Source organism: Aegilops tauschii, chromosome 1, assembly GCF_002575655.3.
Source record: "Aegilops tauschii subsp. strangulata cultivar AL8/78 chromosome 1, Aet v6.0, whole genome shotgun sequence".
Lineage (NCBI taxonomy): Eukaryota > Viridiplantae > Streptophyta > Magnoliopsida > Poales > Poaceae > Aegilops > Aegilops tauschii.
In genome coordinates, this window is record NC_053035.3 from 39,117,825 (window position 1) to 39,189,913 (window position 72,089).

Here is a 72,089-nt window from a genome sequence, read left to right on the forward strand (position 1 = left end):
AAGGCTGGTTTTCCGGACGCAGGCGGTTACAAAAGCCAGGAGAGGAGGAAAAAAGTGGAGCAGATCCAAATTCAGAAGCTGCACGAAAGGGTTCAAGCGCTAGAGGAACGAGACGGCAATCGACATGCCGAAACTACCCCTGAAGCTACCCCGCCATCTCAGCGGAGAAGCAGCGTGGCTTCCACCGAGCTGCTTGAGCCGGAACATGTCTTGACGGCTCCTGCTAGCTACCCCGTGGATGCTATCACGGAGTCTCAACATTGCCACCTTATGACGCAATGGCAGAACTTCAAAGTCAAGGTGGCTGTTGGCTCTATTTTACCTCCTGAACCCGGCGCAACCTACCACTGCCGGCCGATTCCAGAAGGATATGCTAGGGTGATGGTGGATGAAATGACGGAGGGATTTGAGGACCTCCGGCTTGACCACCCTACCGGTGAAGGGGAGACTCGGCTGGGTTCTGCTCTGAAGACTCCATGCCTATGGCGGAAGGATCTCATCAACCTTCCGAACTGGACGCCTCCGGCGAGTAAGGGCACTCCGCCTCCTCCTCCGGCGAGTGATCAGGGCACTCAGCCTCCTTGTCCGGCGCGTGGCGGCACTCCGCCTCCTCCTCCGCCTCCTCCTCCGGCGAGTGATCAGGGCACTCAGCCTCCTTCTCCGGCATGTGGCGGCACTCCGCCTCCTTCTCCGCCTGCGCCGGCGCGCCAGAGCAGCCAGCCTCCTCCTTCTCCGCCTTGTCAGCAAGGGCGGAAGAGACCCGCCGCCGCTCCGGCTGCTCCGGCGCGTCGTAGTCCTTCTCCTCCGCCTCGTAAGCAAGGAAAGAAGACAGCCGCAGCCGCTCCGTCTGCTCTGCCGGCGTCTAGCAGTACAGCCAGAGGCAGGAGGCAATACAGATTCGGTCCTTCTATGAAGACTCCAGAGAAGTTACCATACGAGAGGACCGAGGAGGAAACCACGATGATCGTGCGAGCCGAAGTGACGAACTTCTTTGAAGGGGTGAAAGACAATAAACATCCACCTCCGGAGGAGAAGGTAGATCCGGTGAAAGCGAAGCGCACTCTGGCTGCCCTGACAAAACCACCAAAGTCTCCGCCGAAAGGCAACTACGAGTGCATTCTTGCAAAGACATTTGCCGAAGCGGAGCGGTCGGGAAGTACTGTCAGTGATCAAAGGTTAAAAGAACGACGAGCTGGGAAAAAAATTGCCCAGCGCGGCGAACAAGCGAACCAATCGTGCCCCCCGCTCAAGGTGTCTAGCGACATCGTCGCTAATGATCCGAGGATGGTGCCCGGTTATAGCAATCTTAGTGATTACCTGCCCGACGATGTACATTATGATATCTTGGAGGTGGACGAACACAAATACCATTACGGGAAGCCTCTCGTCAAAGATGAAAGATCTCTAACAACGATGATGCGAAGATTACATGATTGGTACATGAAAACCTGCAGAGAGTCTGGGGGGAGGGATACTTTGACGCTGAGAGTTAAACCAGAGCATGACCTCGTTGGAATTGAACTGTTGAATGTTCCATTTGAGGAGTTCTTCCAATTTTTCAATCAAAAGGCCCTCGATAAATCAACGATCAATTGCTACTGTCTGTAAGTAGTACTACTTCTGTGATTAAGTCTCTCTATATAGGTCAGCTCTTTCATTGCATGTATTTATAATTATCCTCACTATATTATGCAGATTGAAGATCGCCGAATTGAAGAAAAGACAAATCGGTGATATTGGGTTCATTCACACAAATCTGATAGATGCAACTCACGTTAAATATCATGTCGAAAATACCGAGGCCAACTTGCTACGATCCTTGGTAATAAATGAAAACAAAGATATAATACTCTTTCCTTACAACTTCAAGTGAGTGTTACTGTCTTGTGCATATTCGGTTTCCCTTATTAGTCCAGGTTATAGTAATGTAATTGATGACTTATGCATGCGTGTGCAGCTTCCACTATATTCTCCTAGAGATTAAGCTTGAGCAGGGAGTAGTAACCGTCTTAGACTCGAGACGAAAAGATCCCCAGGACTATGCGGACATGACTCAAATGCTCGAGAAGTAAGTTAAATCGATCATTATCCAAACTATCAGCAACTTTGTTCATTTCCTGATATCAAGTAATTGTTTTCTTTGTCTGGCAGGGTTTGGAGAAAATTCACCAAAAAAGCTCCGGGACTGCCGAAGAAGCTGCAATTTAAACACCCGAAAGTAAGTACTATAGTAGCATGTTCCGCGCATCTCCTAGTGATTCAAGCGCTAGTTTCATCAATACAATTTAGCATGCTTGCTTATCAGTTTGATTGACCTCTATTTCTTGTAAAGTGGTTGTGGTAGGAACCCGGGAATAATTACTGTGGATACTACGTTTGCGAGTCCATCCGCTACACGACCTGTGAGCGGGGCTACTATGACGAACAATATGAAGTGCATAAGCAATAATATTCACAATTTAATTTTATTACCATCATTTGTGTTGAGTTTCATTTATTCATATATATATATATATATATATATATATATATATATATATATTGACCCCCTTCTTCAAATTAGATCATTCGGATGCGGGATGAACTCCTAGCACCAGAACGTATGCGAGCAATTCAAGAGGAATTGGCGGCATTCTTCCTTGACCACGTGATCGCTGAAAACGGAGAATACTATGTGGACCCTGTGTTCTTACAATTTAATTAGGAGATTATATTGTAAGAGATAATTATTGTATATATGTAGCCGGTAGTGTCGGATAGGTATACGAGAACTTGTTGTTCGACCAATCTCTCGGAGAAGGAGAGGTGGTCGATATCACTTCTCTCTGTATGCATATGTTCATGACGATCTTCTGTTTCCTTCATTTGATTACTAGCTAGCGTGTCTAGTCCTCTCCATACGTATATAGTACGTAGCGTCGACCAAGCACGGAGATAAGAGAGGACACTTCTCTCTATTAATTAGCTAGCTAACACAATATATGAAACACCTAAATTAACCCCCCAAAACCCCCAACACCCCCCCCCCCCTCCTTTCAAAAACAAAAAACAAAAACCCCAGCCACTGAAATGCTGACGCGTGGATGCCTATTGGTCCCGGTTAGTGCCACCAACCGGGACCAAAGGCCCTCCTGCCTGGGCTCGCCGCACTGGCCACGTGGAGGCCCATTTGTCCCGGTTCGTGTAAGAACCGGGACTAAAGGGTTAGGGCATTAGTAACGACCCTTTAGTCCCGATTCAAAAACTGGGACAAAAGGCCCTTACCAACTGGGACAATAGGCCCTTTTTCTACTAGTGTATCTGCTCGAACAGTCAGTCAATTTCAATATGACAACTGGCGTGCTTATTCAATCTCCTATCTTCTTCTTACATTTTTGGTGCACCCAGCCTCGTGGTGCTACCAGTGCACTAAACTCACATAGCACATTTTAAAATGTTTGATTTTTTTTTGTTGTGGAACATTTTGTGAGAAATTGGGTCGAAGAAGGAAAAAATATTGTGAAACATGTGATAATGGAAGAGCAGCATGCGACATCCTTACAAAGGCCCTACCTAGAGATACCTTCCAAGAGATGAATAAGAAGATTGCCGTAGGTGATCAGGTGAGTGCATCAAGCTTAAGGGGGAGAACGTTATGATAAATCCTGATGCAATGTGTTGGATTTTACGTTCAGTTGGTTTTTATATTCTGGATGGATTTTATGTTCTGGCCAGTTTTATGTTCCAGCTGGTTTTTATGTTATAGCCATGTGCCAGAAGCCCATTGCGTTCGTGTTGCGGCTAAATAGGTCTAGGCACTTTGTTTTCTGTTAGTTAGTTTGCTGACCATGATCAGTCCGTGGGATGACACGGGGTCAACGCATTGTGGGCAGCTCAGTTTGCTATGTGTGAATAAAAGGAAGAAACAGAAGAGATGCAAGTTTTACGCGTCGCCAAAAACTCCAACCTATAGTGCCCGTGTGTGTCTCCCCCCTCCTTGAGTTCTACCACCTCCGAGAGAAAAGAATGAGTAAGAGAATTCGAGGTTTTGCTCCAACAAAATTACAGTCATCCGATGTTCTATTTACACTTCAATTCTACATGTTGAACTTGCTCGACGAGTAAAAGAACTATTAGGGGCTTGACCTCAAACTTTGCATGTAGTTTCGTATCTCGCATACCAGCAGTTAGTTGCGTTGCAGCTAGAATTTTAATTTGATGTACACATTCTTTTCCAGCTTATATACAAGCAACCCGACCAACTTAATAAAACAACCCATATTATCAACTAGCCAACATTCAAGTTTGGAGGAAAAAAAAACTACCAAACAAGTTCTAGTTTGCGTAGAATTACCTAACTTGTGATCTGTAGTTTATTTTTACACACTTCCTTCATAGAACTATAATTAACATAATGGGTAGAATATGCAACACGAATTAGACATTCGGAGGTACAAAACATAATTTTATTTGTCTATGATCTCTGTTTTTGACGGAAAACAATACTCTTGTACTGCATATATTTAAATTTCTGGTTAAGTATATGAATCTTACCCGGTTAAAGAGGTCAAAATGTGGTTTTGGACTAAACTTACCCGGTTTTTAGACTTGAAGGACCAAACGTGGTTTTGGACTAAACTTACCCGGTTTTGAGACTTGAAGGACCAAATGTGTACCAAAAAATCTCGAAAGACCAAGTCTATACTTTTAGGGAATTTGAGCGATAAAAAACATACTTTTCTCTTCTTAGAACGATAACAATATTTACCTCTTCTGTCTCATCATTATCTAACCAGTTATTAGCAGTAAATAACAATAATATACCATGTTCTAGTACCTAGAGAATTATTCTTCTTTATCATGTCACATCAGATGAAGAAGCAATATGACTTTCTTTCACCTACTGTGTGACCCCACTGCAAATGTACCATTCCCATTTGTTGATTTCACCTTTCATTTGATGATTCATCGTTCTAGTGATGTTAATAAACCCAGCGCAAGTGGTTTTCTCCATCACCTTATACATAGGCTATTTTCACTGCCCTTGCCCTTTCCATGCAAAAAGGATAAAAAGAATCTGTGTCATGATTTCAGGTACATCGATTTGTTTTTCTTTTTTGAATTAAGGAGCTCAACCAAGCCCACATTTTCCTTCATCATGAAAATTGCTTGTACAATATTCAGTTCTTTGGATCACGGAAAGAGAAGAAACATGGCATGAGCTAAATTAAACTCCCATGTGACATGATGCAACATGAACATTTACTGCTTTCCGCTACACCAGAAAATCAACAATCCAAAAGCAAATCTTAGCAAACTTCAGCTCTTTCTTAAGATTTTACGTAAAATAAAAAACAGAACACAAACAGCTAAACAGGAAGCCTCAATTAGGTTTGCCTTGATGGAACGACCATTGCATTTTAGATTTTTATCTTTTCGTACTTCAAGGAAATTGAAAAATCAAAAGAGGTGTTGAGATTGATATCTTTCTATCATCGAGCAATTTTCATTTGCGGCACAACCTCCTGTACACTATCATAGTACGTTTCACCATCAGTGGGGTAGATTGTTGTCATTTCCCTACACCTAGGACACCAATATATGGAGCCATCATCAGGGAAAAATGTTTTAGTTTACTGTACTTTAATTTGTATGTTGTCAAGTGTCATGTCGTAAAATGAAATTTTAAAATTTAGGTAGGATGTCGCTCTTTCAAAAGAGAGGCCAGTATGCTAGTTCTTATAAAAAAAAGATAAACTGCTCCCATGTTTTTTTGATAAACTTCTTCTCCTTTATTCATTCATAAGTAAAGTAGCATCGTTTACAAGTAAAGGATAACCTCATCAGGGGCATTATCCATCCAAACACTCGGAGAAGAAAACCTAGCTAACCTTGCTACTTTATGAGCTACTCGATTATGTTCCCTATTACTCCCTCCGTCTAGGTGTGTAAGTCATCTTACGAAAATCAAATAATCCAAAAATACTTTGGCACGGTACATTAACTCCCTCCTTGTTTCTTGTTTCGTGACATATCAACCAATAAGAGATGTGGGCCGTGCATGCTTTTAATGACTTGAGACTATCAAACATGGCATGCGGTGGTTAATTAATTGCATGCAATACTATTAACTAGCAAAATAACATTAAGTTCTCTCCTTTTCTCCTCCGTCTTAGTCGCGATGCACAACCTAAAATGACTTATACACCTAGACGGAGGAAGTACAATGATCATAAATGACATGGGAAAAACTAATGACATAAAATAACAGTCATCTTCCCATGTTAAATAGCCAACAAGTGCAACATGCTGGCATGTTTACTTCGGTACAACACATATCAGTTTGGAAGATATACAAATAACTAAGTAACAATTCTAGACCAAAATTATTATTGCAGGGCATTAATTATAGCGCCACACGACTCTTCTTCGTGACAGAGGGACCAGCTTCGTGGTCATTCTTGCTCTCCCTTTCCTTCTTCATAAGACTTGTAATTTCAGCTATTAGGTCTTCCTTCTCGATTACATATCCATGGACAGTGTCTCTGATTGGCATCAGTCTTTCCAGCGTGAAGCTAATTGCCCTCTCCTCCATGTCGATGATTTTTCTGTTGATCGTCCTAATCTGCAGAGGAAATCAAATGCCGCATAAAATTTATTGAACATTTATATGCAATATGTACTGCTCATGGAATATAAAAGGTATATGCACAATTATGTACCCAGCGCAATCTTTGGGTGAGACCATTCCTGCGACAAAACAGCGTGACGGCGGAAGATATATCCAATTCATTTTGGGCCTTCTCCTTTTGCTCGCGCAGGTACTGCCGCACCTCCTGCTCCTTGCTCCTCCTTGTCCTTCTCTCTTGCTCCCTAGTGGGCCTGCTTGAGTGCACCAATGCACTCTCACTAGACTGATGTTCTAGAATGACTGGGATAGGCTCGGGAATATGAGGCGTTGTTGTCTCAGAAAAGAGGTTCACATTTGGAGCGGCCCCCATGCACTAGTAGAAAACAGGGCTTTCGTTCGGGCATGGCAAGCCCATTAGTCCCGGTTCAGTCACGAACCGGGACCCATGGGGCATTCTTCCTGGTTCTGAGCCCAGGGGCCGGCCGGGGCCTCGTGGGCATTGGTCCCGGTTCGTATGGAACCATTTGTCCCGGTTCGAGCCACGAACCGGGACTAATGGTCCTCGCTCCTGGCCCACAATCATTGGTCCCGGTTCTTGGCATTAACCGGGACAGAAGGCCCGGATTTAGTACCGGTTCATGCCACGAATCGGGACCAATGAGGTGCCTATATATACCCCTCGCCCGCGTGCAGAGCACTACAGTGCTCTGCTTTTCTCTGGCCGGCGAGGGGAGGGCTTTGTGGTGCTCTAGCTCACCTCCTATGCACATGAGGTGTTCGATGAAATGCCCGAGCCACACTAATTAAGCTTTGTCCTCTCGAAGCTCGACCTCAAAACACCATTTTCCTCGAGATTTGTCTAGGTTTAGCCGCCCGTCACGTCCCATTCCCGTCTTCACAGCCGTCGACCGCCCGCGCCAATCTCGTCGCCGGCACCACCGTGGTGAGCCTCTTGTTCTTATCTTCCTTTTCAAAGAAAAAAAATTCTTACTTTAGATAGATACTTGTCTAATTTTCTTACTATTTTATTCCTTATTATTACATGGTGTGACGCCCCCGGTTTGACCGTACACTAATCATGCACGCAAATGTGTACGATCAAGATTAGGGACTCACGGGAAGATATCACAACACAACTCTAAAACATAAATAAGTCATACAAGCATCATAATACAAGCCAGGGGCCTCGAGGGCTAGAATACAAGTGCTCGATCACAGACGAGTCAGCGGAAGCAACAATATCTGAGTACAGACATAAGTTAAACAAGTTTGCCTTAAGAAGGCTAGCACAAACTGGGATACAGATCGAACGAGGCGCAGGCCTCCTGCCTGGGATCCTCCTAACTACTCCTGGTCGTCGTCAGCGGCCTGCACGTAGTAGTAGGCACCTCCAGTGTCGTAGGAGTCGTCGTCGACGGTGGCGTCTGGCTCCTGGGCTCCAGCATCTGGTTGCGACAACCAGGTAGAAAGGAAAGGGGGAAAAAGAGGGAGAAAGGCAACCGTGAGTACTCATCCAAAGTACTCGCAAGCAAGGAGCTACACTACATATGCATGGGTATATGTGTAAAGGGGCATATCAGTGGACTGAACTGTAGAATGCCAGAATAAGAGGGGGATAGCTAATCCTGTCGAAGACTACGCTTCTGGCCATCTCCATCTTGCAGCATGTAGAAGAGAGTAGACTGAAGTCCTCCAAGTAGCATCGCATAGCATAATCCTACCCGGCGATCCCCTCCTCGTCGCCCTGTTAGAGAGCGATCACCGGGTTGTATTTGGCACTTGGAAGGGTGTATTTTATTCAGTATCCGGTTCTAGTTCTCATAAGGTCAAGGTACAACTCCGGGTCGTCCTTTTACCGAGGGACACGGCTATTCGAATAGATAAACTTCCCTGCAGGGGTGCACCACATAACCCAACACGCTCGATCCCATTTGGCCGGACACACTTTTCTGGGTCATGCCCAGCCTCGGAAGATCAACACGTCGCAGCCCCACCTAAGCTCAACAGAGAGGTCAGCACGCCGGTCTAAACCCTATGCGCGCAGGGGTCTGGGCCCATCGCCCTATGCACACCTGCACGTTGCGTACGCGGCCGGAAGCAGACCTAGCCCCCTTAATACAAGCGCGAGCTTACGGTCCAATGCGGCGCGCGCCACTCAGTCGCTGACGTCAAAAGAGCTTCGGCTGATACCACGACGCCGGGATACCCATAACTACTCCCGCGTAGATGGTTAGTGCGTATAGACCAAATGGCCAGACTCAGATCAAATACAAAGAACTCGTTAAGCGTGTTATGTTGAAGTAACCGCGGACGCCGTCGAGGGCTAGGCCCACCTCTCACCTAGGCGGTCTCAACCTGCCCTGTCGCTTCGCCACAAAGATCCACTTGCAGGTACTCCTACGAGCCGACCCGACTTTAGTCACCACCTGTGTCATGTATAGAGCATATAAGTATATACCCGTGATCACCGCCCAGGTGATCACGGCCCGATAGTATAGCACAGCAGACGGACAAGAATGTAGGGCCACTGATGGAAAACTAGCATCCTATACTAAGCATGTAGGATTGCAGGTAAAGGTAACAACAGTAGAAGCAAGGGCAGGCTATGCATTAGTATAGGATTAACGGAAAGCAGTAACATCCTACACTACTCTAATGCAAGCAGTATAGAGAAGAATAGGCGATATCTGGTGATCAAGGGGGGGGGGGCTTGCCTGGTTGCTCTGGAAAGTAGGAGGGGTCGTCAATTCCGTAGTCGAACTGGGCAGCAGCAGCGTCGGTCTCGTAGTCTACCGGAGAGAAAGAGGGGGGAAGAAACAGTAATTACAATGCAAACATAAGCATGACGATGCGTGACATGACAATGAGCGGTGCTAGGTGTGCCCTAACGCGGCAGTAGGTGGTACCGGCCAAGGGGGGGAACATCCGGGAAAGTATTCCCGATGTTTCGCGTTTTCGGACAGACGGACCGGAGGGGGAAAGTTCCATGTTCGCTATGTCAGGAACTTGTGGCTGACAAACGGACTGCGTATTCGGATTCGTCTCGTCGTTCTGAGCAACTTTCATGTAGAAAGTATTTTCATCCGAGTTACGGATTATTTTATATGATTTTCTAAAGATTTAATCATTTTCTGGAATTAATTAATTTATTTAATTCAACATTATCCAGAATAGTGCCTGCTGACGTCATCATGACGTCAGCATGACGTCAGCAGTCAACAGGGCGTTGACTGGGTCAAACTGACGTGCGGGACCCACCTGTCATTGACTGATTAGGGTAATTAGGGTTAACTAATTAATTAACTATTAATTAAATTAACTAATTAATTAGATTAATCTAAACAGGGTTAATTAACTAAATTAATTTAGTTAATTAAATTAATTAAATTTATTATATTATTATTTATATTTTTTATTTTTATTTTTATTTTTATTTTTTATATTCTTTTTTTTAAAAGGGGCTGGGCCCCAGCAGTCAGTGGCCCAGAGGGCCGAAGCGGGGGCGCGGGTGGCCGGTGCGGGCGAAGGGGTGCCCGCACGCCCGAGGCGACCAGGGGAGGAGGCGCGGCCGCGGTGGCTGCCGGAGCAGGGCGGCGCGACGAGGCCAGGCGAGACGGCGCGGGTAGAGCCGCAGCAGGGCCACGACGACACGTGGTGTGTGCGGCGGGGCGGCGAGGTAGTTGCATAGGGGCGGCGTCCGGCGCGGGGGCCTGCGGAGGTGAGGCGAGCGCGGGAAGAGGAGTCTAGAGGCCGGCGGTGTGCAGGCGGTAGCGGGGCCGCGTGGCGTTGGCCTACTGGGGGCGTGCTGAGCACGGCGCGGGTCTCGGACGCGAGCCGTGCGTGCGGTGGCCACGGTGGTGAGGTAAGCGACGGCGATGAGCACGGCCGTGGCGCGATGGTGCGGTGGTGCGGGCGGACCCGGCGACGAGCGGCGACGGCGCGCGCGTGGCAGGAGCAGAGGGGCGCGGTCACGCGCGGGCGCGGCCATGGCAGAGAGAGGAGGGGGAGCTCACAGAGGAGGAGTAGGGCACGGGCAGCGGGCTCGGAGAAGCTCGGGGTGGCCGGCGATGGAGAGGCGAGGAGGCGACGCCGACGAGGTGGCGAAGGCGCTGGGGTCCGGCGAGCGGGGCGGCGTCGTGGGCGAGCGGGGCGACGTCGGGGCGAGCGGGGCGACGGGGTCGAGCCCGATCCGATCTGGATCGGGGGAGGGAGGGGGAGAGTGGGGGTGTCGGTGGAGTGGGTGGGGGTGAGGGGATAAGGAGGGGTGGGTGGCCGGCTGGGCCTGGTGGTTTGGCCCAGTTGGGCCACGGCCCGGGGGGGTTCTCTCCTTTCTTTTTTTTGTTTGCTTTCTCTTTTGTATTTTCTTTCTTTTATTTATTTTCTTTTCTGTTTTAAATTATTTTAAATTGTTTAGGCATTTTATAAAAATGTGTTTATTACAGCATATTCACTTATGCAAAATATGGCATCTCCCGAACATTTTTGTTTTAAATTTTGAAAAACTTTTATTGTCGACATTAATTTAAATTTGAATTTTGAAACGGTTTGACCTAACGGTAGATTAGCAACAGTAACTGTGGTGGCGTGGCACCATTAGCGTGGGATTACTGCGGCTTGATTATCTGGGCGTTACACATAGTGCGATGGTTTTGGTATCCGCCCCCATCGGCCCTCGTCCTGTCTATGACTCGGATGTGGTATATATTATCTTTTTATAACTATTTGATTCATTTATTGTTTATGACAAATATACCGACCAGCGTGACATAGATTTTATTTATCTAGGAGGTGGTTGAACCGGAAATTCTAAACGACCCTATTGTCGAGAGGTTAAATTTAGTTGAAGAAGAAAACAATTACTTGAAGGAAAAAATAAAAAAATTGAGGAGGAGAAGATGATATTGGAGTTGCATGTTGCGGATGTCGTCGATGATCACAAGATCAAGATGGATGCAATGCGCTTGAAGATTAGAAAGATTAGAAAATATGCCATTCATACCGAGGCTTGGTATCATTATGCTGTTGGATCAATTGTTACCTTGGTTGCGATTATGATCGCATTTGTTTTCGCATTGAAATGTTTTACATAGTTTCAATGTATGGTTTAATTAATTAGATGCTCTGGAGAGCTATATATATGTTGTTAGATGAGAACTATGTATGTACTTTGGTTCTAATGTGATGATGAACTTCTATTAATTTGGTCACTTAATTATCTATTCATGATGTTCTGTAATGGTTTTTGACACACTTAATTATATATAATGCACGCAGATGAACCGGCAATGGATGTACGGTGACAGACACACCTCTGAGTACATTAAGGGCGTGCATGATTTTCTCGAAGTGGCTGAGGCAAACAAGCAGAATGGTTTTATGTGTTGTCCATGCCCTATATGTGGGAATACGAAGTCTTACTCTGACCGGAGAATCCTTCACGCCCACCTGCTTTACAAGGGTTTCATGCCACACTATAATATTTGGACGAGGCACGGAGAAATGGGGGTTATGATGGAAGACAGCGAAGAAGAAGAGGACGATGACAACTATGTGCCCCCTGAATACGGTGATGCTGCAACGGGGGAAGCTGCTGAAGATCAAGAGGAACCAGACGATGTGCCCAATGATGCTGCAAGGGGGGAAGCTGCTGAAGATCAAGAGGAACCAGTGCCCGATGATGATGATCTCCGCCGGGTCATAGTCAATGCAAGGACGCAATGCGAAAGTCAAAAGAAGAAGCTGAAGTTCGATCGCATGTTCGAGGATCACAAAAAAGGGTTGTACCCCAATTGCGAAGATGGCAACACAAAGCTCGGTACCGTACTGGAATTGCTGCAGTGGAAGGCAGTGAATGCTGTGCCTGACAAAGGATTTGAGAAGCTATTGAAAATATTGAAGACGAAGCTTCCAAAGGATAACGAATTGCCCGACAGTACATACGCAGCAAAGAAGGTCGTATGCCCTCTAGGATTGGAGGTGCAGAAGATACATGCATGCCCTAATGACTGCATCCTCTACTGCGGTGCGTACAAGGATCTGAACGCATGCCCGGTATGCGGTGCATTGCGGTATAAGATCAGACGAGATGACCCTGGTGATGTTGATGGCGAGCCCCCCAGGAAGAGGGTTCCTACGAAGGTGATGTGGTATGCTCCTATAATACCTTGGTTGAAACGTCTGTTCAGAAACGAAGAGCATGCCAAGTTGATGCGATGGCACAGTGAGGACCGTAAGAAAGACGGGAAGTTGAGAGCACCCGCTGACGGGTCGCAGTGGAAAAAAATCAAGAGAAAGTACTGGGGTGAGTTTGCAGCAGACCCAAGGAACGTATGGTTTGGTTTAAGCGCGGATGGCATTAATCCTTTCGGGGAGCAGAGCAGCAATCACAGCACCTGGCCCGTGACTCTATGTATGTATAACCTTCCTCCTTGGATGTGCATGAAGCGGAAGTTCATTATGATGCCAGTTCTCATCCAAGGCACTAAGCAACCCGGCAACGACATTGATGTGTACCTAAGGCCATTAGTTGAAGAACTTTTACAGCTGTGGAATGGAAACGGTGTACGTACGTGGGATGAGCACAAACAGGAGGAATTTAACGTGCACGCGTTGCTGTTTGTAACCATCAACGATTGGCCCGCTCTCAGTAACCTTTCAGGACAGACAAACAAGGGATACCACGCATGCACGCACTGTTTAGATGACACTGAAAGTATATACCTGGACAAAAGCAGGAAGAATGTGTACCTGGGCCATCGTCGATTTCTTCCGACCAACCATCAATGTCGAAAGAAAGGCAAGCATTTCAAAGGCGAGGCAGATCACCGGAAGAAGCCCGCCATGCGTACCGGTGATCACGTACTTGCTATGGTCAATGATTTACACGTAATCTTTGGAAAGGGTCCCGGCGTACTAGCTGTTCCGAATGACGTTGAGGGACACGCACCCATGTGGAAGAAGAAATCTATATTTTGGGACCTACCCTACTGGAAAGAGCTAGAGGTCCGCTCTTCAATCGACATGATGCACGTGACGAAGAACCTTTGCGTGAACCTGCTAGGCTTCTTGGGCGTGTATGGGAAGACAAAAGATACACCTGAGGCACGGGAGGACCTGCAACGTTTGCACGAAAAAGACGGCATGCCTCCGAAGCAGTATGAAGGTCCTGCTAGCTACGCTCTTACGAAAGAAGAGAAAGAAATCTTCTTTGAATGCCTGCTCAATATGAATGTCCCGACTGGCTTCTCGTCGAATATAAAGGGAATAATAAATATGCCAGAGAAAAAGTTCCAGAACCTAAAGTCTCATGACTGCCACGTGATTATGACGCAACTGCTTCCGGTTGCATTGAGGGGGCTTCTACCGGAAAACCTCCAATTAGCCATTGTGAAGCTATGTGCATTCCTCAATGCAATCTCTCAGAAGGTGATCGATCCAGGAATCATACCAAGGCTAAGGAGTGATGTGGCGCAATGTCTTGTCAGTTTCGAGCTGGTGTTCCCACCATCCTTCTTCAATATCATGACGCACGTCCTAGTTCATCTAGTCGACGAGATTGTCATTCTGGGGCCCGTATTTCTACACAATATGTTCCCCTTTGAGAGGTTCATGGGAATCCTAAAGAAATATGTCCGTAACCGCCCTAGGCCAGAAGGAAGCATCTCCATGGGCCATCAAACAGAGGATGTCATTGGGTTTTGTGTTGACTTCATTCCTGGCCTTAAGAAGATAGGTCTCCCTAAATCGCGGTATGAGGGGAGACTGACTGGAAAAGGCACGCTTGGAGGGGGGACTCAATAATATGCAGGGACGTAAATTCTTGGTCTGAAGCACACTACACAGTTCTACAGAACTCTACCTTGGTGACCCCGTATGTCGATGAACACAAGAACAGTCGCGCTCCAAACACCCGGAGCAGTGTGACGACTGGATTACATGTGAACACATCAGGACTTTCAGCAGTTGGTTGGAAACACGTCTCAGAGGTGACACCACTGTTTGTGATGAGTTGTACTCGTTGTCCAGGGGACCATCTTCGACTGTATTGACTTACAAAGGGTACGAGATAAATGGGAATACATTTTACACGATCGCCCAAGATCAAAAGAGCACCAACCAAAACAGCAGTGTCCGCTTTGATGCAGCAACCGAGAGGGGGAAGGACACATATTATGGTTACATAATGGACATATGGGAACTTGACTACGGACATGATTTTAAGGTCCCTTTGTTTAAGTGCAAATGGGTCAATCTGTCAGGAGGCGGGGTACAGGTAGACCCACAGTACGGAATGACAACAGTGGATCTGAACAATCTTGGGTACACTGACGAACCGTTCGTCCTAGCCAATGATGTGGCACAGGTTATCTATGTGAAGGACATGTCTACCAGACCGAGGAAAAGAAAAGATAAGGAAGCGAATACATCATACGATGAGCCAAAGTGCCACATAGTTCTTTCAGGAAAAAGGGACATTGTGGGAGTGGAGGGCAAGACAGACATGTCTGAAGATTATGAAAAGTTTCATGAAATTCCTCCCTTCAAAGTCAAGGCTGACCCAAGCATCCTGATAAACAATGAAGATTATCCATGGTTACGGCGAAATAAGCAAATGACACAAGCGAAGAAAAAGTGAAGACTTTCTCCCGCAACTATTATGATGATACCATGCCAACTTTGTAATAGACGAGTATGATACCATTGTCCGTTTTGTACAAGAAGTGCATATAGTTTTTGCCGTAACCCTCTCAACTTTCTTGCACATGCTATGTGGATGAAATGATGATACCATGCCAACTTTCAACCTTTTCAGAGTTCATTTGAAATGCTTTATAAGCCCTGAGTGCAGAGAGGTTAGGCCCGTAAGCCTGCTTTAGAGAGGAGCTCGACAGCTCAGGCGCACCTTATAAACAGGTGCGGCTCTCTCTTAGCTAGCGAGGTGGGACTAAACTCACCACCACGCCGCTGTGCAAGGCCATTGGTCCCGGTTGGTGGCACGAACCGGGACCAATTCCACCCTTTGGTCCCTGTTGGTGCCACGAACCGGTACTAATGAGGCTGTGGCCCCACGAGCACCTTTAGTACCTGTTCGTGGCACGAACCGGTACTAGAGTTTCGTACTAGCTAAGCAGTTTTTTAGTCACACCTCGCTAGCTGAGAGGCACTAGGAGCGGTTTATAAGCCCTGAGTGCAGAGACGATGAAGAAGAGGTGCAATGCTCACGTTGCTTAGCTTCAAGCCTTGAGGAATAAGGTAGCAGCATCGAGCTATCTGCAGTGCAGTCTACACTATTCCGAAAGGCTTGAAGCAAATCAACGGGCATTGCGCCTCTTTTTTATTTTTAATCATTAAAAGCAAAAAGAATTTTCATAAAGAACTTTTTTTAATAGAAACTTTAATAGCAGAAAGAATTATCATAAAGTAAAATAAATAAGTAATTAGAAACAAAATAAAATTAAATAAATAAGTTTTTTGTTGTAAGTAGAAACAAAACAAAATAAATATAGCAAAAAAGAAAACTAAAAAACTAAATACAGCAAAAAGAATTTTCATAAAAAACTAATGGCACTAATAGAAAGTTTATATTTTTTCTAAAACTAATGGCACTAACAGACAGTTTATAATTTTGCTGACCTAAAAGCAAAAAGAATTAAAAAATAAAGCAAAAAACAAAAGAAAATAAATAATGCAAAAAACAGAACCAAAAACTGGGAATTTTTTTTTAAAAAACTGCCACCTATTGGGCCACCACGGCCTGAATACGACTAGAAACCCAACCTGGGACAGGATTCGGGCCCGCAGAAGGCCCAATAGGCCAACAGACAGCACAGTGTGACATTAGGCCCGTAAGCCTGCATTTGAGAGGAGCTCGAGAGGGCAGCCGTAGTGGGGCTTATAAACCACTCCGAGCCCCTCTCAACTAGCGAGGTGGGACTAAACTTTTGGCCGCACGCAGCGCAAGGCCTTTGGTCCCGGTTGGTGCCACCAACCGGGACCAATGCCCCCCCTTTAGTCCCGGTTGGTGCCACCAACCGGGACCAATGCCCCCCCTTTAGTCCCGGTTGGTGCCACCAACCGGGACCAAAGGCCGCCGCTTCCCGCCCTTTGGGCTGCTGAAAAGGGGCCTTTGGTCCCGGTTGGTGGCACCAACCGGGACTAATGCCCACCTTTAGTCCCGGTTGGTGCCACGAACCGGGACTAAAGGCTTTGCTATATAAGTCCACACTTAGGAAATTTTCGAGATACCTCGCCAGTTACCCCCGACGCTGCCAGGCTGCCCGTGCTCGCCGTCGCCGCCCGCTCCTCGTCGCCGTCGCCCCGCGCCCTTGCCTCGACGGTCGCCGCCCGGTGCTCGTCGCCGTCGCCCTGCCCCCACACGCCGCCCCGCCTCGTGCTCCCCTGCTCGCGCGCGCCGCCTCGGCGTCCCGAGCCCCCCTGCCCGGCCCGCGCGTGCTCGCCGGCGCCCTCGCCACCCCCGCCCCGTCTTGCCCCCGCGCGCCGGCGCTCTCGCCGCCCCCGCCGTCGCCATCGTCCTAGCCGTCCCCGCTGTGAGAGCCGCCGCCCCAGCTCTGTTTTTTATTAGTTAATTGTTTTTTGATCATATATATATGATAATGTATATGTGTATGTATGTGGCTATATGTTTTTGTTCATATGTGGCTATATGTTTTTTTTTTTTATTAGTTTAATTTTTTTGTTCATATGTGATGTATATGTGTATGTGGCTATAATGTATATGTGAACAAAAAAAATTGTATGTATGTAGATGTTCAAAATGTATGAATATATATGTCAAAAATGTTTTTTTGTTCATAGAAAGTTTTTTGTTCATATATAGAAAGTTTTTATATATGACAATGGATATATATTAGATATATATTAGAAATGATTATCCACATGGAAAAGTTTTATATATGCAAAAGTTACAATTTTAGAAAAGTTTTATATATCTAGCTAGCTAGGAAGGGAAGAAGAAGAAAAAGAAGGATAGGAAAGAAGAAAATAAGAAGAGGAAAGAAAGAAGAAGAGGAGAGGAAGAAGAGGAGAAATAAATAAGAAGAGGAAAAAAGAAGAAAAAGAAGAGGAGAAGAAGAAAAAATAGAAAATATTCTATTTTTTCTTCTTCTCCTCTATTCCTTTCTTCTTCTCCTCTTTTTTTTTCTTCTTTTTTTTCTTCAATCCTCTCCTCTATTCCTTTCTTCTTCTCTCCTCTTTTTATTTCTTCTTTGTTTTCTTATGTTTTATCGGGTCTGTCGTCGTCGATATATACCCCTCCCGATAACTTCAACACAAGGGGGATAACTTCAACATGAGGGGGGGTCGATATACCCCCTCCCCAATAACATTATTTTCCCGTGTATATATGTCGTCGTTGTCGATATAACCCCCTCCTGATAACTTCAACACGTGGGGGGGGGGTCGATATAGCCCCTCCCCGATAACATTATTTTCCCGTGTATGTATGTTGTCGTTGTCGATATTACCCCCTCCCGATAACTTCAACACGAGGAGGGATAACTTCAACACGAGGGGGGGTCGATATACCCCCTCCTCGATAACATTATTTTCCCATGTATGTATGTCGTCATTGTCGATATAAAACCCCCTCCCGATAACTTCAACACGTGGGGGGGGGGGTCGATATATACCCCTCCCCGATAACATTATTTTCCCGTGTATGTATGTCGTCGTTGTCGATATATATAACTCCCTCCCAGATAACTTCGACATGATGGACGGTCGATATGTATACCCCCTCTCGACCGTGATAACTTATACCACGGGAGCACCCCCCGGCCCTCTCGCTCGACCAAAACTCTCGAGGACACCCAAACCCTAGAAAAAAACGATGTCGGTCTCCTACCCCCTCCCGCCGCGCCCCTACCCTTGAAGCGTTGCCTAGGCCACCCCAAACCCGGAATAAGCTAGGTCTATGTTTTCACTAATATATCCACCTGCTGTCATGTTTGTGTAATAATTGCCATGTTGTAATATTTGCAGAAACAATGGAGCACGGACGAGATGAGCAAGCAGAAGATATGTTGGGGGACATAATCTTAGCCAGAGGTGATATCTTGTCGTATCTTAACGACAATGATGGTCTGGAAGAACAGGGTGAAGAAGCAGGCTACGGTGATCGAAGAGTGGAGGAGGAAAGACATGATTATGATGGCTCAGGTGACCCAATGCTGGTGCAAGAAGGAGCCCGTGGTGACGGCTCCGGTGACCGAACAGAGTCCGGCCAGGTAAATATATTAGTTAAGCTTGTGCTGACTAGCTAATTGATGCATTCATTGTTTTGGTATGTACACATATTAATTAACTCTCGTCTTTCTTCTTTTTTCTAGCCCTCCGGATCGAGCACAACTGCGGTAAAGAGACGAGGCCCGAAGAGAAAGTTGCGCTCGGATGAAAGGTTTGAGATCACAGCAATCGCGCGCGACGGCCAACCGATTGAACCCCTCCGGACAAAGGATGCTTTTGCTGCTCAGTGCGGGGTTCTAGTTAGGGACAAGATCCCGATCCGCATCCAATAATGGTATAAGCCTAAGAAGGAAGACCCTGAGGTGTCTTATGTCAATGATATGCAGAAAGATGATCTTTGGACTGAGCTGAAGGCAAATTTCACCCTACCGCCAGAGGAGGATCCGGAGAAGCCAGTTATAGAGCAATTAATCAAGTCTCATGCTCTTAAGAAGATGGCAGACCTATTCAGGAGGTGGAAGAATGAGCTGAAAACGTTTGTCGACAAAGAAGAGACACCAGAATTCATCGGCTGGTATGAGAAGATCCGAGATCACTGGCCCGCATTTGTGGCCCACAAGACATCGGAAAAGAGTAAGAAGATGTCAGCGACAAACAAGAAGAATGCTGCGAAGAAGAAGCTTCACCATCGCACGGGGTCAGGCGGCTACCTCAAAGCCCGGCCTAAGTGGGCCATGTCTGAGAGGGATCTGCTTGACAAAGTAATCGAACCAGAGACAATGAACTGGCCAGACCGTTGCCGGACTTGGTTCTTCGGGGCTGGCAGAACCTTGGACCCTGTATGAGGGAGGTGTTGTTGGACGGACGAGCAACTTGCAATACCTGTCAAGAAGCTTAAGCACTATATCGATGCAGCGCAGCAAGGGACGTTCGTTCCAGACAGAGAGAACGACGAGCTCACAATGGCCCTCGGGAATCCTGAGCACCCTGGACGGACACGAGGCACGCCAGGCTCCGTTCCGTGGAAGGCTGGTTTTCCGGACGCGGGTGGTTACAAAACCCAGGAGAGGAGGAAAAAAGTGGAGCAGATCCAAATTCAGCGTCTGCACGAAAGGGTTCAAGTGCTAGAGGAACGAGACGGCAATCGAGATGCCGAAACTGCCCCTGAAGCTACACCGCCATCTCAGCGGAGAAGCAGCGTGGCTTCCACCGAGCTGCCTCAGCTGGAGCATGCGGCTCCTGCTAGCTACCCCATGGATGCTATCACGGAGTCTCAACATTGCCACCTTATGGCGGAATGGCAGAACTTGAAAGTCAAGGCGCTGTTGGCTTTGTTTTACCTACTGAACCCGGCGCAACCTACCACTGCCGGCCGATTCCAGAAGGATATGCTAGGGTGATGGTGGATGAAATAACAGAGGGATTTGAGGACCTCCAGCTTGACCACCCTACCAGTGAAGGGGAGACTCGGCTGGGTTTAGCTCTGAAGACTCCATGCCTATGGCGGAAGGAGCTCATCAAGCTTCCGAACTGGACGGCTCCGGTGAGTAAGGGCACTCCCCCTCCTCCTCCGCCTCTTCCTCCGGCGAGTGATCACGGCACTCAGCCTCCTTCTCCGGCGCGTGGCGGCACTCCGCCTCCTTCTCCGCCAGCGCCGGCGCGCTAGAGCAGCCAGCCTCCTCCTTCTCCGCCTCGTCAGCAAGGGCGGAAGAGACCCGCCGCCGCTGCGGCTGCTCCGGCGCATCGTAGTCCTTCTCCTCCGCCTCGTAAGCAAGGAAAGAAGATAGCCGCAGCCGCTCCGTCTGCTCTGCCTGCGTCTAGCAGTACAGCTGCCAGAGGCGGGAGGCAATACAGATTCGGTCCTTCTCTGAAGACTCCAGAGAAGTTACCATATGAGAGGACCGAGGAGGAGAACGCGAAGATCGTGCGAGCCGAAGTGAAGAACTTCTTGGAAGGGGTGAAAGCAAAGAAACATCCACCTCCGGAGGAGAAGGTAGATCCGGTGAAAGCAAAGCGCACTCTGGCTGCCCTGACAAAACCACCAAAGTCTCAGCCGAGAGGCAACTATGAGCGCGTTCTTGCAAAGGCATATGCCGAAGCGGAGCGGTCGGGAAGTACTGTCAGTGATAAAAGGATGAAAGAACGACGAGCTGGGAAAAAAATTGCCCAGCTCAGCAAACAAGCGAACCAATCTTGCCCCCCGCTCAAGGTGTCAAAAGACATCGTCGCTAATGATCCGGGTATAGCAATCTTGGAGATTACCTGCCCGACGATGTACATTATGAAATCATGGAGGTGGACAAACACAAATACCATTACGGGAAGCCTCTCGTCAAAGATGTCAAATCTCTAAGCACGATGATGCGAAGACTACATGATTGGTACATGAAAACCTGCAGAGAGTCTGATGGGATGAGAGTTAAACCGGAGCATGACCTCGTTGGAATTGAACTGCTGAATGTTCCATTTGAGGATTTCTTCCAGTTTTACAATCAAAAGTCCCTCGATAAAACAACGATCACTTGCTACTGTCTGTAAGTACTACTACTTCTGTCATTAAGTCTCTCTATATAGGTCAGCTCTTTCATTGCATGTATTTATACTTATCCTCACTATATTATGCAGATTGAAGATCGCCGAATTGAAGAAAAGACAAATCGATGATACTGGGTTCATTAACACAAATCTCATAGATGCATATACGGTTGAAAAAAATCCCAAAGAAGCCGAGGCCAACTTGCTACAATCATTGGTATTAAATCAAAACAAAGATATAATACTCTTTCCTTACAACTTCAAGTGAGTGTTACTGTCTTGTGCATATTCGGTTTCCCTTATTAGTCCAGGTTATGGTTATGTAATTGATGACTTATGCATGCATGCGCAGCTTCCACTATATTCTCCTAGAGTTTAAGCTTGAGCCGGGAGTAGTAACCGTCTTAGACTCGAGACGAAAAGATCCCCAGGACTATGTGAACATGACTCAAATGCTCCAGAAGTAAGTTAAATCGATCATTATCCAACATATCAGCAACTTTGTTCATTTCCTGATATCAAGTAATTGTTTTCTTTGTCTGGCAGGGTTTGGAGAAAATTCACCTCAAAGCTCCGGGACTCCCGAAGAAGCTGCAATTTAGACACCCGAAAGTAAGTACCATAGTAGCATGTTCCGCCCATCTCCTAGTGATTCAAGCGCTAGTTTCATCAATACCATTTAGCATGCTTGCTTATCAGTTTGATTGACCTCTATTTCTTGTAAAGTGGTTGTAGCAGGAACCCGGGAATAATTACTGTGGATACTACGTTTGCGAGTCCATCCGCCACACGACCTGTGAGCGGGGCTACACTGAAGAACAATATGAAGTGCGTAAGCAATAATATTGACAATTTTATTTTATTACCATCATTTGTGTTGAGTTTCATTTATTCATATATATATATGTATTGACCCCCTTCTTCAAATTAGATCTTTCGGATGCGGGATGAACTCCCAGCAGAACATCGTATGCGAGCAATTCAAGAGGAATTGGCGGCATTCTTCCTTGACCACGTGATCACTGAAAACGGAGAATACTATGTGGACCCTGTGTTCCTACAATATAATTAGGAGATTGTATTGTAAGAGATAATTATTGTATATATGTAGCCGGTAGTGTCGGATAGATATACGAGAACTTTTTGTTCGACCAATATCTCGGAGAAGGAGAGGTGGTCGATATCACTTCTCTCTGTATGCATATGTTCATGACGATCTTCTGTTTCCTTCATTTGATTACTAGCTGGCGTGTCTACTCCTCTCCATACGTATATAGTACGTAGCGTCGACCAAGCACGGAGATAAGAGAGGACACTTCTCTCTATTAATTAGCTAGCTAACACAATATATGAAACACCTAAATTAACCACCCAAAACCCCTAAACCACCCCTTTCAAAAAAAACAAAAACCTCAGCTCCTGCCAGGTGCTGACGCGTGGATGCCTATTGATCCCGATTGGTGACACCAACCGGGACAAAAGGCCCTCCTGCCTGGGCTCCCCGCACCGGCCACGTGTACGGCCTTTAGTCCCGGTTCGTGTAAGAACCGGGACTAAAGGGCTAGGGCATTAGTAACGACCATTTAGTCCCGGTTCCAGAACCGGGACTAAAGGCCCTTATGAACCGGGGTAAAAGCCACTTTTCCTACTAGTGATGGCTGGTGGCTGCGCTGTTGGAGGTAGTGGTGGCGCCGATGCTTCAACTGGAACATACATAAAAAAAAAAGTTAATATTGTTGATGCAATGGATTTTGTGCGTGAACAAGTCAGAACATATTCATGGACTACAAACCATTTTTGTCAGTGTGGCCATTCAAGATCGACAACAGCATTGATATTTCCTTTTGCTGGTATGGGTCATTAGCTACTGGAGGCCAGTTGATGTTTCAATTCAGTGGGGCTTCGTTGGAGTCCTCAACTGTACACATCGCTCGCTCCGATATAACGATGCTTGCCATGAGTTTGAGCACCCACTCGCCAGCGTGGCGGCGCAAACTGAAAATAGGATGAAACGAAACTAGGGTTGCTACATGCATTTCAGGGATAATTAGCATGAGTAAGCTAGAATTAATGAATGAGTCTTAGACACTTACTTTATGTATTCGGTCGTGGTCTGTTCGCCAATGTAATGGCGATCAAGGATAGCATGTTCAAACGTTCCACGAGTCTTACTGGCATGGAGAAAGAGGCGGAATAGTCGAGTCTCTGCAAAATTACATTTGGAAATTTTATCAAGGAATGAATGTTGCGATCAGCCTTGCAAGGTACGTACTAGAAATTTATCCAGGATGAAATGAGTTTAAGTTGCGACAAGTGTCTTGCAGGAAATATAGTACAAGCTGAGTGGGTGAACGCATGCATGCATGCTTACCATTTCGGGACCTGATTTCCCTGACGACAAAGCAGTCGGTGCATTGCAGTCGCCCTGGAATGAGAGGCACGAATCCTTCTTCATCCACCTCCCACGAGCCTACCTTGGGGGCGCCATTGCTACCGCTTCCACCGGTTTGGTATAGTTTGTCCACCATGATCGGCTGCTGCCGGCTGCCGGCTGTTTGGTTCAGTTCGTGCTCCATGAGGCCAACTTCCGGAGCACCAATGGCGCCGCTGCCTCCTGTTTGGTTTACTTTGTCACCGATGAGGGCTCTGCAATGTCATAATGACCATGCCGTGCGAATAACTCAGGGTCCATCAGCTGGAGACTGTCCGTGGAAGAAAAGGTCGGCCGGCCTAGTATTTGTTGGTGTAGGTCGGCTGGCCTAGTATTTGTTGGTGTAGGGCGGCCGTCCCCGGCACCTGATTGGAGGGCGCCGCCTGGATATTGGGCTGAGCGTGAGCGAGGGGCGGCGGCATCAGCATAGGCGGACGACTCGCCCGTGTTGAACCTCTTGGATCGGGTAGGCTAGAATTCCGGCAACAGTGGTGATAGGTATTACCTTCTCCTTTGCCTGAAGAGCTGCCGCCGGTGGCCATGGGGGATGGTGGCGACTGCGGTGGCAGAGAGTGGGTGAAGTGGTGACGGCGCCTCCCGTCAGCACTGCACTAACCCTAGATCGGTAGGGATGTAGGTGGGGTGTACGGCGTTGCGACGAACCTCGTATCACGAGCCGCCTACCCCACCTCTTTATATATAGTGCAGGTGACATGGGCCCGTCAACCATAGTGGGTAGAGCGCCCCCGATCAGGGCGCGGATCTAAGGGCCCGGTGGGCCGTTGGGCCCACACGGTGGAGATCATCCTAACATTCTTCCCCTTGATCTCAACTTTTACTTTTGACCTTATACTTTTACTTTACTCGTTTCATAACAGATCAGTACATAGAACATGTTTTATCGTCACAGCTCAATTGCCGATAGAATCAGACAGCCACAACGTACCTCTCAGTTTTGAAACAAATTCTTTAACCTTGGGCCCTTTTATTGTCCGGAAATTTTAGACTATACCATAAAACCCATGTCGACTGTGTGTTCTCCAAACACACTGGGCGGTAAGCCTTTAATAAGCAGATCTGCAAAAACTTGCTTGTTGCTTTTATGCTCCAAGCATTTCAACATAATTCCGGACTTTTCTCCTTAACAACGTACAACTTTGTGTCAATGTGTTTGGCACCACACTTGACTCGTTGTCATAGGAGTGAATTACTTAAATGGTTATCGCTGCTGCAACCATTATCAACTCCGGGTACAGGTTTCCATAACGATTTTGCCTGTCCCTCAGCCTCATATCATGCTATACTTTATATTTGCATCACATTGATGATAAATGATTCATTCTATAGAGTTCTTCCACACAAAAACTCCTAATGTGAAGGTCAACGACAATTGTGGATTTCGCTGTACATTTCACAAGTTTTTATCTTTGTACTCACAACCTTTTGAGAGCACTTGTTTCTTTCAGCATGAGGCCGATCTCTTTGACTCCATTCCATCAATTTAAATATGTACTGGACATTGCCAAAACAACCCGGATATGTGAACTATGTCACGGTAATGTTAAACTTTTGCATTCATAAAGCTTCCAACAGCTGAAGCATATGGTACCATATTCATTTGGTCTATTTCACATTGACTCTTGGAACACTAAAGTTCCCAAAATCATTACCCTTTACTATAAGAACAGGCGTAGGTTTTCTCACATGCATACTTTAGAGACTTTTCAAAGTATGCTCATGCGACACTCCTAATACCCCCTTTTTTTCTTGGTGAATCTCAATAATTATAACGAGAGTCACTCTACTGAGAACATTCTTTTGAACTTTGAGAACAAGAACTTCTTTTCTCCTGCTGCAGTAGATTGACATCACCATTAGCATGTAGGACGTCATGCACATGCACAGGATTAGGAAATAAATTTCCCGTTCTATAACTTTGCATGAATACAATTGTCTTCTCATTTTCTTTAACCCAAAAACATCTGATTCTTCTAACTTTAAATGCCACTGTCTGGAGACTTGCTCTAGTCCACAAAAGACTTCTTGAAGAAGTATCCCTTGTGTTCTTTACTTTCATCTGATGTAACTCAGATCATGATGTCGATCATGATGTGCCACTGACAGGCAAATTGATCCTATAGTCTTTCATCTCCAAGAAGCAATAGGTATTACATGACCTGTATCACAAAATCCATGTTTACTCATTCCTCCTTTATGGAGCTAACAACAGGTGTTGTATAAGTCATACAACATGCTCCCCCAGATACAATCTATTTGAGTCTTAGGTATTTTCATACCATGCTCCCCCAGATTACTCCATCTTTACTAAAAATGGCGTATCTTTAAACTTTATTATTTGGGTTTATTCTGTTAAAACTTTCTTCTTTATGGCACTTTAAGCACCGTCTTAGTATTCCTTAGTCTGCTTTCGGAACTGTAAAAGATCCAGGAATACATCTATTTCTTTTCTTTAGGGGTATTATTATGATCGTCGTACTCCCCCAGATGCTCACATTCTTTATTAATGGATATCTCATATTTCTTTCTCCCCCTCGAAATGTGGCAAGAACTTTCCACAATTTCGAAAAACCATTCACAACTCTTGTGAATTGAGGAAACTTTGAGTATCTACTTCATGTATCTGATTACTTCATATGTAATGAAGTTATCTGTTAACGGTATGGGAGTACTTTTTCCTTATTCCTCATTCCATTTTGGAAACTCAAAATAGTTCTTTATCATTAGTACTTTTGCAAGTCACACTTGCATATCATTCTTATATTTAGGTTCGTCTGTAACTTTTATTCTCTTTGGATTTATTGAGTGCTTAATGACCGTTGCACATAAGGTGTACGGTCGATACTAGGAAAGCATAATAGCTACTCCATACTTTTCTCCCAGAGTGGGACACATTAAATGCACATGAGTCATCATATCTTTCTCCTGTCACACAGGATAAGTCTTAGCCAAAATTTCTCCTGACGTATAGGATTTTTGACATAATACTATGTCAACTTTACCCAGTTATGCAGGTATTTTCCCAGACTTTCCCCGCCATGCGGGTTTTATCATAATCCACTTTTCCCGCTATGCGGGTAATTCCGTGTAAGGAACATAAATGCCAGAATTGGCTCTTTTGACTGCATATGCAATCATGAAATTCAGAAATAAATCCGAGCGCTCTTTGACACACATGCTTAATCCGACGTTGGTCAAATTAAACACGCATGTTGCTTGTTTCATCTCAAATCGTGTTGACTGAAAAATCTTCTTCATATAGGATACATGAAAGACATTCATCAACCAAGACTCTCAATGATCTATTTGTTTTCTTTTCTTGGATTAATATCAAAGAATTTTTTCTTTTGAAGCCATTCTTTAGAGAGAACATACTCCCTCACGTTATGACCTTTCTTGGTCATCTTTCGGGTAACAAGTACCCAGCCATTCGCTTTCACGAATGAAAGCATGGAAAACTTTTAGTCTGAGAAAACTTAGCCAATAATCAACAATAATGAGCATAAAAAATAACCCTACGTTGGTCTGGTTAAAAAATATGCACATTAAACTTTTTAAAACTTCCTTTTTATACTCTAAATCACCGTTGTGGTAGAATTAGAATAAAACTCATTCTTCTACATTAATTCCATATCACCGTTGGGCGAAAATGGAAATAATGCATATAACTCATAAACAATGTGATGATAGTATTTCTATTAAACAACTTTGCTAAGAAATAATCATCATCATCAACTTTATTGCAGCGGAAATAAGAAATATACATTCCTCTAGTTCAAGAGCATTTCTTCATCTTTAACTCTTCTCTAAAAAATGATCACTTTGATACAAAATTTATAAGAGATTTAAGCTTTGAACATAAGACTCATAGAATTATAATACCGTTATCATCAACGTTGGTCAGAAAATAACAATACCATATTTTAACTTTAAAGAAATATCTCTCTTTTATCATAACAGAAACTATCTGCATCTTATTTCACCTGCATCTTATTTCACCCACAGGGGAAAAACAATGCTAAGAACAGTTCTTCCAATTAAATTTTCCCGTTGGTTCCAATTTAATTGGAGGATAAAACTTTTACTTTGCAGCGGAAACTTTACAATATTCTATTCAAAAACAATTCTGTGCTCTTCTACTCTCTAAGCAATTTTAACCGGTTGGTTCAAAAATGCATTAGAGAAGCAACAATTTAATCTTTTACTTTAGTTCTATTCAGTTATGAAAGAGCACTTATTTTTATTTGTGGCAGAAAAAGATGAATAAAAAATCATGAACTTTTTCTTTTCAGAGGCATTACTTTTACTTTTCTATTTTCTAAACATAAACTTTCTTTGAATAGAAAAACTGTACTGTAATTTGCCCAAAAAACTGGACAAAAAATAATATAAAGGAAAAATACACGCCAGCAGGCCAAAAAGCCCACAGAGCGCGCCCGCTCGCGGCGCACGGCCTGCCGGGCGAGCTCCGCTCGGCCTCCCGAGCTGCTCGGCCAACGGCCCACCGCGGCAATGCGGCTGAGGCCAGGTCGGCCGGACCAAAAGGCCCAAGGCACTTTCGGCCTACTGGCCCGTCTGTGGATCTAGGGGTTTCATCTTGGTCGTTCAATCTGATCCTACGGTAAAGCACCGTTTTCGGTAGATCAAAACTCGGAGGAGCCGATCCCCCCGACCGAAACCCTAGCCACTCGCTCGATTTGTCTGCCTCTTCTCTCTCTCGATCTCTTTCTCTCCCGTGGCCAGAGACGGCGACTGCCCGGCCGCCGGCGTCAGCGCCGAGGCTGCCGCGCCGCGCCTGGCTTCTTTCTCCCTTCCCCCTTCTCTCTTTCACCTTTTTGTGACAGAGAGAGACTCGATGCGGGCTGACCTCCTCTGCTCCACTCGCGCCCGACGGCGATGGTTCGGCCGCCGGCGACGGCGCCGAAGGCTACCGTGCCGGCGCCGGCCACTCTCTCCATCCCCCTTCCCTCTTTCCACTTCTTTCTTCGTTCTCCTGCTTGCGAGAGAGTGAGAGATGCTGCGGGTAAGAGCCACGCCGGCCGCCGGCGATGGCGTCGCGCGAGCACCCTTTCTCTTCTTTTCCCCTTCCCCTTTTTGTTCTTTAGACAGAGAGAGATACGAGGTCGAGCCCTCCTCTGCTCCCCTTGTATTCGACACGGCGGAGCGGTCGACGGTGGCGCCGTTGCCATCCCTTTCGCCGGTCGCGCGTTCCCTTACGGTGAGCGCGCCGCCGTCGAAAGGTTTGGCCGCGGTGCCCTTTGCCCCTCTCGGGGTGGTTCTTCGTCCGGACGGCTCGGCTTGCCGATGCCCGTTCGGATCGAGAGGAACTGGCGCGGCCGGAGTGGCGGCGCCACTTTTCCGGTGAGGCCCGAGGCCCTTCTCCGGTGATTTACTTTGCCCTGTCTAGGGTTCTTGGGGGGAGGGAGGGATCTTTCTTTTTCTGTGTAATCTTTGTACCGAAAAATCTTAGCCTAGCATGGCTCTGATACCATTGTTGAACCTCTTGGATCGGGTAGGCTAGAATTCCGGCAACAGTCGTGATAGGTATTACCTTCTCCTTTGCCTGAAGAGCTGCCGCCGGTGGCCATGGTGGGATGGTGGCGACTGCGGTGGCAGAGAGTGGGTGAAGTGGTGACGGCGCTTCCCGTCAGCACTGCACTAACCCTAGATCGGTAGGGATGTAGGTCGGGTGTACGGCGTTGCGACGAACCTCGTATCACGAGCCGCCTACCCCACCTCTTTATATATAGTGCAGGTGACAGGGGCCCGTCAACCATAGTGGGTTGAGCGCCCCCGATCAGGGCGCGGATCTAAGGGCCCGGTGGGCCGTTGGGCCCACACGGTGGAGATCATCCTAACAGCCCGGTGTTTGCTGGTGTTGGACGGGCGGTGGCCCCGGAGCCACTGCCGACTGTTTCGTTAACTTGGTGCTCCATGAGGCCAACGTCCGGAGCACGAATGGCGCCGCTGCCGCCTGTTTGGTTTACTTTGTCTCCGATAAGCGCCTCCGCAATGTCATAATGACCATGCCGCGCGAATAACTCAGGGTCCATCAGCTGGAGACTTTCCGGGAAAGAAGAGGTCGGCTGGCCTAGTATTTGTTGGTGTAGGGCAGCCATCCCCGGCACCTTATCGGAGGACGCCGCCTGGATATTGGGCTGAGCGTGAGCGAGGGGCGCGGGCATCAGCATCTGCCCGTCGAAGCCATAGGCGGACGGCTCGCCCGGTGTGTGCTGGTGTTGGACGGGCGGTGACGGCACGGCGTGAAACTGCATGGGACCAAAAATTTGGTTACAGAAGAGGCACGGACGTAATCGCGTTCATAGGACCTATGCCACAGCAGGGTGAAGTACGTACCTGAGCCTGACCTTCGTTGTCGTTGGACAACGTATGTGGCATGAGGAGATGAGCCGCCGGAGGATCCTGCTGGGGTTCGAGGTCGACGAACTGCTCGATGTCGAAGTAGCCGTCGTTTGCGTCGGGCAGTGTGTCTGGATTGACGACTTGAGTCGCCAGAGGATCCTGCGGGACCACGGAAACCATGAATCCCTCTTTGTCCATGGCGTCGATGTCAAGGAACTGCTCGACGTCGAAGTCGCCGTCGTACTCCATGGCGAATCGCTGGAGGGGACCGTCCAAGGAATCGCTGGTGAGAGTAGAGTAGGCGCGGCTTGGGGGGGCAGTTGGGAGGGATCTCTACGACGGCGGGGAGAGGGTTATATACGGCGGAGGAGCGGGAGATAGCGCGCGCTTCGAGTGGATGCGGCGGTTGCCGCGCGCGCGCCCCCCATTTTTTGTTTTCCTCGTAAAACTTTGTGCTCTTGCGGTGCCTCTTTTCTTTCTTAATTTGCTTGCGTGCTCGTTTTCTTTCTTAATTTGGCTCGTATCATGTACCGCGTACACGGTGCCGAGTGTGCATCCTCGTGCAAAGTTCAAGCTGTGTGAAAATGGCAACTGTACCATCTCGATCGATCATTTTCTATGCTTGTTACTGAAAAGAGCGTGAAGATTAAACTTGATGCACGCCGCGATTCTTCTGCCTCTTTCATCCGGCTGCTTTTGCTTTCGTTCTAACTTAAGCAAATTCCATGAGGCCTGGGCTGATTCTTTTGTACTAAAACAATAAATAATCGCAGGTATGGTGATAATAATTGAAGCCAACAAACTAAGGGCAACTCAAAGGCTGTCCCCCTACTCTCTCTCCCTAATCATTTGTTTTAGATAAATTGGACAAAACCAAATCGCCTCTATTGTCCTACGCATGTGTTCATTTTTCTCCAAATCTTCCTCACATGGGCGGACGGGATGTGACGGGGGTGTGCGGCGGACAAATCACCTCAGTATGGACACGTGGCCCAATCACATGCCCCAGTTTTTGAGACGTCTCTCTCTCTCTCCTGTCAGAGCTAGTCGTTGCCCGCCATCCTCTCCCCTCACTTCATTCAGCTGCCACCCAGCTTGGGCCGCACTCCTAGACATCCATGGGTGGCCACAAAATCCAAGAGGAGCCCTACCGCTCCTACATGGCATTATTGTCGGGATAATGGAGGTCAATGAGGCTCTGATCTGCAGCGTGTCGACCTTTCATTGCGTGTCTTCCTCCCATCGTGCGCTATGCTTATCGCATGCCCTCCAACCGCCACCATCCTCGTCTCCGCCCTCCAATTGCACACTATCTCACACCGCGTCGACCTCATGTGTCGCGCCCTCCCTACGTGCGTTGATCTTCTGTGTTGCACCACCTTCGCTGCTTGCGTTTTCCTGACTCCACGAAGCTGTCAAATAGTGGTAAATTTTTGTCACCCAAATTCCTCCAAGCGTGTCTATAGATAAATAGGGAGGACAAACAGAGTTTTTTTCTTTCATTCGAGGGGCCCTAAGGTGTTAGGACTTACTGACTAGATCATTTAAAGTGGGTGATAACATGGACAGAGTGGTATATGTGGGCAGCCAACAAGTGGCAAGGAGGGTAGGTTGCGTGGGGGGAGGCTATGACAAATACTACAGGCAAGGATGTGCAGATTTGGCAAGGAAAGGCATGAGTTGTAATAACCCATACTTTTAAGTGGAGACCAAGAAATTTTATCACGATTGTGCATTGCATTGATTCATCCCAAATTCAAGGGAATTTAAAACTTTTCTCTTCATACAACTAAATCTAACACTACAGGAATCAGCTATTTTGCCGTCTGCCACGGCGGACAGCAAAGACCTTTGCCGTCAGGCGCGGACGGCAAAAGGCTCCGGCAAAGTAGGTTACGGTAAAAAGCTACTTTGCCGTCTGCTTCCGGGCGGCTGACGGCAAAGACCCTTTGCCGTCTGCCGCGGACGGCAATAATTGCGCTGTCAGTCCGTTAAGTGGCTAATGGCAGGCCTTTGCCGTCCGCGGCAGATGGCAAGCTTTCTAGTGTCTTTGCCGTCCGCCGTATGAGGTCATCTACACGTCACTACATGGCAGGCCTTTGCCGTCCGCCGCTGACGGCAAAATTGTTTACTCTTTGCCGTCTGCCACTGTAGGCAAACTGACCAAATGGGTCAGTTCCCAGGAAGCACAGCTGGATGCCACGTGGCTTCTTTGCCATCCGCGGCAGACGGCAAAGAGCCCGTTGCCGTCGGTGGCAGACGGCAAAGAGCCTGCATATTGGCTCTTTTTTCTGTTTTTTATTAAATCCAACAATTTTCATCACAAATATATATGACATATATAGATATATTTCACAACAAACATATAAGATATATATGATATATATGACAACAATTTTCACAGCAAACATATAAGATATCCATCCAACATGCAGAGTTCCATCATACATAGTTCCATCACATATGTTCCATCCAACTACCAAGTTCCATCATACATAGCATAGTTCATCCAACTACCAAGATACATGCATAGTTCAACGATACAAAAGAAACAGAGAAAGGGATAAGGAGCACTCCATCTATGCAAGCTTTCGTCAAGTGAATGAAATCTGCAAAATGAAAAATAAGAAAGTTAGAAATAGGTGACTAGAACAAGAAGAAGACTAGAACAAGAAGAGTATGTCATTTATGGGCTAACTTACGTGAAATGGATCATATATGAGCTAACTAAGTTGAAATGGGTCGTTTATGAGCTAGCTAAGGTGAAATGGGTCATTTATGAGCTAACTTAGTTGAAATGGGTCGTTTATGAGCTAACTAAGGTCAAATGGATCGTTTTTGAGGTAACTAAGGTGAAATGGATCGTTTTTTAGCTAACTTAGGTGAAATGGATCATTTATGAGCTAACTTAGTTGAAATGGATCGTTTTTGAGCTAACTTAGGTGAAATGGATCATTTATGAGCTAATTTAGTTGAAATGGATCTTTTTGAGCTAACTTAGGTGAAATGGATCATTTAAGAGCTAATTTAGGTGAAATGGATCGTTTTTGAGCTAACTTGGTGAAATGGATCGTTTATGAGCTAAATTAGTTGAAATGGATCGTTTATGAGATAACCTAGGTAAGATGGGTCATTTTGGAGTTAACCTAGGTGAAATGGGTCATTTTAAAGCTAACGTAGGTAAAATGGATCATTTAGGAGCTAATCTAGGTAAAATGGGTCATTTTTGAGCTAACTTGGATGAACTGGATCATTTATAAGCTAACCAAGGTAAAATGGGTCATTTTAGAGCTAACTTAGGTAAAATGGATCGTTTATGAGCTAACTAAGCTAATTATGCAATTTTTGACATAAGTAAGCTAAGTACAGATCGTTTTAGAGCTAACTTAGGTAAAATGGATGGTTTTGGAGGTCAGTAAGCTTATTAAGTGATTTTGGAGGAGAAGAAGCTAAGTCTAGGTCATTATGATAATCATTGGAGGAAATAAAGCTAAGTTTAGGTCTTTATGCATGTGTTAAGCAAAACACTAGATAAACTTACCATGATCCAGGAGGTGTAGGAGTGGGCTGGCTCGTGTCGGTAGCTGGAGAAGGATCGTGCGATGCTTGTCTGGAGTTAGGCTGCACCAAAGATCATTTCCAATGTCTTGTTAGCATGATGACACTCAAATGTTAAGACTAGCAAGTAATGTCCATTCAAATTAAACTCACCGTGGTCCCAGGAGCAATCACTGGCATCGACGGAGCGGTCTGACCGGTCTTCTCGCACAGAGACTGCACATTTGGTTTTGACGACTCAGTCATACTAGTTAGTAATGAGACAAACACTACATGAATATTTTGGCTAATCTGCAGAAGAAACTTACAACAAGGAGCTCGTGCATGGCCCTTGCCTGCATGTCATTCCGTGCCCTCTCCTCCTCCATCATCTTTGTCGTCCTCTCCTCCAACTCCCGCTGCCTCTCCGCCGCCTCCGCCAGAAGTTTCTCCGTTCTATCTCTCTCACTCTGTATAGCAGCCTGCAACACACTCACATGACCATTTGTAATCATTGATGGAAGCGCACACAATGTAATGGAGAAAGAGAGCTGAGTACGTATCACTAACCTTGATTTCGAGTTGCACTGGCCGTTCACGAGGCCTTATCTCAGGAGCGGAGCTCGACTGGCGCGCCTTGATCTCCGGGAGAGTGCTAGGACAACGGATAAGTCCATCTCCAATGGCTATGGAGCCATCGGACCTCCCGCCACCAGATATCATCACCAGCTCTGGATCAATGGGACCCTGGCTCGGGTTAAAGTCCTCCCCTTTCCTCGCCTTCCCCTCATCTCTATATCTCACGAGCTTGTTGTGGGAGGAGATGTTGGTGAAGTTGTTTGCATCATCAAGGTCAGACTGAGAGAAAGCCTTGACTTTCTTGAAAGAGGCAGTGTGGGCCATGGCATACAGGTCGTACACCTCTGGCACCTTATCCACCTTATTGTGGCGTGCCTGAAAGAGAGAAACAATGTAAATTAGTAATTAAAGGGCTCAAGCTAGCATGATGAATGAATTGCATGAATCATGAAGCAAACCGCATACCCAGTTCCGCCCGAACTGATATAAGTTGGAGCTGCCTTGATGGTGTGGCACACCTTCCATATTGGGCACGTTTGTCCTTGGCCTCGTTGTGGAGGGCTAGCCATTCTTTTGAGCACCACTCATTGACCAACACCTCCCAACAATCCATCCGATCCGCACACCATCTCGGAGGCGCCTAAGTTAGCAAATAGAAACTTGAGCGCTACGACTAAGAATTACTAAATGAAGGAACTTAAGTAGAAGGCCTTAAGAATTACCTTCATGTACTGCTCCTTACTCAGGAACTTATCGCGGCACGCCGGCTTGGTCTTCTTGATACCACGCAAGGCGTAGTAGTCTCGAACAGCCTGCACCCGAGCCTCGTGCCGTAAGTTCTGTAGTAGGCGCTTGCAGACGTTCTCGATAACATGTGCCGCGTCCTCCTCGTATCCCTCCTCACACCTGTAGAATGTCTGCAATCAAATGAAACAATATTGATTAGTACAATTAATAACTAGCTAGTTGAAGATTTTTAAATGTGTAAAGGAGAAATTACCCAGAACTTTCTGATCACCATGTCTGCCCTCGTGTCGCACAAGACACCGTCGATAATTTCATCTGGCGGGGCCGGGGCAGCCAAGTAGTGCTCCCAGCTCAATCCAAGCTCTGGAAGCCGACCCTCACCAGGCAACGTGACAAACCCCGGGAAGTTTTGCCGGCAAAGAACTCCAAGGACGGAGTTGGGATGGCGGACACTATGATGGTGGTCCCAACCCCTGCAGCATGACAAGGCCAACGCATTAGTTATTTGAAGAAACGTGAATGCAGAAGGTACAAAAATATTAAATGCACTTACGTACCCCTCCCCATCAGGGAAAATCAACCACCTCTGCTCGCGGGTCGCCGGCACGGACGGGAGCCGTGTAGCACCACGCTGGTAGACGGTGCCCCCCTCCTCAATATCAGTGGGCTCCCCGCCATCATCAGCATGGCCACTCGGCTCCTCGGGCTGATCCGGCCAGGTACCCCATCCGAACGTGTGCTCCTCTGGGGTCTCGTGGGCCGAAGGCCAGTCGACCCGAGGCTCGTGGGCCCAAGACCCGTGGACCGGAGTCCGTGTAGCCTCCTCTTCGGACGAGTCCACCCTAGCAGTCACGTGCTCGGGTGAAACAGCTGGGGGTGGCGGCGAGGAAGGCGCCATAGCAGTCACCCTACCTCCTCTCCCGCGACCACGTGCCCCACCTCCTCTCTTCCTACCTCGTCCCCTGCTGGGCACCGCGGTCGACGAAGAAGGGCCCGGCGGTGTCACCATACTGTCCAGCAACGCTCGGCGGAGAGGTGCGTCTGGAATGGAAGACCTCAGACCACGCGCCGACGAAGAAGGGGCCTTGGCGCGCTCCCGACCAGCGCCCACCATCTTTCAACACCTGCCATGACAAACAGTAAATGAAATTAGTACAACATAAAAAAAAGACCGACATGAATAATAATATGTGTATCACTTAAGTGTATCATCATCAAGTACAACATAAAAAAATTTAATACCTGACACTACTAATAATCTCGATCAGTATCATCAATAAATGCATAATCATCATCATCACTATAATCAATGACGGGCTCATAGGGTTCAGTGGCATCAACATGTGGAAGGCCACCTTGACGTAATCGGTCAAGCAATGACAGGTCATCCGCAGCAGTAACCTCTTCTTGTTCCGGCTCTTCTTGTTCCACCTCTGGGGTGATGTCGGATTCACTGTCGCTGTCTACTTCAATGTTTTGGGGTGAAGTATAGCGGTTCTTGAAACGCTTTTTGGAAAGACGTTTCTCTTGGAAGAATTCTCCTTCATATGTGTCTGGGTTAATGTGAGGTTCATAATCCTCTTCCTTTGGGGGAGATAGTCTAGCACGTGGCGGCACTTCATAAACGACAACCCAACCTTTCAGATTTGGATTAGTTTGGCAGGCCCACGGTAGATAGAATACTTGGGTCGCCTGTTGAGCCGTAATATAGACATCAGGAACATCTAAATGGGTGCTTTGGTTGATTTCAACTAGCCCTATATGTTCATGAGTCCTTCTAGTCTCCTTCGGCTGAAACCAATAACATTTGAAGACTACGACATTCGGTGGGTTTTCACCATAGAATAGAAGTTCATAAATTGCTTCAACTCTCCCATAATACTCGGTACCTCCTTCGCTGATAGCAGATACACAACAATTTGTAGACTTTCGGTCGGCCATAGATAGCTCTTTGCCATAGGTACGAAAGCGATACCTGTTGATGTTGTATTTGTCAAATGAACGGACCTTATAGTCAAAACCATTAGCAACTTGTCTCAATTCGGCTTCCATAGACTCTGAATTAGCCTACAAGTTTAATATGAAAGGATTGTTGCATTACGCACAAATTAGTGAATGAAATGAAATTGTCTAATAGAAATTACCGTTTGTTTGAACCAAGAGATGAAACCGGGATAGCCGCCTCCTTGCTTTGCGAGAAGCTCATACTCTTCGACAGAATCCTTTTGGATCACCGCTCCATACGAGAATAAGGCGACGTATCGACTGTATGAAATATCCAGGAATAAGAGCAGTTCAAAGGAAATAGAAGTTGCGAAACAATGTACCGAGAACTTACTCGATGTACGGCCGCACTTCTATTAGGTTGTTGAAGATATACAACGAAATGGTCCGCCATTGTTCGTTATCCAAAGATACTGGATTTGAAACACTGGCTGGTGCGAGATTCCCTTTGAATAGGCTGAGGTTGGATCCACCCTTTTTAGGGTCGTCAGCATTGTACCGAGGCTTCGGACTATGCAAATGACGATTTTTGGCTTCGTAGTGTGCTGTCACGAAGTTTGCCGCCTCCTCAGTGATGAATGCCTCAGCCATCGATGCTTCAATTCTACGTTTATTTTTACATTTTTGTCGAAGCGTCTTCTGCATCCTCTCAGTTGGGTAGCACCAACGATTTTGCACGGGACCCCCCAATCTTGCCTCGGTCGGGAGATGCAAAATCAAATGTTGCATTGGATTAAAGAAGCCCGGTGGAAAGATCTTCTCTAACTTGCAGATCAACTCCGGCGCCAACTCTTCCATTTCTTCTAGCACGCCAGGCGATAGTTCTTTCGCACAAAGAACACAGAAGAAATAGCTGAGTTCTTCCAGTACTAGCCATTCATCCTCAGGGATGAAGCCACGCAACATCACCGGCATTACCCGCTCAATCCATATGTGCCAATCATGACTCTTGAGACCAAATATCTTCAATTTATCAAGACTGGCTCCCCTCTTTAGATTCGCTGCATACCCATCAGGGAACATCAACTGCATTTTCACCCACAAGATAATTTCCCTCATAGCTGGCCTTCCAAGATTGAACCATGCCTTTGGCTTCGTCCGGTTCTGCTTTCCTTTCGGTTCTTTCATGTTTTGTAACGGCCTATCACATAGCGCCTCCAGATCGACTCTAGCCTTAGTATTATCCTTTGACTTCCCATCTATGCCGAACAATGTACCAAAAAGTGCCTCGGCGATATTCTTCTCAGTGTGCATCACGTCGATGTTGTGTGGGCAAAGGAGGTCTTTGAAGTAAGCCTGATCCCATAAGCATGTTTTGTGAGTCCAGGCGTGCTTAGAATTATACCCCTTGAAGTACCCTGGACGCTCTGGATCTGGCTCGAGAGCGTTTAACTGATCCAGGGTCTGTTGGCCTGTCAATGCAGGTGGTGCAGAGTTTTTGACAACTCTACCTCTGATGAAGTTCTTTTTGTCTTACCTGAACTTATGGCGAGGATTCAGGAACTGTCTATGCATGTCGAAGAAAGAAAACTTGCGACCGGCCTGAAGCCAACGAAACTCAAGAGCTCCCTTGCATGTGGGGCACGGGAACCTTCCATGCACACACCAGCCAACGAATAGCGCATACGCCGGCAAGTCATGCGTCGAGTACATGTACCAGACACGCATTATGAAGTTCCGTTTGCTATAGGCGTCGTATGTCTTGAACCCATTATCCTAGGCTTCTTGCAATTCGTCCTTAAGTGGTTGCATGTACACATTCATATTTTTCCCCGGATAGTTGGGCCCTGGAATTATCAACGTCAGGAAAATGTTCTTTCTTTGCATAATCTGTCCGGGGGGGAGATTGAGTGGAAAGACAAATACGGGCCAACGACTGTATTGGGCTGCCGTCATACCAAACACACTGAACCCATCTGTGCTGATGCCAACTCGAGGATGCCTCGGATCTGCCGCTTTGTCACCATGTAATTCATCAAACTTTTTCCACGCAACACCATCTGATGTGTGTACAATCATCAGATTCCCATCTACATCTAGTTTGGTTCTTTTGCTCGTTTTGTGCCATGTCATCTGTTTGGCCGTCTCTTCGACCATGAAAAGACGTTGAAGTCTTGGTACGATTGGCATATACCGAAGAACACTAATGGGGATTTTGGTCTGTGTCTTCTCACCCATACCGTTGTCTACCACAACATACCTGGAAGACTTGCAAATGGGACAATAGTTCCAGTCCGCATAGTCAAGCCTAAACAAGACACATCCTTTCTCACAGGCATGTATCTTATCATAGGGCATCTTCAGTGCACGGAGGATTTTGTCCGACTGGTACAGGTTTGCAGGCATTACATGGCCTTTGGGTAGAAAGCGTCCAAATACTGTCATCATTGCATGGTAGCATTCTCTGCCCAAGTTGAACTGAGCCTTCAGAGCCATTACTTGTAAGATGGCATCCAACTGACAAACCTCAGTGTGCTCATGGAGCGGACGTTTTGAAGACTCCAACATTTCATTGAAGGCCTTTGCAGATTCCTCCATCTCCTTGTCCGAATCCCGAGCATCATCGAAGTCTTGCACCATGTTTTCCATCCCGGTACCATGCTCGTCGGTGCGGCGAAGATCCACCTCAGCTCGGTCACGTTGGGCAGACTCGCCATGAAATGTCCACACCGTATAATCGGGCGTAAAACCACTCTTCTGCAGGTGTTTGCCCATTTCAGCCTCTGTCCTCTTTTCCCAATTGCCGCACCGTAAACAGGGGCACCAGGTTTTCCTCTGGCCATTTGCAAATGCGGCTCGCACAAACCCCTTGGTTTTTGTGAACCATTCAGTGCTCCATTTGTTCTGACCAGTGTGACTGGTGTACATCCACGCACGATCACTCATCTTGACTTTCAGAGCTACTAGGCACACAAAATATATATATATATATATATATATATATATATATATATAATTCACCATGTATATATTCATCAGTTGATCTACCATGTATATATTCATCAGTTGATCTACTTTGTCAATTCACTCTAATAGGTAATGATAGGTCCTAATCCCACCCAAGTATGTTTAGATTGGGTTCATTTTCCCATGCTATGCTCCGGATCCTACGCAAAATTACGGCAGCACCTCCCCGCTGTTCTCCTGATACACGTCTCTGCAATAAACAGAGAGGATGTGTACCCGGAGAACAACAGGGGAGGCACTCACGAAATTTATGCGCCGGATCCGGAGCAAAGCATATGGGAAAACGAACCCAATCTAAACATACTCGGGCTGTCCATGGATAGCGTTGGACAATTCAAAAGAATCAAGGTTATAAATATGCAAATGCATGCATATTTATAACTATGACGCTTTCGAATGGGAGACACATATTGGTTACGCATACTGATGATTCAAGACACATATATAGCTAGCTATCAAGTTTCATCGGAATAGATCAAATAATTAATGGGGGAGGAGGACATGTCATTTGTGCTCACCCATGAACGAAGGGGCAGAGCTCGTCAAACGCACGGCGAGGTCGTCGAACACCAAACCTCGCAGCGATGAAACAACTGCACATTTAAAACTACCCGATCAACATAATTATATATGATATTTTTCATAACAAAATCGAAAAATATATGACCTAACTAATAATTCACAAATATATGACCCCGTCGGCCTCTGGAAGGCCAAAGAACACCTTTTCGGGAGGTGTCGGGGGTCGGGGTGTCGTGTCGGTGTCGGGGTGCCGTGTCGGGGTCGGGGTCGGGGTCTCGGGGTCGGGGTGTCGGGTCGGGGTGCTGGGTCGGGGTCGGGGTGCCGTGTCGGTGTCGGGGTCGGGGTGTCGGGTCAGGCTCGGGGTCGGGGTGTCGGGGTCGGGGTCGGGGTGTCGGGGTCGGGGTCTAGGGGTCGGGGTGTCGTGTCGGGGTGCCGGGTCGGGGTCGGGGTGCCGTGTCGGGTCGGGGTTTTTTCCTCTTTTTTCCTTTTCTTCTTCTTCCTCTTCTTCCTTTTCTTCCTTTTCTTCCTTTTTTCTCCTTCTTCTTCTTCTTCTTCTTCTTCTTTTTCTTCTTCCTCCTTTCCTTTTTCCTCTTCTTCTTCTCCTCCTCTCCTCTTTTTTCTTCTTCTTCTTCCTCTTCTTCTTTTTTCTTCTCCTCCTCCTCTTCTTCTTCTTCCTTTCCTTTTTCCTCTTCTTCTTCTCCTCCTCTCCTCTTTTTTTCTTCTTCTTCTTCTTTCCTCAAACTAAACTAACCTAAAACTAAACCTAAACCTAAAACTAAAACTAAAACTAAAACTAAAACTAAATCTAAACAAAACATAAACCTAAAACTAAAAAAGCAATAAAAAGGAAAAAACTAAATCTAAACCTAAAACTAAACTAAAACTAAACTAAAACTAAACCTAAAACTAAACCTAAAACTAATACTAAAACTAAATCTAAACTAAACATAAACCTAAAACTAAAAAAACAGAAGAAAAAAAGGAAAAAAAAGAGGAGGTAGAGCTCACCTGGGGCAGGGCCGGTGGAGGAGGTGGCCGGTGGAGGAGGGGGGCGGGGCGGCCTGGGGCGGCGGCGCCGGGCCTGGGGCGGTGGGGCGCGGGGGGGCCGGGGCGCGGCGGCGCCGAGACAGTAGGGCGGCGGGGGCGACGGGGCGGGGGGCCGGTGGGGCGCCGGGTGGTGGGGCGACGGCGCCGGGCGGCAGTGGCGACGGGGCGGGGGGCGGTGCGGCGGCGGGGTGGTGGGGCGACCGGGCGGCGGCAAGTGGTGGGGGCGGCGGCGCGCGTGTGAAGAGCAGGGAGAGAAACAGGGCAGGGCGCGGCGCGGCCGTTAGATATGTTAAATCTTTGCCGTCCGCCCCCTTTGCCGTCCGCTTTTTTGCTCTTTGCCGTCTGCTAGCAGATGGCAAAGAGGGGGGCCGTTAAGTTTTTTTTAAGCAGCTCGTCAGTGGGGCCCCCTCCCTCTTTGCCGTCAGCTAGCCGACGGCAAAGAATCTTTGCCGTCAGCTAGCGGACGGCAAAGAACTGGCTGATGGCAAAGAAAGTCTTTGCCATCAGCCAGTTCTTTGCCGTCAGCTTTTGGGTAGCTGATGGCAAAGAGCTTCTTTGCCGTCTGCTAGCTGACGGCAAAGAGCTGGCGGATGGCAAAGTAGCTGATTCCAGTAGTGTAACCAAGTGTTGGAAAATTGGGCATGACCTTTGCTCATTTCGTAACATTTGGATCACTGTTCAATAAGTATAGGAGAGAAGGATTATAATGCATAAGGACCATTCATGCCGTTTGAATTGAATTCAAAAATTATATCAAATGATTGTTTGACTTGCAAATATTGTTTGAATTCAATAATACAATTTCAGTTGAATTACAATGATAATATAAAATGTATGCATTGAAACAAATTCTATTATATCCAAAAGATTGCAGTTAATGAATTGAATTACAAAAGATTACATAGATCACAATCTGATCTTGGGAAATATTACAAGTTGTTTATAATAGAATAATGGAAATGCTAACTAAAGCTAAATCTTGTTTCTTCTCAGCTTCTTCTCAACAACCTGCAAATACAAAGACAAAGACAAGAAATGAGAGTTAACGTTAGAACATTTGCAATCACATGAGGTGATGCAATATTTTGATTTAGGAGCCTAGTCTAAAGAACATAGGGGATTGGTCTAGGTCATAATCCTATTAGAGTGGATACCAAATTATTCGAATGCAAAAATTAACAACACATTATCCAGATGCAACCTTGAGCCACAGATGACGAGGATGGCAATTATAATTTGGCAACAAAAGGCAATAAGAGCATTATAACCACAACTCCATCCCACATATAGAGGCAACCATGATAACCATAGGGTACGTCTACTAGGAAGGTCTCTAACTGGACTAAGCTCCATAATCATTCGAAGGCAATAAAAGGGCAATTTTGGGGTTTAACTTTCATATTACTAAACTCATTTCAGCCCACATTCTTATGCAAGTCGAATTAATCTAACCAGCCAACCCACATGGACAGTAAGCAACCCTTTTAGCCACTAAATCAATGCAAGACGGAGGATAATGCACATCCCATCAACCAAACTTTGCTAATGTAGCCAACAGCTTGTCTAGATAACAATTTAGGAGGAGATGGCAGCAAGGCAACCGTGTAATAATTCTCTCATAAGTCAGAGAATTAGATAATGATAAACCACACAACTTACTCAACTAAGTCTAAGTTGAGTCAACATTGAGGTGGCAGTTGATAACCCACAAGTATAGAGGATCACAACAGTTTTCGAAGACAGAGTATTCAACCTGCTACTTCTTGAGCTTGCGTTGATTTTTTCCTTAAAAAGGAAAGGGTGATGCAGCAAAGTAGAGATAAGTATTTCCCTTAGTTAAGAACCAAGGTATCAATCCAGAAGGATGCACAAGCAAGTCCCCAATATATGCACCTGCACAAACTAACAAACACTTGCACACAACGTAAAAAAGGGGTTGTCAATACCTTCACGGTCACTTGCAAGAGTGAGATCTAATAGAGATAGGTACAAAAATTAAGTAAACAACAAAATAAAGTAAATATAAATAAAGTGCAGCAAGGTATTTTTGGAATTTTTAGTTTATAGATCTGAAAATAATATGATGGAAAATAGATCCGGGGGCCATAGGTTTCACTGAAGGCTTCTCTTTTGAAAAAAGCATGCGCTGGGTAAATAAATTACTGTTGAGAAATTGATAAAAAAGCGCAAAGCTACGACGATATCTAATGCAATGATGATGAATATAGGCATCATGTCCATGACAAGAAGACCAAAATAATTCTGCATCTACTACTATTACTCCATACAAGTAGACCGAAACGATTCTGCGTAGGCGTGGTTTGGGGAGAAGTTGGGCCTGGATCTGTACGACGGCGGGGGAGGGGTTTATATGCACCAAGGAGCGGGAGTTAGTGCGCGGTTCGAGTGGATGCGGTGGTTGCTGCGCGCTCCCTGCATCTTTTGTTTCCGTCGTAAATTTTGCTCTGTGCTACTTCACGGTGCCTCTTTGATTTCTTAATTCGCTTGCGTGCTCGTTTTCTTCCCTAATTTGGCTCGTGTCACGTTCCGCGTGCACGGTGCCGATCGAGTGTGCGTGCATGCACCCTCGTACAAAGTTCAGGGATGCGTTTGGTTGATCTCATTTTTTTAGGCAGTTTGCATACTTCTCTCACTAGGGCCTAGTTAAACATTCGCATGGAAAAAACCAACATATGCTTGTTGATTGGTTGCCTGCATATCCCTACATCGTAGCAATGCTTCTACCTATTTTATTTGGTTACTCACATTGTATGTGGTCACACGACTGCATGGTGTTTGGTTGCACACGACCATAGAGTTGTGCTCACCTTGTACCTACTTGGTGAGGTTACCCACTACTACTACACCTTAGAGCATCTCCACTCGTTCGGCCCCCAGGGACTCGAAATATCGCCGCTTAGGGACGAACCGCCAAAAATTTCGGCATGGGGGGGGGGGGGGGGTGGGGGGTGGGGGGCTCGGGTTCCCAGTCGCCGCCCCAAGATGAACCAAGATGTCATATTTTCAAATACAAATTCGGCTAGATTTGGAAGAAAATGCACGAATTTGGTCGAAATTCAGGCGGTTTTCATTGACATTTGTACAAAATTAAAGAAATAGCTAAAAAATTAGAAAAATAAAACTACGCCCTAAAACTACCCCGTCGCCGCCCCGAGTCTAATGCATGCCAGGAGCTCGTAGAAGGCGGTGTAGTCGTCGTCGTCATCCTGCACGCCGCTGTCGTCCTTGTTGCAGCCCTGTCCTGGGTCGCCGTGGCGGACGGGGTTAGTCGGTGACGGCGCCTCCTCGTCGCTGTCCTCGAGGACGATGACACCGCCCTCGTCCCGGCCGCGGCGCCGAGCGGCGATCTCCTCGAGGGCGCGGCGCTAGCGCTCCAATTCCTCCCGGACGTAATCGTCCCGCGCCCATTTGAGGCTGGTTTTGAGGTCGGAGGCCATGTCGACATGGTCCTGCTTGACGACGACGGGCGGCGTCGCCGGCTCCTGCTTCGGCCTGACCAGGTGAAGATGGTCGTGGGCAGGAGGGGAAGGTTGGCGGCGGCGCTCGTTTATGACGAGGCTGCCGCCACGGCTGTGCTGGCGCTCCGGCGTCTCCTGGGCTCGACCTTGACCGCGGCGATCGGCAGCGTCGTGCCGGTGGAGTGGGAGCTGGAGGACGAGGACGATGCCCCCTCCATGCGCTGCGGCAGCCATGAGCTGCCGCTCCGGCGCAAAAAATATGGCTCGAGGACGAAGTGAAGCGTGCGCCCGGGGACGCCCCACCACGGACGGCGTCCGTCGGAGTTGTGGTGCCCCCGTGGCGTCGGCGCGCCATTCGTGGAGGCGAGCTGGTCGGCGCGGCAGCGAGCAAAGTGATGCGGCTTGAAGCTACGTCGGTATTTCACCAAAGAGGAAGGGATGATGCAGCACAGCGGCGGTAGGTATTTACCTCAGTTATGAGACTAAGGTTATCGAACTAGTAGGAGAACCAAGCAACACTACGTAAACAGCACCTGCACACAAATAACAAATACTCGCTACCCAACGTGTAAAAGGGGTTGTCAATCCCTTTCGGGTAGCGGCGCCAGAAATTGGCAAACTGACGTGAATAAATTGTAGTAGCTTGATAGATCGAACACCAAATAAAAGAAAATAAGAATAAATTACAGCAAGATATTTTTGTATTTTTGGTTTAATAGATCTGAAAATAAAAGTAAAGTAAAATAAATCGCAAAGGCAAATAATATGAGAAAGAGACACGGGGGGCGTAGATTTCACTAGTGGCTTCTCTCAAAAAAATAGCAAACGGTGGGTAACAAATTACTGTTAGGAAATTGATAGAACTTCAAATAATCATGACGATATTCAGGCAATGATCATTATATAGGCATCACGTCCAAGATTAGTAGACCGACTCCTGTCTGCATTTACTACTATTACTTCATACATCGACCGCTATTCAGCATGCATCTAGTGTATTAAGTTCATGGAGAAACGGAGTAATGCAATAAGAATAGACCCCATCGTATTATCCTTAGTAGAAACAATACATACGTGTCGGTTCCCCTTCTGTCAATGGGATGAAGCACCATAAGATCGAACCCACTACAAAGCACCTCTTCCCATTGCAAGATTAATAGATCAAGTTGGCCAAACAAAACCCAAATATCGGAGAAGAAATACGAGGCTATAAGCAATCAGGCATATAAGAGATCAAGAAGATTCAAATAACTTTCATGGATATAAAAAGATAGATCTGATCATAAACACAAACTTCATCCGATCCCAACAAACACACCTGAAAAAGAGTTACACCATATGGATCTCCAAGAGACCATTGTATTGATAATCAAAAGAGAGAGAGGAAGCCATGTAGCTACTAACTACGGACCCGAAGGTCTATAAAGAACTACTCATGCATCATCGGAGAGGCACCAATGGAAGTAGTGAACCCCTCCGTGATGGTGTCTAGATTGGATCTGGTGGTTCTGGACTCTGCGGCGGTTGGAATTGATTTTCGTCGACTCCCCTAGGGTTTCTAGAATATTGAGGTATTTATAGAGAAAATAGTCGGTTCAGGGGGCACCCGAGGTGGGCACAACCCACCAGGGCGCGCCTGGGCCTCCTGGCGCGCCCTGGTGGGTTGTGCTCCCCTCGGAGCACCCCCAGGTGCTTCTTCGGCCCATTGGTTGTCTTCTGGTCCAAAAAAAAATCTCCAAAAAGTTTCGCTGCTTTTGGACTCCATTTGATATTGATTTCCTGCGATGTAAAAAACATGCAGAAAACAGCAACTCGCACTTGGCACTATGTCCATAGGTTAGTACCAAAAATGATATAAAATGATTATAAAACATTCAAGATTAATAATATAACAACATGGAACAATAAAAAATTATAGATATGTTGACGTATCAAAGACGTATAACAACATGGAACAATAAAAAATTATAGATACATGGAACAATAAAAAGTTATAGATACGTCGTGCACAGCGCGTGGCTGTCGGGGGGTACCTTTTTTTTACTGGAAACCATAGAACAATTGTTTTACGTTATTTTTATTAATACTAATAAAAAGTACATAATATACAGAGTGAAAAAGAAAAATAACCAGCCAATCCCAGTTTTAGGCAATAAGAACTAAATTAATCTTGTGTTAGAATCTGTTTAACCCAGTGTCTGATCTTGATTGCTTTGCTTTATTTAGCTCTTAACTCTGTTGCCCACAATCCTTCTTTGAGATAGTATTTCCAGGTGTTAATATGGGGAGCAGCTGACCTGAAAATTTTATCATTTCTGACTGACTAAATACTCCAGCAGCCTATAATGATGATGTCCATCGCAATGCCTGATGGAAGTTGAGGTAGGGCAAGAGAGACCTCATCAAACAAGCATGTACCTCTCCGTCTATTCAGAAGAATTGAGTCCCAACAAGCCCGGGAAAAAGGGCAGTCCCAAAAGAGATGATAACTAGTTTCCTCAGTTGAGTGTACACAGAGGGCACAGTTATAATCCTGAAGGTACATTTTTTTCGCTGCAGCAAATTCCGTGAGTTCACTCTGTCATACAGCAGCATCCAATAGAAGATCTTATGCCTCATTCTGCAAGAGGTTTGCCATATGAGCTTGAAGAGCCTATTGGGGCTTTCAGATGACATGATTGCTTTGTACATCTTGATGGACGATTATTGGGTGTTGTGCCATTTGTAGCACCATTTATCTGGGGCAGAAGTGGGGTCTCTTGTTGCAAACAGCTGAGTTAAGGAATTGAATTGTTGGTAGGCCTGTAGTGACAGAGGACGATGAAAAAGAGCTGCAAAATCAGTGGATTGAAACGCCTCCTCAAGAACAATAGTCTAATCTAGGGCAAAGGAGTGTAACTCATGATACGTTTGAAGCAGAGGTTGCCCATTCCAATTATTAGACCAGAAGAATGATGTATCTCCCTTTCCTACCTTGCAGATAGCATGTACCTTGTACATAGGTAGTAATTTGAGCATTGGTTTCCACCAAAAGGATCCCTGTGGCCTCTCATCTGGTGGAGTTGTCTGATAATATCTTTCCCAAATGATGTTGACCCAAGGAATATCTTATTTGTTCAAGAATTTGTGCAAGAATTTCATGAGGAGAGCTTGATTATGTGTGGAGATATCCAGAACTCCAAGTCCTCCACTCTCCTTGTGCAAGAATTTGTGCAAGAATTTCATGAGGAGAGCTTGACCCATGTGAAGTACCATATTTCCTCCAGAAACACTGCTTCAGGTAGATATTAATCTGCTTGACCACTATTTTGGGAATAGTCAGGGTGCACATGAAAAATGTAGGCATGCTTGTGTAGATAGATTTAATCAAAGTGAGTTTATCTCCTGATGAAAGGAAACTAGAACAGCTCAGCAATCTTGTTTCTATTCTCTTCAGCAGAGGTGAGAAATCCTCAACTCTGGGTTTAGAGGTGGACCTCGGCTGCTGTCGCGCTTCCTTCGGCAGCGCCGGCCAGATACGCGTAATCTCGGCATGGCATTCGGCGTCGGAGGGCGTCGGGGGCAAGGGGATGCTGCCGTTGCTGAGCCTCCACGAGCCCAGTACGCACATGTCAGCCAGCGCTGGGTAGTTTGCCTCGTAAAGGAGGTGCGCCTCCCACTCGTGTAGATGATGGCAGCCGAAGCCGTTGGCCGCCGCTTCGTCGCCGGGGAATCTCTCCGCCATCGATCATGGCTTGAGACGGGGAGAGAGAGAGGGCATCGACGGTGAAGGAGAGGGGGGCGTCGGCAGCGAGAGAGATAGGATGTGGCGAGGCAAGTGTGCAGCCAGCGGCGAGGGAGGGTGGCTTTTATAGTAGTGAGTGGACGGCGAACAGGCGCAGTAGTGTGGATGCGTGACGGGAGGGGGTGGAACGTGCGGCGGCGCGCCTTCACTGCGCCGCCCGTGAGACAATGGAAGGCTGGCCGACGGCAGCATTCACATTGATTCCCGCGGGAATCAAGGCGATGAGGATGACGAAGGTTCTCAGCATCGCCTAGTCGCTGACTCAGCGGGTCCACCAGTTTTCACTCCAAATTCGTTTCCCCCGGTGCCCCCGGGCGGCCCCCAGCACGTTGGGTTTGGCCTGGGTCCGCCGGCTCCTGGGGGCGCGACTGGCCTGATTTTTTCGAGATGGCGATAAAAAAGGGGCCTGTTGGGGGGGGGGGGGGGACGAGTGGAGATGTGCTGCCTCTTGAGCACTGCGTTGGTTTTCCCTTGAAGAGGAAAGGGTGATGTAGCAAAGTAGCATAAGTATTTCCCTCAGTTTTTGACAACCAAGGTATCAATCCAGTAGGAGGCCACGCTCAAGTCCCTTGTCCCTACACAAACAAATAAGAACCTTGCAACCAACGCGATAAAGGAGTAATCTTTTTTGGTATTTTTATGATAAAGATTAAAAGTAAAGAATGCAAAATAAACAAAGATAGAAATAACTTGTTGACGAGAGATTAATATGATGGAGAATAGACCCGGGGGCCATAGGTTTCACTAGTGGCTTATCTCAAGATAGCATAAGTATTATGGTGGGTAAACAAATTACTATCAAGCAATTGATAGAATTGAGCATAGTTATGAGAATATCTAGGTATGATCATGTATATAGGCATCACGTCCATGACAAGTAGACCGACTCCTGCCTGCATCTACTGCGATTACTCCACACATCGCCCGCTATCCAGCATGCATCTAGAGTATTAAGTTCATAAGAACGGAGTAACGCTTTAAGCAAGATGACATGATGTAGAGGGATAAACTCATGCAATATGATATAAACCCCATCTTTTTATCCTTGATGGCAACAATACAATACGTGTCGTTTCCCCTACTGTCACTGGGATCGAGCACCGCAAGATTGAACCCAAAGCTAAGCACTTCTCCCATTGCAAGAAAGATCAATCTAGTAGGCCAAACCAAACTGATAATTCGAAGAGACTTGCAAAGATAACCAATCATACATAAAAGAATTCAGAGAAGATTCAAATATTGTTCATAGATAATCTTGATCATAAACCCACAATTCATCGGATCTCGGCAAACACACCGCAAAAGAAGATTACATCGAATAGATCTCCAAGAGAATCGAGGAGAACTTTGTATTGAGACCCAAAGAGAGATAAGAAGCCATCTAGCTAATAACTATGGACCCGAAGGTCTGAGGTAAACTACTCACACATCATCGGAGAGGCTATGGTATTGATGTAGAAGCCCTCCGTGATCAATGCCCCCTCCGGCAGGACGCCGGAAAAGGCCCCAAGATGGGATCTCACGGGTACAGAAGGTTGCGGCGGTGGAATTAGGTTTTTGTGGTGCTCTTCGATGGTTTGGGGGTACGTAGGTATATATAGGAGGAAGAAGTAGGTGGGTGGAGCCACGAGGGGGCCACGAGGGTGGAGGGTGCGCCCAGGGGGGTAGGTGCGCCCCCTGCCTCGTGGCCTCCTCGGTGATTTCTTGACGTCCACTCCAAGTCCTCTGGATCACATTTGTTCCAAAAATAACTCTCCCGAAGGTTTCATTCCGTTTGGACTCCGTTTGATATTCCTTTTCTGTGAAACACTGAAATAGGCAAAAAACAGCAATTTGGGCTGGGCCTCCGATTAATAGGTTAGCCCGAAAATAATATAAAAGTGCTTAGTAAAGCCCATTAAACATCCAAAACAGATAATATAATAGCATGGAACAATCAAAAATTATAGATACGTTGGAGACGTATCAAGCATCCCCAAGCTTAATTCATGCTCGTCCTTGAGTAGGTAAATGATAAAAACAGAATTTTGGATGTGGAATGCTACTTAGCAGATTCTTCAATGTATTTCTCTCTATTGTGGCATGAATGTTCAGATCCGAAAGATTCAAGATAAAAGTTTAATATTAATATGAAAATAATAATACTTCAAGCATACTAACAAAGCAATCAGGTCTTCTCAAAATAACATGGCCAAAGAAAGTTATCCCTACAAAATCATATAGTCTGGCTATGCTCTATCTTCACCACACAAAGTATTTAAATTATGCACAACCCCGATGACAAGCCAAGCAATTGTTTCATACTTTTGATGTTCTCAAACTTTTTCTATCTTCACGCAATATATGAGCGTGAGCCATGGACATAGCACTATAGGTGGAATAGAATGGTGGTTGTGGAGAAGACAAAAAGGAGAAGATAGTCTCACATCAACTAGGCGTATCAACGGGCTATGGAGATGCCCATCAATAGATATCAATGTGAGTGAGTAGGGATTGCGATGCAACGGATGCACTAGAGCTATAAGTGTATGAAAGCTCAACAAAAGAAACTAAGTGGGTGTCCATCCAAGTCGCTTGCTCACGAAGACCTAGGGCATTTTGAGGAAGCCCATCATTGGAATATACAAGCCAAGTTCTACAATGTAAAACTTCCCAATAGTATATGAAAATGATAACATAGGAGACTCTCTATCATGAAGATCATGGTTCTACTTTGAAGCACATGTGTGGAAAAAGGATAGTAACATTGTCCCTTTTCTCTTTTTATCTCATGTTTTTATTGGGCCTTCTCTCTTTCTTTTTATGGCCTCTTTTTTTTAGTCCGGAATCTCATCCTGACTTGTGGGGGAATCATAGTCTCCATCATCCTTCACTAGTAGAAAACAGGGCTTTGGTTCGGGCATGACAAGCCCATTAGTCCCGGTTCAGCCATGAACCGGGACCCATGGGGGCATTCGACCCGGTTCGTGAGCCCACGGGGTCGGCCAGGGCCTCGTGGGCATTGGTCCCGGTTCGTGTGGACCCATTTGTCCCGGTTCTAGGCACGAACCGGGACCAATGGGCATCGCTCCTGGCCCACAACCATTGGTCCCGGTTCTTGGCTTGAACCGGGACAGATGGCTGGGCTTTAGTCCCGGTTTCAGCCACGAACCGGGACAAATGAGCTGCCTATATATACCCCATTGCCACAGCAGAGCCCTCCATAGTCCCCTGTTTTTTCTGGCCGGCGAGGGGAGGGTATTTGGGTGTTCTAGCTCACCTCCTATGCACATGAGGTGTTCGGTGAAATGTCTGAGCCACACTAGTTAATCTTTGTCCTCTCGAAACTCGACCTCCGAGCTCCATTTTCCCCGAGATTTGTCCAGGTTTAGCGGTCCGTCACGTCCCGTCCCCGTCTTCACCGCCGTCTATCGCCCGCGCCGATCTCGTCGCCGGCACCACCGTGGTGAGCCTCTTGTTCTTATCTTCTTTCTGAAAGAAAAAAAATTCTTACTTCAGATAAATACTTGTCTAATTTTCTTACTTTTATTATTCCTTGTTATTAGATAGTGCGATGGTTTTGGTATCCGCCACCGTCGGCCTTGTCCTGTCTATGATTCGGATGTGGTATATATTATCTTTTTATAACTATTTCATTCATTTATTGTTTATGACAATTATGCCGACCAACGTGACATGTATTTTATTTATCTAGGAGGTGGTTGAACCGGAAATTCCAACCGACCCTATTGTCGAGAGGTTAAATTTAGTTGAAGAAGAAAACAATTACTTGAAGGAAAAAATAAAAAAAATGAGGAGGAGAAGATGATATTGGAGTTGCATGTTGCGGATGTCGTCGATGGTCAGAAGATCAAGTTGGATCAATTGTTACCTTTGTTGCGATTATGATCGCATTTCTTGTTGCATTGAAATGTTTTACATATTTTAAATGTATGGTTTAATTAGATGCTCCGGAGAGCTATATGTTGTTCAATGAGAACTATGCATATACTTTGGTTTTAATGTGATGATGAACTTCTATTAATTTGGTCACTTATCAATTTCAGGGTCTTATAGCTTAAAATAATCAGTAAATGCATGAAAAATAACAAAGGAAGTCAGAAAGGGTTGAAAATTGATGATGTTGCTTTGAATGGTGCATTTTGAACACAGAAAAACTCTGGAGTTCAAATAAGTTCAAAAAAATGAAAATCCCTTTGTAACAGACGAGTTTCCGTATGAAACCCAGATACTTCAAAAGAGATTGTCCGTTTTGTACACGAAGTGCATCCAGTTCTTGCCATAACCCTGTCTACTTTCTTGCACATGCTATGTGGGTGAAATGATGATACCATGCCAACTTTCAACCTTTTCAGAGTTCATTTGAAATGCTTTTCAATTTCAGGGTCTTATAGCTCAAAATAATCAGTAAATGCATCGCAAATAACAAATGAAGTCAGAAAGGGTTGAAAATTGATGATGTGGCTTTGAATGGTGCATTTTGAACACACAAAAACTCTGGAGTTCAAATAAGTTTAAAAAATTGAAATTCCTTTGTAACAGACGAGTTTCCGTATGAAACCCTGATACTTCGAAAGAGATTGTCCGTTTTGTACACGAAGTGCATCCAGTTTTTTCCGTAACCCTCTCTACTTTCTTGCACATGCTATGTGGGTGAAATGATGATACCATGCCAACTTTCAACCTTTTCAGAGTTCAATTGAAAAGCTTTTCAATTTCAGGGTTTTATAGCTCAAATAATCAGTAAATGCATGAAAAATAACAAATGAAGTCAGAAAGGGTTGAAAATTGATGATGTGGCTTTGAATGGTGCATTTTGAACACAGAAAAACTTTGGAGTTCAAAAAAGTTCAAAAAAATCAAATCACTTTGTAACAGACGAGTTTCCGTATGAAACCCTGATACTTCGAAATAGATTGTCCGCTTTGTACACGAAGTGCATCCAGTTTTTGCCGTAACCCTCTCTATTTTCTTGCACATGCTATGTGGATGAAATGATGATACCATGCCAACTTTCAACCTTTTTAGAGTTCATTGAAATGCTTTTCAATTTCAGGGTCTTATAGCTCAAATTAATCAGTAAATGCATGAAAAATAACAAATGAAGTCATAAAGGGTTGAAAATTGATGATGTGGCTTTGAATGGTGCATTTTGAACACAGAAAAATTGTGGAGTTCAAATAATTTAAAAAATGAGATCCCTTTGTAACAGACGAGTTTCCGTATGAAACCCTGATACTTCAAAAGAGATTGTCCGTTTTGAACACGAAGTACATCCAGTTTTGTCGTAACCCTCTCTACATTCTTGCACATACTATGTGGGTGAAATGATGAATTATCAAAGTATTTTATGTTCAAAATCATTAAGAGCAAAAAGAATTTTCATAAAGAACGTTTTTGTTACAAACCCTTAATAGCAAAAAGAATTATCATAAAATAAAATAAATAAGTAATTAGAAACAAAATAATACAAACTAAAATAAAATATATATAAGTAGAAATAAAATAAAATAAACTTTAATAACATAAATGAAATTTATGATACTAAAATTATCAAAGTATTTTCTGTTCAAAACATTATAAGCAACCTCTAGTATTATTGAAACAAAAATTATATAAAATTGATGCAACTAAAATTATCAAAGTATTTTCTGTTCAAAATCATTAAAAGCAAAAAGAATTTTCATAAAGAGCTTTGTTTGTTAGAAACTTTAATACAAAAAGAATTATCATAAAATAAAATAAATAAGTAATTAGAAACAAAATAAAATAAAATAAAAAGTATTTTGTTGTAAGTAGACACAAAACAAAATAAATAAAGCAAAAAAGAAAACAAAATAACTGGGAAAAAATAAAAAAATGCCACCTACTAGGCCACCACGGCCTGAATACGACTAGAAACCCATCAATGGGCCAGGATTCAGGCCAGCAGAAGGCCTAGTAGGCCCATCAGGCATAGCAGTCACAATTAGGCCCGTAAGCCTGCAATGGAGAGGAGCTCGAGAGGGGTGCGGCAGTGGGGCTTATAAACCACTGCGCGCCCCTCTCAACTAGCGAGGTGGGACTAAACTCCCACCACCACGCCTCTGTGCAAGGCCTTTGGTCCTGGTTGGTGGCACCAACCGGGACTAAAGGGTTGCATTGGTATGGCCCCCCTTAGTCCCGGTTGGTGCCACCAACCGGGACCAAAGGCCGCCGCTTCCCGCCCTTTGGGCTGCTGAAAAGAGACCTTTGGTCCCGGTTGGTGGCACCAACCGGGAGTAAAGGGGGCATTGGTCCCGCTTGGTGCCACGAACCGGTACCAATGCCCTTGGTATATAAGAAAACACTTTGCATTTTTCACACTCATCTTTGCAGTTGCCCCGCCCCGACGCCGCCGTCAGGCTGCCCGAGCTCGCCCGTCGATGCCGTCGCTGCCCTCAACCCCGTCGAATCCGCCGCCCTGCCCCGACCACGCCGCCGTCGGCCCGCCCCGACCACGCCGCCGTCGCCCCGCCCCGACCACGCCGCGCGCCCTCGCCTGCCCCGATCGACCATGCCGCCGTCGCCCTGCCCCGACCACGCCGCCGTCGCCGCCCTCTACCCCGACGCTGTGCCTCTGCCCCTGCCCCGACCACGCCGCACCTCTCCTTGGTCAGGCCGGCGCCGCCCCCTTCCTCCCTGTTTTTTCCCACATTTATATGATTTTTTTTCCAGATTATATGTATATGTATTTGTGTATATATGATTATATGTCATGTTTTTTTCAGATTTTTTGTTCATATATATGATGATTTGTTTTTTGCTTTTTTATAAAAATGTATATATGTATGTATGTTCTCTGTGTATATATGTTCATATATGCAAAAGTTAGATTTTTAGAAAAGTTTTATCTATATATGTTCTCTTATTTAGTACATTTTAGGTTAGTTTCATTTTTTAAATTTTTTTATATATTTAGGAAGAAGGAAGAAGGAAGAAGAAGAAGAAGAAAAAGTTTTATATATGCATATTTTTAGAAAAGTTTTATATATATGCAAAAGTTACATTTTTAGAAAAGTTTTATATATCTAGCTAGGAAGAAGGAAGAAGAAGAAAAAGAAGGAGAGGAAAAAGGAAAATAACAAGAGGAAGAAATTAAAGGAGAAGAAGAGGAGAGGAAGAAGAGGAGAGGAAGAAGAGGAGAAATAAATAAGAAGAGGAAAAAAGAAGAGGAGAAGAAGAAAGGAATAGAGGAGAAGAAGAAGAAACAGAAAATATTCTATTTTTTTCTTCTCCTCTATTCCTTTCTTCTTCTCCTCTTTTTATTTCTTCTTCGTTTTCTTTTTTTTATCGGGTGTGTCGTTGTCGATATACCCCCTCCCGATAACTTCAACACGAGGGGGGTCGATATACCCCCTCCCCGATAACATTATTTTCCCATGTATGTATGTCGTCGTTGTCAATATAACCCCCTCCCGGATAACTTCGACATGAGGGGCGGTCGATATATATACCCCCTCTCGACCGTGATAACTTATACCACGGGAGCACCCCCCGGCCCTCTCGCTCAACCAAAACTCTCGAGGACACCCAAACCCTAGAAAAAACGATGTCCGTCTCCTACCCCCTCCCGCCGCGCCCCTACCCGACAAACTCTCTCGAGGCCACCCAAATTTACCAAGTTAAAAGAGCGTTGTCGTCGAGGCCACCCCAAACCCTTGAAGCATTGTCGAGGCCACCCCAAACCCTTGAAGCATTGCCGAGGCCACCCCCAAACCCTTGAGAAGCAGCGTCGAGGCCACTAATATGATTCCTTATTGTGATTAGGTAGCTAGTTCTACGTTTGCCACTAATATATCCATCTGTCATGTTTGAATAATAATTTCCATGTTGTAAATATTTGCAGAAACTATGGAGCACCCCCGAGACGAAGCAACAGAAGCGGTGTTGGGGACACAATCGCACAAGGAAGTGATGTCGTCTTGTCGTTTCTCAACGACAGCGATGGTCTGGAAGGACAGGGTGAAGAAGAAGGCTACGGTGATCAAACAATGGAGGAGGAAGGACATGATTATGATGGCTCCGGTGACCCAATGCCGGTGCAAGAAGGAGACCGTGATGACGGCTCTGGTGACCGAACCGAGTCCGGCCAAGTATATATATATTAGTTAAGCCTGTGCTGACTAGCTAATTGATGCATTCATTGTTTTGGTATGTACACATATTAATTAACTCTCGTCTTCTTTTTTCTAGCCCTCCGGATCGAGCACAACTTCGGTAAAGAGACGAGGCCCGAAGAAAAAGTTGCGCTCGGACAAAAGGTTTGAGGTCACAGCAATCGCGCGCGATGGCATGCCGATTGAACCCATCCGGACAAACGAAGCATTTGCTGCTCAGTGCGGGGTTCTTGTTAGGGACAAGATCCCGATCAGCATCCACCAATGGTTTAAGCCTAAGAACGAAGACCCTGAGGTGTCTTATGTCGACGATATGCAGAAAGATGATCTTTGGACCGCGCTGAAGGCAAATTTCACCCAACCGCCAAAGGACGATCCGGAGAAGCCAGTTAAAGAGCAATTGACCAAGTCTCATGCTCTTAACAAGATGGCAGAACTATTCAGGAGGTGGAAGAATGAGCTGAAAACATCGTTTGTCGACAAAGAAAAGACACCAGAATTCATCGGCCGGTATGAGAAGATCAGAGATCACTGGCCCGCATTTGTGGCCCACAAGACATCGGAAAAGAGTAAGAAGATGTCAGCGACAAACAAGAAAAATGCTGCGAAGAAGAAGCTTCACCATCGCACGGGGTCAGGTGGCTACCTCAAAGCCCGGCCGTTGTGGTCCAAGGCTGAGAAGGACCTGCTTGATAAAGGGGTCGAACCAGAGACATTGAACTGGCCAAACCGTCGCCGGACTTGGTTCTTCGGGGTTGGCGGAACCTTGGACCATGTATATCGATGCAGCGCAGCAAGGGACGTTCGTTCCAGACAGAGAGAACGACGAGCTCACAATGGCCCTCGGGAATCCTGAGCACCCTGGACGGACACGAGGCACGCCAGGCTCCGTTCCATGGAGGGCTGGGTTTCCGGACGCAGGCGGTTACAAATGCTAGGAGAGGAGGAAGAAAGTGGAGCATACCCAACTACGGGCGCTGCACGCAAGGGTACAAGGTTTAGAGGAATGAGAAGCAGATCCCAGCAAACGACATGCCGAAGCTTCCCCCGAAGCTACCCCGCCATCTCAGCGGAGAAGCAGTGTGGCTTCCACCGAGCTGCTTCAGCAGGAGCCTGTCTTCACGGCTCCTGCTAGCTACCCCGTGGATGCTATCACGGAGTCTCAACATTGCCACCTTATGACGCAATGGATGAAATTCGAAGTCAAGGCGGCTGTTGGCTCTGTTGCACCTCCTGAACCTGGCGCGACCTATCACTGCCGGCCGATTCCAGAAGGATATGCTAGGGTGATGGTGGATGAAATAACGGACGGATTTGAGGACCTCGAGCTTGACCACCCTACGGGTGAAGGGGAGACTCGGCTGGGTTCTTCTCTGAAGACTCCACGCCTATGGCGGAAGGAGCTCATCAACCTTCCGAACCGGACGCCTCTGCGTCCTCCTCCTCCGGCGAGTTAGGGCACTCCGCCTCCTCCTCCGCCTCCTCCTCCGGCGAGTGATCAGGGCACTCAGCCTCCTTCTCCGGCGCGTGTCGGCACTCCGCCTCCTTCTCTGCCTGCGCCGGCGCGCCAGAGCAGCCAGCCTCCTCCTTCTCCGCCTCGCCAGCAAGGGCGGAAGAGACCCGCCGCCGCTTCGGCTGCTCCGGCGCGTCGTAGTCCTTCTCCTCCGCCTCGTAAGCAACAAAAGAAGACAGCCGCAGCCGCTCCGTCTACTCCGGCGTCTAGCAGCACAGCTAGAGGCGGGAGGCAATACAGATTCGGTCCTTCTCTGAAGACTCCGCTGTAGTTACCATACGAGAGGACCGTGGAGGAAAACATGAATATCGTGCGAGCCGAAGTGAAGGACTTCTTTGATGGGGCGAAAGCAAAGAAACATCCGCCTCCGGAGGAGAAGATAGATCCGGTGAAAGCGAAGCGCACTGTGGATGCCCTGAATAAACCACCAAAGTCTCCGCCGAAAGCCAACTATGACCGCATTATTGAAAAGTCATTTCTCGAAGTGACGCGGTCGGGAAGTACTATCAGTGATCAAAGGTTAGCAGAACGACGAGCTGGGAAAAAAATTGCTCAGCTCGGCGAACAAGCGAACCAATCGTGTCCCCCGCTCAAGGTGTCTAGCGATATCGTTGCTAATGATCCGCGGATGGTGCCCGGTTATACCAATCTTGGAGATTACCTGCCCGACGATGTACATTATTATTTCTTGGAGGTGGACGAACACAGATACGAGTACGGGAAGCCTCTCATCAAAGATGAAAGATCTCTAACAACGATGATGCGAAGATTCCATGATTGGTACATGAAAACCTACAGAGAGTCTGGGGGGACGAATATTTTGACGCTGAGAGTTAAAGAGGAGCATGACCTCGTTGGAATTGAACTGTTGAATGTTCCATTTAAGGAGTTATTCCAGTTTTTCAATCAACAGGCCCTCGATAAATTAACGGTCATTTGCTACTGTCTGTAAGTACTACTTCTGTCATTAAGTCTCTATATATAGGTCAGCTCTTTTATTGCATGTCTATACCTATACCTATACCTATACCTATACCTATACCTACCTATACTAATTACAGACTCCCTAGAAATTCCCACGTTAATCAGTAATTAACAGCCGTTCATCCTAGTGGGACCGAATTATTACGATGTAGATCTTCCAAAATTGTCATAGGTTCGTTAGAGAAAAAAAAACCAGATGTTTGAAAGAAAAAGAAAAAGATTTGGGCTGGTCACGAGATTGTTGTGTGAGTCGTACTCACCTAGGCCTCTCCCGTGATTCATCAGAAATAAAAAAATATGGAAAATCTGAGCGTTCTCTCCTATTTCTTCCCAGCTTGTTGGATCCTAGATCCCCACGTGGTATCTCCTTCCCCGCACATGCCTCCGCGGACCGCCATCCCGCAAAACCCACACCGCCGCCGCCGCCGCCGCCGCAGAATACTTCCTCATGCTGATGGTGGCTCCGTAATACTGTGATCGGCCGCACCGTGCATTCCCACCTCTGCTGCAATCCGTCGTCCGTTCAAGGCCATGGCCAGTTGTGTACGTTCACGCACAACGCCTAGGATGAAGCCGTCACAGGCCAGTGCTGCAACTTCCTTTTCTCTTTTGCCGATCTCGCGTTCTTCCTATATTCCAGATCTTCCGAAATTGTCCTGGGTTCATGAAAAAAAACTAATCTTGGGCTGGTGACGAGATTGTTGTGTGAGTCCTACACACCTTGGCCTCTCCACCAGCATGACTCCATGAGAGAATTCTCCTTCATGGTTGGAGAGCAGTATGGCGTCGAACTTTCAGATTAGCAAAGCGAGGTGCATGCTTTTCTGGTTCTGCGTTGTGCACACCAGCGATCGACAGGAGCAGCCTAAGATGCAGTCCAAGGATTCTGAAAACAGCTGCACGTGCAGCCCAGCCTATGCTATTCTCTAATTGGCAGATAGAACTGTTTTGAAAATTTAGAGCGCTCAAGATGGTACGAGATTTTTCACTTCAGAGGATTCTCCGTCATGGTTGGAGAGCGGTATGGCGTCCAACTTTCAGATTAGCAGAGCGAGGTGCATGCTTTTTTGGTTCTGCGTTGTGCACATCAGCGATCAACAGGAGCAGCCTAAGATGCAATCCAAGGATCCCGAAAATAGCTGCACGTGCAGCCCAGCCTATGCCATTCTCTAATTGGAAGATAAATCTGCTTTGAAAATTTAGACCGCTCAAGATGGTACGAGGTGTTTCACTTCTCAACACTTCTCCTTTTTTTGAGTTTTCTTAAAACTAATTAGTGTAAAATTATATTTCTTTATTTTTCACAGAGAGGTCTGTACAATATATATTACATAGTACAACTTATCGACCGAGAAAGCAATACCACCAGGGGCACAGCGCTCTGGGCGCAATAGGACATGGAATCATCACACAACCTGGATTGTTCAACTCAGCACTGCTGGGACGTGTTGTTCTGCAAGCCACAGCTGCTACCGTCCAGTTCAATAGACAAGGAAAATCAAAACCTTCATACATTCATGTTGAGGTATGCAATCATCTATTATATACAAATGATATTCACAATGTACATATCTATTTCGACAGTGCAATACTACCACAGATGCAGGCGTGTCATGTGTATAAGCATGAAGTGAAGTCTATGCCGGTTGCTCCATAGATGGTACACGAGTATATACAGCAGGTATATTTGTAAAAATATAATACAATTTATAGCTTACATTATCACAATCGTTCCTTTAAATAAATTTGTTCTCTACCAGTAGTAGTAATTAATCCCCCATCTATTGTCTCTTCTCAATATATCATACCTCAAGCTTTATCTGTGTGAGTTGCCAGATCTCCATTTCTCTTGGTCTATGGCAGTTGCTGCGTGTTCGGCCAGGAGTAGTGTGAACTCTGAATCAGCTTCAATTGCAGACGATGGGCTCACATCCATCTCCATAGCATAAACATCATGCACGTCACTGATTCGTGCATATATGTACAGCGGCAAAACAAGATCAGCAGGCTAGCACGTCCGACGCCCATAGGTTAGTATTGATTGGTGCAATCATATCTTAATACTGATCTACATATTTTCCACGGCATTAATCTTCCAACACATAGAAGTGGAATCCATGTAAAATCTGTGCGGCGATGATGATACTGAATTGAGTCACTGAATTGTGTCATATGTGTGAGATTGATTTCTGCCAGTGTATACGTGTGATATAAAATCTAACATGGAAGATAAATCTGAATCTGAAAATTAGTATGTGCACATGATACGTTCTCCTTCAGAACTTCATCCATTTTTCAGGTATTCGATCTACCGGAGATTATTCCTTCTTAGGTTCATTCTTCTTATGTTGAAGGTTCGGACCTGCTAGAATTCTTATGTACTTTTCCTCTACGTTTACTAACCTATGCAATCAATTTGGCACCAACTTCATAACCTGACCTTGACGTAAATGGATACAAAGTTATACGAAAAGGCGTACAAGCAGTTACGCAAGCACCCTGATCTGCACCTCTGTCATAGTCAAGGTGCATCGGTTCATATGGTTCAGAGTCCAGAAGGAGCATGTCCAATTGCGAATTATAGGTTTGATCTGGGGTTGCCACATTTTGTAAAAGTAATTCCTGGAATTTTTAAACCAGAAGGACACAATTGAAGTCGTGTGTTCTTTTGTTTCTTATTGAAGTGCCATAATGTTATTATATAATGAACTATAGAAACAAATGCTTCTCATCGCCAGTCAACTATTAGAAGTTTCAATAGTAGACAAATACATATTCTTACTTCATCTTGATTATTGCAGGATACCGTGACACATGGTTTCGAAAGAAAGAAAAAACCATTGGGAAAATCTGTACAAGATAGTTGTGAACATGACCTGCCAACAGTCCAAGGTCCTTTAAGGTTCAAACTTTAATATATATAGTTAGAAATATATATTCTAAGATAGTCACATGGTTGTCGCAAGAGTACAAGTCACCATGATATGTGGTTGTCACAAAGTATACAAGTTTAGAACACACATCCAAGAATGACGGCAGACATGCTTGCAAATATTTAGATTTGTTGGCAATTACTTTCATTCTTGGCAAAACTAAAAGTATAAAACTATATCTTCTGCTCGGGATTAAAGCTTCATATAAGCACTATCGTTCTTTCAATGGTGAAAATCTGTACATTGTAATTGTCCATATGATTTAAAACTTTTGTAATATATTAACAAGGCTTCAGTTATAAGTCATCGTTGTATTACCCACTTATGTAGGACAGGTCAACAAAACACATGCAGGTCATGGAATTTACAAGATTTAAGACATTACATTGTGAAACAGGTGCCCTAAAAGGCTAAAACACAATGGTGGATATAACTTATAGTTGCTGCCAACTTTTACTGTTGCCACACGCAGCCAAGATATATGGCTGGAGAAGATTAAATTAAACAAACTGGTGAGGATTTTATCACACAGTTTGCTACATGAACACTATTTGTCAATGACATGAAAATCTACTACATAAATTTATCTATTAACATATATTTTAATGTTGATGGTAAGGATTGCTTTGGATAAGAATAGTGGAAATCTAAATAAGGTATTATGACTTCCCTAAATTTACAGTCACCTTTCCTATTGTGCTACATATATAAATACTTTTGTGCATACAAAACAGAGAGAAGTGATGTGCACGGTCAACTTGCATTGTGTTGGTGCAGCAAAAATGATTTGGTAATTGAAAACGTTCTAGAAGCGTAAATTGCATACTGTTGGAGACTGAAGAAGTAGTGATAATAAAAAAATTCCAACAATGTAGTCTAATATTTAACAAGTCCGTCATTTTTATGTGAAATCTTCGAATGCTATTTTGTGTGTGGAATTTTTAACATTACCAGCAAGTTATATTTGTGTATATTTAAAAGTATAAAATATGAATAACCATGGTAATAGAAGGCCACCTGATGAATTTATATTGATTAGGACATAAAAATATTTACCACCTTTTTTCTAGGCTAAACCGTGCGAATGCACGGGTTGACGACTAGTACTTATAATTATCCTCACTATATTATGCAGATTAAAGATCGCCGAATTGAAGAAAAGACAAATCGGTGATATTGGGTTCATTAACACAAATCTCATAGATGCATATGAGATTGAATTTCATGCCAAAGATACCGAGGCCAACTTGCTACGATCGTTGGTAATAAATGAAAACAAAGATATAATACTATTTCCTTACAACTTCAAGTGAGTGTTACTATCTTGTGCATATTCGCTTTCCCTTATTAGTCTAGGTTATAGTAATGTAATTGACGAGTTATGCATGCGTGCGCAGGTTCCACTATATTCTCCTAGAGATTAAGCTTGAGCAGGGACTAGTAACCGTCTTCGACTCGAGACGAAAAGATCCTCAGGAGTATGCGGACATGACTGAAATGTTCGAGAAGTAAGTTAAATAGATCATTATCGCACCATATCAGCAACTTTGTTCATTTCCTGATATCAAAGAATTGTTTCTTTGTCTGGCAGGGTTTGGACAAAATTCAGCAATAAAGCTCCGGGACTGCCAACGAAGCTGCAATTTAGACACCCGAAAGTAAGTACTACTAACATGTTCCGCGCTTCTCCTAGTGATTCAAGCGCTAGTTTCATCAATACCATTTATAGCATGCTTGCTTATCAGTTTGATTGACCTCTATTTCTTGTAAAGTGGTTGTGGCAGGAAGCCGGGAATAATTACTATGGATACTACGTTTGCGAGTCCATCCGCTACACGACCTGTGAGCGGGGCTACTCTGACAAACAATATGAAGTGCGTAAGCAATAATATTCACAATTTTATTTTATTACCATCATTTGTGTTGAGTTTCATTTATTCATATATATATATATATATATATATATATATATATATATATATATATATATATATGTATGTATTGACCCCCTTCTTCAAATTAGATCTTTCGGATGCGGGATGAACTCCTACCACCAGATGGTATGCGAGCAATTCAACAGGAATTGGCGGCATTCTTTCTTGACCACGTGACCGTTAAAGACGGAGAATACCATGTGGACCTTGACTTCATATATAATTAGGAGATTATATTGTAAGAGATAATTATATTGTATATATGTAGCCAATAGTGTCGGATAGATATACGAGAACTTGTTGTCGGCCAATCTCTCGGAGAAGGAGAGGTGGTCGATATCACTTCTCTCTGTATGCATATGTTCATGACGATCTTCTGTTTCCTTCATTTTCTTACTAGCTAGCGTGTCTAGTCCTCTCTATACGTATAATACGTAGCGTACATCGACCAAGCACGGAGATAAGAGAGGACACTTCTCTCTATTAATTAGCTAGATAACACAATATATGAAACACCTAAATTAACCCCCCCAAAAGCCCTAAACCACCCCCTTTCAAAAAAACCCTCAGCTCCTACCAGCTGCTGACGCGTGGACGCCTATTGGTCCCGGTTGGTGCCACTAACCGGGACCAAAGGGCCTCCTGCCTGGGCTCGCCGCACGGGCCACGTGGAGGCCCATCTGTCCCGGTTCATGTAAGAACCGGGACTGAAGGCCTAGGGCATTAGTAACAACACTTTAGTCCCGGTCCAACAACCGTGACAAATGGCCCTTACGAACCGGGACCAATGGCCCTTTTTCTACTAGTGCTTTCCTCACATGGGACAATGCTCTAATAATGATGATCATCACACTTTTATTACTTACAACTCAAGAATTACAACTCAATACTTAGAACAAATTATGGCTCTATGTGAATGCCTCCGGCGGTGTACCGGGATATGCAATGAATCAAGAGTGACATGTATGAAAGAATTATGAAGGTGGCTTTGCCACAAATACAATGTCAACTACATGATCATGCAAAGCAATATGACAATGATGAAGCGTGTCATAATAAATGGAACGGTGGTAAGTTGCATGGCAATATATCTCGGAATGGCTATGGAAATGCCATAATAGGTAGGTATGGTGGCTGTTTTGAGGAAGGTATATGGTGGGTATATGATACCGGCGAAGAGGTGCGCGGTATTAGAGAGGCTAGCAATGGTGGAAGGATGAGAGTGCGTATAATCCATGGACTCAACATTAGTCATAAAGAACTCACATACTTATTGCAAAAATCTATTAGTTATCGAAACGAAGTACTACACGCATGCTCCTAGGGGGATAGATTGGTAGGAAAAAACCATCGCTCGTCCCCGACCGCCACTCATAAGGAAGAAAATCAATAAATAAATCATGCTCCGACTTCATCACATAACGGTTCACCATACGTGCATGATACGGGAATCACAAACTTTAGAACAAGTATTTATCAAATTCACAACTACTCAACTAGCATGACTCTAATATCACCATCTTCATATTTCAAAACAATTATGAAGTATCAAACTTCTCTTAGTATTCAATGCACTTTATAGTTTTTATCTTGGATGCCTATCATATTAGGACTAATTTTATAACCAAAGCAAATTACCATGTTGTTCTAAAGGACTCTCAAAATAATATAAGTGAAGCATGAGAGATCAATAATTTCTATAAAATATAACCACCACTGTGCTCTAAAAGATATAAGTGAAGCACTAGAGCAAAAACTATATAGCTCAAAAGATATAAGTGAAGCACATAGAGTATTCTAACAAATTCCGAATCATGTGTGTCTCTCTCAAAAGGTGTGTACAGCGAGGATGACTGTGACAAACTAAAAAGCAAAGACTCAAATCATACAAGACGCTCCAAGCAAAACACATATTATGTGGTGAATAAAAATATAGCTCCAAGTAAAGTTACCGATAGACGAAGACGAAAGAGGGGATGCCTTCCGGGGCATCCCCAAGCTTAGAATTTTGTTTATCCTTGAATTTTACCTTGGGGTGCCATGGGAATCCCCAAGCTTAGGCTCTTGCTAATCCTTGTTCCATAATCCATCAAATCTTTACCCAAAACTTGAAAACTTCACAACACAAAACTTAACAGAAAATCTCGAGAGCTACGTTAGCGAAAGAAAACAAAACACCACTTCAAGGTACTGTAATGAACTCATTATTTATTTATATTGGTGTTGAACTTACTGTATTCCAACTTTTCTATGATTCATAAACTCCATTACTAGCCATAGATTCATTAAAATAAGCAAACAACACGCGAAAAACAGAATCTGTCAAAAACAGAACAGTCTGTAGTAATCTGTAACTAACGCAAACTTCTGGAACTCTAAAAATTCTACCAAAATAGGAAGACCTAGATAATTTTTTTATTGATCTGCTGCAATTGGAATCAGTATTATATCACGTTCTGGTAATGTTCAACAATTGTTTTCGTGAACAGAAAGTTTCTGGAATTTTCAGCAAGATCAAATAACTATCATCCAAGAAGATCCTATAGGTTTAACTTGGCACAAACACTAATTAAAACACAAAACCACATCTAAACAGAAGCTAGATGGATTATTTATTCCTAAACAGAACCAAAAAGCAAAAACTAAAATAAAATTGGGTTGCCTCCCAACAAGCACTTTTCTTTAAAGCCTTTTAGCTAGGCATTGATAATTTTAATGATGCTCACATGAAAGACAAGAATTGAAGCACAAAAGGAGCATCATATAGCATGTGAAAAAACATATCTAAGTCTAACATACTTCCTATGCATAGGCATCTTATAGGCAAACAAATTATCAAGGAAATCAAAAACTAGCATATGCAAGGAAGCGGAAAGAAACAATAGCAATCTCAACATAACGAGAGGTAATTTAGTAACATGAAAATTTCTACAACCATATTTTCCTCTCTCATAATAATTACATGTAAGATCATAAGAAAATTCAACAATATAGCTATCACAAAACATATTCTTAACACGATCCACATGTATGCAAAGTTGACACTCTTCCAAAATAGTGGGATTAATATTAACTAAAGTCATGACCTCTCCAAACCCACTTTTATCAAAAACTTTATAAGATTGAATATTCTCCAAATATGTGGGATCTAAAGTTGACACTCTTCCAAACCCACTTTCAATATTATTGCAAACATTATTATCAATCTCATATTCATCATGAGGCTTAAATAAATTTTCAAGATCATAAGAAGAATCACCCCAATCATGATCATTGCAACAAGTAGTAGACATAGCAAAACTAGCATCCCCAAGCTTAGGGTTTTGCATATTATTAGCACAATTGACAATAAGAGAATTTATAGTAAAATCATTGCAATCATGCTTTTCATCAAAGGAATTATCAAGTATGGGTGCAATAGCAAGGATCTCATGTTTAACATATGGAACTATAGCAAATTCATCTTCATAAATATTGGCATCATGGCCACAAGAATAGCAAGCATCATGTTCATCAAGGGATATTTCAATCAAATCATCGGAATCATCATTATCTATAGATTCATGCATATCATTATTTTCTTTAGAAGCAACGGTCATTCTTTCAATAAATTCTTTGACGTAGAAATTATGAGCATAGTTTTCATAGCCATATTCAAGTATGTCAAAAAAATTAGATTCGTAAAGAGTAATATCATACTTTTCAATCAAAGAAGCAACTTCATAAGCACCCTTAAAAGCAACAAATTCTTCAATTTGTTCGATATCATAGTAACTATAAACACCCTTTGCATAAGAAGATAAGATTTCATTTTCATTAAATTCACATAGGTAGGGAAGGTGTTTTTTAGGGTTCTTAGAGCAACAAGTAATATCACAAATTTCACAAAGATTCCAAGCATAACATAGCAATCTGTTTATTTGATCCCATAAGAGTCTCCCTTTTTCAGACAAACGGTGACGCACAAAATGAGGATGCTCATTTAAAGATTTCCCATCAACTAGGCTAGTTGGGGTTTCAGTACGAGCGCATAAGGATCGAAGATGATCGAAGTAGAACACTTTAAGTGGATCCATATCAATAGATTTTTAGTAAGCAAAGATGCAAGCAAATAGAAGGCACATGGTAATACAAGCAAACAAGAAGCAAGAGAAAAAGAGGCGAACCAAAAGAGAGGGCGAATAAAACGGCAAGGGTGAAGTGGGGGAGAGGAAAACGAGAGGAAAATGGCAAATAACGTAATGCGAGGGATAAGAGTTTGTGATGGGTACTTGGTATGTCTTGACTTGTGCGTGCACTCCCCGGCAACGGCGCCAGAAATGGCTCGTTGTCGGGAGATCAAATCTTGACTTGACTTGGTGTACACCTCCCTGGCAACGACGCCAAAAAATCCTTCTTGCTACCTCTTGAGCACTGTGTTGGTTTTCCCTTGAAGAGGAAAGGGTGATGCAGCAACGTAGCGTAAGTATTTCCCTCAGTTTTTGAGAACCAAGGTATCAATCTAGTAGGAGGCCACGCGATAAAGGGGTTGAACCTTGTACATACACAAACAAATAATAACCTTGTAACCAACGCGATAAAGGGGTTGTCAATCCCTTCACGGCCACTTGCAAAAGTGAGATCTGGTAGAGATGATGAGATAATATTTTCGGTATTTTTATGATAAAGATTAAAAGTAAAGAATGCAAAATAAACGAAGATAGAAATAACTTGTTGACGAGAGATTAATATGATGGAGAATAGACCCAGGGGCCATAGGTTTCACTAGTGGCTTCTCTCAAGATAGCATAAGTATTATGGTGGGTAAACAAATTACTGTGAAGCAATTGATAGAATTGAGCATAGTTATGAGAATATCTAGGTATGATCACGTATATAGGCATCACGTCTGTGACAAGTAGACCGACTCCTGCCTGCATCTACTACTATTACTCCACACATCAACCGCTATCCAGCATGCATCTAGAGTATTAAGTTCATAAGAACAGAGTAACGCTTTAAGCAAGATGACATGATGTAGAGGGATAAACTCATGCAATATGGTATAAACCCCATCTTTTTATCCTCGATGGGAACAATACAATACGTGTCGTTTCCCCTACTGTCACTGGGATCGAGCACCGCAAGATTGAACCCAAAGATAAGCACTTCTTCCATTGCAAGAAAGATCAATCTAGTAGGCCAAACCAAACTGATAATTCGAAGAGACTTGCAAAGATAACCAATCATACATAAAAGAATTCAGAGAAGATTCAAATATTGTTCATAGATAATCTTGATCATAAACCCACAATTCATGGGATCTCGACAAACACACCGCAAAAGAAGATTACATCAAATAGATCTCGAAGAGAATCGAGGAGAACTTTGTATTGAGATATAAAGAGAGAGAAGAAGCCATCTAGCTAATAACTATGGACCCGAAGTTCTGAGGTAAACTACTCACACATCATCGGAGAGGCTATGGTGTTGATGTAGAAGCCCTCCGTGATCAATGCCCCCTCCGGCAGGACGCCGGAAAGGGCCCCAAGATGGGATCTCACGGGTGCAGAAGGTTGCGGCGGTGGAATTAGGTTTTCGTGCTGCTCTTCGATGGTTTGGGGGTACGTAGGTATATATAGGAGGAAGAAGTAGGTCGGTGGAGCCATGAGAGGCCCACGAGTGTGGAGGGTGCGCCCAGGGGGGTAGGCGCGCCCCCTTGCCTCGAGGACTCCTCGGTGATTTCTTGACGTCCACTCCAAGTCCTTTGGATTACGTTTGTTCCAAAAATAACTCTCCTGAAGGTTTCATTCCGTTTGGACTCCGTTTGATATTCCTTTTCTGCGAAACACTGAAATAGGCAAAAAAACAGCAATTTGGGCTGGGCCTCCGGTTAATAGGTTAGTCCCAAAAATAATATAAAAGTGCTTAGTAAAGCCCATTGAATATCCAAAACAGATAATATAATAGCATGGAACAATCAAAAATTATAGATACGTTGGAGATGTATCAAGATGCTCTTACCCACGATCACATCGAGCATACCAGCATCACAACACTGCAGTGGTGATGAACATGTTTTAATACATGATGAATTTTTTAAAAGCATGATAGTGCTTTTAAATAAAAAAATTAATACAATAAAAGTCTTTCTAATACATGTATGAACATTTTAAGTTTTTTTTAATATGTGGCAAACATTTCTTAATACATCATTAACATCATTTTAGACAATGATGATACTTTTTTAAGACATAGTGCACATTTTATAAAATACAGGATGCGCATTTTTATACAACATAGAAAAATTATAACCATTTTACTAACCTCAAAACATTCCATTTTTAGAGTTATATCCAAACATTGCTTTTAAGGGTGCTTATGAAATTGAATCTTTTTTTGAAAAGTATGAAGATTATGATGATGTTGTTTACAGACCTGAAAATTTTGCTATACTTAAATATTGCTATGCGAATTATGAATATAATGCCGATATTAATGAGTTTATTGAGAAAGCCTCCGCTGTCCAAGGAGAGACTAATATTTTGTAAGAATCTAATGAAGAAGAATTTGATGAAACTGTGAGCTCATTGGATGAAAAAGATGATGAGGAGAGCAAAGAATAAAAGGAGGAAGAGCGGATTAGCTACCCGTGCCCACCTTCTAATGAGAGTAACTCTTTAACTCATACATTGTTTAATATCCCTTCGTTCTTACCTAATGATGAATGCTATTATGATTGCTATAATGCCTTGGATTTATTTAAAATATCCCTTTTTTGATGAAATTGATGCTTGCTATACTTGTGCCCAAGATGCCAATATGAATTATGCTTATGAAGATGAACTTGATATAGTTCCTTATGTTAGAAATGAAATTTTTGCTATTTCACCCATGCATGATAGTCCTATTATCTTTTTGAATTCTCCAAACTATACTATGTCGGAAAAGTTTGCTCTTATTAAGGATTACACTGATGGGTTGCGTTTTACTGTTACACATGATGATTTTGATGAATATAATATGCATGTGCTTGCTGATCCTACTTGCGATTATTATGAGAGAGGAACTACATCTCCACCTCTCTCTGTTTCCAATACGATAAAATTGCAAGAAACAGTTTATGCTATGTATTGGTCTTTACTTCATGTGCATGAATTGTTCTTGTATGACATGTCGATGCATAGGAAGAGAGTTAGACTTTGTTGTTGCATGATATATCTTGCTTTGTGCTCACTACTAAATTACAAATCATGGTTAATTAAAATTGGCTTTGATATATCTTAGGATCCGGGTGGATTAATTACTTAAGCACTTTATACCTAGCTTAATGGCTTTAAAGGAAGCCCTGCCAAGGAGACGACCCGAAAGTTTTAGAGAGTCATTTACTTCTGTTGTGCACTTTTATAAAGTTTAAAAATAAAAAATAATATAGAGGGGAACTTAAAACTTGCCAAAAAGAAAAGTGAAAGTAAGAAAGATGAGCACCGTTGAAGTGGGGGAGCTCCTTGAACTTTGTTCATGCCAATCGAAACTTTGCAAATCTCGAATTACAGAAACTTTTCAGCTAAAATAATTATCCCCTTGGTCAAATCCATTGTATTATAAAAATAATGTGCCAAGATTTGCCTTTAGGATGATTAGATTTCTTTTTGGTATGTGCGGTGCAAAAACAAAAAAAATTGCTATAGTGCGTGAATTTACATTTTTTTTACTGGAGCATGCAAAATTTCTGAAATTTTTACACAGTACTACTATGCAAAAAAATTATTGTGTCCTAA